The sequence below is a fragment of the Sapajus apella genome, unplaced genomic scaffold (assembly GCF_009761245.1).
Source record: "Sapajus apella isolate SASKATOON/1434 unplaced genomic scaffold, GSC_monkey_1.0 scaffold4, whole genome shotgun sequence".
Taxonomy (NCBI): Eukaryota; Metazoa; Chordata; class Mammalia; order Primates; family Cebidae; genus Sapajus; species Sapajus apella.
The window spans coordinates 17,789,522-17,861,610 of NW_022436944.1; the positions used below are offsets into that span (position 1 = coordinate 17,789,522).

A 72,089-nucleotide genomic window follows, 5' to 3' on the forward strand; every position below is an offset into this window, starting at 1 on the left:
TGCGCCTAATTTATCAATTAAACTTTATAATAGGTATTAATGCATTGAAAAACATGGTATATATAGCATTGAGTACTATTAATATCTGCAGTTTCAGGTATCCACTGGGGGTCTTGGAACCTATTCCCCACAGATAACAGGGGATTACTGTATATTGGTTGATTTAAATGGATTGCCTTCATTCACTCTGCCACCTGATTCCACCACAGCCTTTCTGACTAGACCCCATGATTCAGACATGATGATGTCATGGTCTCTAACATGACAGTATTTAAAGACTTCTAAATGAGTCTATATGTTGGCAACTGCAATTTCATGTGCATTTTTTCTTGATAAAGTTTGATTAGTTAATGAAGTATAGCAATATCTAATAGCTGTACAATATTTATAATACCTCCTAATTCATCCTTATATAAAAATTAAATTAAATCTTTAACATAGCATGTTGTGGTTACTTTGAAATATTATGTGCTGAGGTAGGGCGCTGATTTGTTTACTAAGCACTGACAAATATATTACGTTTGTTTACTCTCAATATCACTTTATTGCTGCCTCACTTCCTTCTATTTCAGTTATGTTTTAAAATAACTGTTCTGTACTTGAGAAATAACACATGCTGCTGAAAACTTGGAAAACAAAGAAAATCTCAAAAGAAACAGGAAAATAAGTTACCCCAAATCCTGTCGCACGTGGGTGGCTTCTATTATGTTTGGCAAAGCCTTATAATGTTTTTTTCATGTATCTTACGTTGCTTGACAGAAATCGTATCACATTATATTTACAGCTTTGTGCCTGTTTTTCTCTTAACAACATACTGGGGACTGATTTCCCATGTCAGCAAAGATTCTGTTAAATGGCTGAATAGCATCAAAGAGTATTATTCTTAAACTGCTGCATGCTGCCTTGCCATGGGTCAGCAGAAATACAGCCCCAGAAGCACTGGTTTTATCCAGACCAAGAAGCCATTCTTTGCATTCTCGGTGGAGCATCCTCCCCTTAGGAATGTGGAGCTGATGATGCCAAGTGTGTCCTTGACCTTCTGGGCAGGATGGAGAGCTCTTCTATTTTCTCAGGCTTCTTCCTGATAAGGGTGATCACACAGCAAAATTCAAGATTTATTACTCGGGAATCTAATTTATTTGCAGTTGTTTAGAGCTTTCATTGGTGTCCTGATCCTTTTATTCATTTGCTGCCTTATTTTAGAAACTCACCAACTGAAACCAATATCAATCAATAAAACCCCAATTTGCACCCTATTTACAATTCTGAATCAGTTTCTTTTCTGTTTACTGTTTTTCTTCTTATATGATTGTTCCTATAGTGGTCAATATCAATATTTCATATTTGGCTACCACTTTATTTCGGCAAAATGCACCTAAAACATGTTTGTTAGTTGTTTAAAAATGTAAATCCAATGGAAAATTTACCTCACAATTTGACTGTGATGTGTACATGAATGGATGTATTTACCTATATTTATATTGTTATATGTGTAATTTTTTATAACGCAAGCTTCAATTTTTAAAAACATTTTTCTCTTGAGTGTATCAGTTATATAATTCATGAAGTTATTAAATCTTGTGACTTGGCATCTTAATGCATTTTTTTTTCTTTTTGCCCAGGCTGGAGTACAGTAGCATGATTTTGGGCTCACTGTAACCTCTGCCTCCTGGGTTCAAGCAGTTCTCCTGCCTCAGCCTCCCGAGTAGCTGGGATTACAGGTGCCCACTACCATGTCTGGCTAATTTTTGTATTTTTAGTAGAGATGGGGGTTTCACCATGTTGCCCAGGCTGGTCTTGAACTCCTGACCTCAGGTGATCCACCCACCTTGGCCTCTCAAAGTGCTGGGATTACAGGTGTGAGCCACCATGCCCATCAATGCATTTTAGAGACAAGGTTTTGGAAGTCCTAGAAAAGCTTATGATAATCAAAACAATAAATTATTTCTAAACCATGACATAAAATAATAGTAATAATGAACAGTTATTACATTCATGCCAGGTGTGCTCTACTTAAGCACTTTTCACATTTTTTTCAATAAACTTCCTAAAACAACTCAAAAACAGTTCCTATTATGAGCTCCATTACTGTAGATGAGGGAAACACAAGTGAGAATTTCTTAAAAGCCAAATTTTTCCCTACCTTTTTCCTCTAAGAAGGTCAATATGAATCTCGGTGCTAATTGCTTCCTCCTTAAAGTTAATAATGACACTATTAATAGCAATATGAGTCATCATTCATTGGGTGCATATCAAGAGAAGCAGGTACTTTATAAATATTATTCCTAATCCTCATGTGGTAGATTGTATTTGTAACTACAATAATCTCTCCTTTCCATGTGCTCCTCTGCAATGTGACCTAGCCATTCTCACATCAAGAAGAGATTTTCTTCAACCCCTCCAATCTCTACTTCCTCAATTTCTCCACCCCTCCAATATAGGTGGGCCCTATGGCTGCTTTGACCAAGAAAATACAGCAGAAGTGACATTATGCCAGTTTCAGGACCCAAGTCTTAAGATTTTACCTGCTTCCACTTCCCGTCTCACAGAATATTTGCTATGGGGACCTAGCTACTGTATAAGAAATGTGACTACTCTGGGACCACCATGCTGTGAGAAACCCAAGCTGCATGGAAAGGCCCAAGAGTCAGGGTCAGCAAACTATACCCTGTGGGCCAAATCTGACTCATCAGCCTGTTTTGCATGATTTGCTAGCTAAGAATGGCAGGGCAGGGCAGCCAAAAGAATAACAACAGTCTTGATATTTAACGAGTATATATGAAACTTAAATAAAATTTTATTGAAATTGTCACACATTTGTTTACTTACTGTCTGTGGCTGCTTTCATGCTACAGTGGCAGAGTTGAATAGCTGTGACAGACATCATATGACCCTTGAAGCCTAAAATATTCACTATCTGGACCTTTACAGGAAAAGTCTGCCAACTCCCACCCCTAGAGGATAAGAGGGAGAGGCCAGGAAGCAGCAAGGAGCTAATACATATAAGTATATAATATACCATACATCTCACACCCTCCACTTTCAACCAACTCAACTATGCCAAGTGGAACAGATACAAAATATCCAACTGAGCCTTTCCCAAATTCATTATCAACAATAGCAAAAGCAAAATAAATGGCTGTTTTAAAGCATTAAGTTTTGAGTAGCTTGTTACGTAGTAAGAGATAACCGAAACACCTTACAACCACCCTACAAAGGAAGATATTGTCATCCAAATATTTAGATGAGGAAATAGAAGCTCAGAAAGATTAAATAACTCACTTAAGTTCACACAGCTGACAAATAAGGAGCTCAGATTTCAACCCAGGTTTTTTCAGTTCCTAAGCTTTACTTGTAATACGGTAGCCTCATAATATTCAGGCTTTTCTCTACTGCAATACATTTTACGCCCATGTCAGTCTTCATTAACTCAATAAATGTGTACTGACAATTGTCATCACAGGTAACACTGCACTAAGCTTTGTGGGGAAATAAGAGATGTAATTCAGATGAAATTTGAAAATTTTACTTAATTTTCAGCTTAGCTAAGAAGACCAACAGTTATTATAATGTGATGGTGGATGAAATATTATAAATTCAACTTTGACACATTTACTCTGAAGGTGGTGGCCTACAGAATTCCATTGTAGGTAATAAAAATTTCAGAAAAGCTATTCATTTGATCTTTATGTCACAGTTCTAGGACTTTTTTTTTAAGGAGCAAGTCAGCAGTAGGTGACGAGATGACTTGAAAGCTCATTCTACCTACTCACAAAGTTAGTTACATGTCAGTGTTTTACTTTGTTTTTTTTTTTTTTTTTTCTTTTCAGATTAACTGTCCTCTTCCATGTTCAAACCATATGTAACTGTAACTGAATGGAAGTTAAACATCTGGAAACCATTAGGATTGAATAGCAATGAAAGGCAGGAAGCACAAGACTATGGAAAATGATTTCGAGCGACCAGGGTAAGGAATGTAAAGAAAACTGTTGAAGGATATTCTAGGTTGCCTGCTAGTCTTTTTCTGAGGTCATTACTGGAGATGGGTCACTCTGAAGTCTGTCAACTATGAACACAGCTAGATGAAATACACTATGGCGAAAAATGGAGGCAACTATGGGTTTAAAAGACATTTCCTTGTTTATCAAGGGCCCTACTTAAGTGTTGGCTGCTTGCGAGCCGGAATATGTCATCTTTATAATATTTGATAGTCAGTGGTTTGTTGGGACTAGCATATACCAGCTTATAATAATTGATTAAATTTTTAGGATTTTTTTGCGAGCTAATTGTTGAAATCTGCCATGGTAGGAGCATTTACACCATGGAAACTGGCAAATACAGTAAGTCAGGGCTCTTTTTTAAGAGAGCCAGTTTACCAAAACACCACTGAGACAGAGTCAATTAAAAATGATTAGCCAGTAGTCCAAAATTCTTTAGAGTATATGATAAAGGACAAGGCATTCATTATATTTATGCTCTTCAATAAATTTTAGTGACATGAGAAACAAATCTGGAAGCAAAATTATAGCTCCAGTTTAGTCCCCCAAAATGCTAAAACATGTAGCTATATGTATATAGAAACATTATAAGAAAGAAAACACGTCAATGTCTTCACAGTGGTTATTCTTTGGGGTGTGGATTTACAGGTAACTATTGTTTCATGCACTGTATCTTTCAAGTATTCTATAAGTATTGCTTTTTTAATTAAAAGACACATTAAAAATAATGTGCCTAAGTATTAACCTGTTTCAATTTTGTGTACAAGAATGACAGCGGGAGGAGTAAGGAAGAAAGGTGGGAAGAGGAGGGCTTCCTCTTCCTCACTCATTCAGTTCTGTGAGAAAGGGATTGAAGAGAAACTATGATGATTTAATTGGAGCTAGGAGTTCTGCTAGGGTCACAGAGGGAATGAGTAGAGAGAAGCAAAAGACAAATGAGTAGGGAGAGGCAGGAAAAGTAGCAGAGGGAATGCTAAAATAGGGATCAGAAATTGTATCCCTAGCAGCTTTAAGAAGCCATGTCAGAGTCATTTCACTTTTTGGGCATCAATTTTTTCCTCCCCAAACTATGCAGACCACACTAGAAAAAAAAAAACACACACACATTTCATTTTAATCAAGATGTTCTAAGTGAACTTCCTCTTGAGGGCAGCCAGCTCTCAGGGTGGGTGTATGGCAGCATGCGACTCACCTGGCAAAGGGAAGTGGTGCCGGTAGACTTGCATAGAGGAATGTTTGCTGGAGAGGAAGGAAGGGAATTGTGCAAGACGGGGGTAGAGGGGTGTCGTTTAGTGAGGGCGCTGGAAGAAAACTGTCCTAATTATAAAAACTCAATGGTAAAATCAAAGGGATGTTTGGGGACAAAAACAGGATTCCAGTTTTGTTTTATATGTAGATAAAGAATTGCTTCACACAGTCACATTTCTAACTTCTACCAAGGAATTTCTGAATATGATCTGTATGACAAGTATGACAAGATCCCTGACTGTGTGTTATAATGAGAAAATCACGAATCTTCATTAGATTACTCTGAAACTAAATAAATTTTGTTTAGTAATGTTTTAGACACATTGCTTAAGGTCCAGATTATTTTCTAGGATCACATTCTAAAATAGATCTTAAAAATATAGTAGAATTTTTTTTTGAGACAGGGTTTCATTTTGTCACCCAGGCTGGAGTGCAGTGGTGCAATCCCTGCTCACTGCAGCCTCAACCTCCTGCCTCAAGTGATCTTCCTGCCTCAGCACTCCAAGTAGCTGGGACTACAGGCATGCATCACCAAGGCCAGCTCATTTTTGTATTTTTCACAGAGGCGTGGTCTCACCATTTTACTCAGGCTGGTCTCAAACTCCTGAGATGAAGTTGTCCACCTGCCTTGGCTTTCCAAGGTGCTTAGAATTACAGGTGTGAGCCACAGCACCCAGCCTAGTAGAATTTTTATTAAATGTTAACTCTGACACTAATGTAGTTAGAAAGAGGTGGAAACTAATGGCTCAGTATGTTACTTTATCTGTGGATTCCAATTATCTATACAAAATTGTTGCTTATTTCTACAATGGTTTCATGTCTATTATAGTTACTCTCACTCATCTTGAAGAAAAAAAATCCCCTGATGTGATAAAGTACAATGGTTCCAACTCACATACTTAAAATGTAATTAAAATTAAACTTAAATCTTTTTATAAAACTTTATTTAACACATGCCATGTATGCCTTTTTTCAAGGAGAGCTGTATTTTTTAAACTACTTTGTAAGTCAGTCTCATATACACATGATGTGGAAGCTAATTGGTTATCTCCATTTTAATTGCATTTTTGAGATAGTATAAGAAAAATTTCAGTATTGCACTCCACTGGATCCCTCTTCCCAAACAGACCTGGATGAGTCTAGCTTTGCCCAAGATCGTGGACTTCCTTGCTATGTGGGGCTGGGTGCTGAGGACATTGACACATCTGTAACCAAACCAGTGAACCTCAGTGGGAGCTGAGAGCCATGTCTATGGAATGAGGGCCTCTCATTCCTTTGTTCTCGATATTTCCTGGCAACGTGTACACAAGCACATGCTATTAACAGATGGTGGAAGGCATAATTGGGATTTTTATCATAACATATCCCTCATGCTTCCACCATGTGCCAAAGAAGCAGAGATGCATGGGCTAGCTAGCTTCATCACAGCAGGACTAAAACCCCCTACTGCACTTCAAACCTCCCAAGACCCGAGTCCCTCCACGACAGACTCAACCACTCAGTTAGATGTGGTTTTCAGTCAGAAGTACAGAGCCAACTTTGGCAGACACGTTCATGTCAGATTGCTTTTAAGATCAATTGTTAACAGGAGAAAGACTAGAGCCTAGTTTATCTGGTAAGTTGAGGCATACATCTGTGCTGCAGAGCTAAGGTCTATGGGATTGGCAGAGAGCCCTAAACTTTGTACAGACAACTGTGCCTCAAAACCCGCACAGATGAAAAGGTCTCCTTTGCTTAACCCCATAGCTATGTGCTGAGCAAGTCAAAAAGAAAGCAGGATAAGTATGGCAAAGAACTTAGCCAAAGAAGCTTAAGAGGATTAATTTTGATTTTTTGCTGTTGATGTTCAAATCTAGTGTGTGCCTTCTTAGTTCAAAATTGATTACCTAGGTCTGCTTTATAAAAGCGTATGTACATGGTGCATATTTTTAATTCTTCATAATTTGTAAGTATCTAAAGAAGTACTGTTCATAACGTTCATATGACTCTAGAGCATTTATGCAGCTTGCATCATCCAAAGAATTTGAGGGGTTTTGTAAAAAGCTGGCTGGGAATATTTCACATTTCACCCAGGATGATTAAAATCGCAGGACTGTCCTTTTGGCACATGCTTGAGCATTGTAATCAGTGACGTTTATATTTGATGGTCAGTAGCATAGTTAAAGAAGTACCTCAGAGAGCTTGAACTCTAACATGGTGGTGGTTATTGCTGGTGGTCAGGAGCTGGGAATCAGATGGTTGGGTTCAAATCTGATGATTTCTTCTACCAGCTAAGTAACTTCGATTAACACACTCACTTCTCTAAACCTTGATTTTTTTTTATTTGTAAATAGGCATGAAAATATTATCATGAGATTAGTTATATCATTATAAAATATTTAAAAATATGTAAAAGAGATCATTATAAAATATATAAAGTATCACAGGATTGTGAATTTTAAATGAATTAATATGTGAAAGTACTTAGCATAATACCCGCTGCATAATATGTGCTAAATAAACATTAGCTATTATTTATAAAAAGTGATAAACCGAGCTATATAATTTTCTGGTCCCACAGCAAAGTGAAAATATGGGACCCTTTGTTCAGAAAGCAAAGCAGGAAAAATAAAGTGCTGTTAAAGGTACTTTAAAAAAGCTTTTTAATTCTCTTTTGTGCTCTCTATTGGCTTGTAATGGTGGTGTTGTATTTAATTACTAGACTTTATTTTTTAGAGCAATTTCAGATTTACAAAAAAAAAAAAAAAAAGAAACAAGAAGAAAGTGGAGTTCTCATATTACCCTCTCCAGGTCTCCACTGTTATTAACATCTTGCATTAGTGTGGCACATTTGTTATACTTTACAAACCAGTATTGACACGTAATTACTAACTAAAGTCCATAGTTTATATTAGAGTTCACTCTTAATGTGTATAGTTCTATATGTTTTGAAAAATGCATAATGTCATGTATCTCCATTACAGTATCATACAGAATAGCTTTGCTGATCCAAAATATCCTTTGATAGCTGGCTAGTCATTTGCAGAAAACTGAAACTGGATCCCTACCTTTCACCACATACAAAAATTAACTCAAGGTGAATTAAAGATTTAATTGTAAGATCTTAAACCATAAAAATCCTAGAATAAAACCTTGGAAACAACATTCTGGACATAGCTTTGGGAAAGAATTTATGACTACATCCTTGAAAGTAATTGCAAGAAAAACAAAAATTGACAAGTGGGGCCTGGTTAAACTAAAGAGCTTCTGCATAGCCAAAGAAACTATCAGCAGAGTAAACAGACAGCCTGCAGAATGAGAAAAAATATTCACAAACTATGCATTCAACAAAGATCTAATGTCTGGAGTCTATAAGGAACTTAAAGAGTTGAACAAGAAAAAAGCAAACTACTTCATTAAAAAATGGGCAAAACACATTAACAAACACTTGTCAAAAGCTGACATACAAGTCACCAACAAACATGAAAAAATGGTTATCATCGCTAATCATCAGAGAAATGCAAATCAAAATCACAATGAGTTACCATCTCACAGCAGTCAGGATAACTATCATTAAAATGTCAAAAAACAACAGATGTTGGTGAGATTGTGGAGAAAGTAAAAGCTTATACACTGTTAATAGGGATGTAATTTAGTTCAGACACTGTGGAAAGCAGTTTGGAGATTTCTCAAAGAACTTAAAATAGAACTATCATTGATCCAGTAATCCCATTACTGAGTATATATACAAAATAACACAAATTATTCTACCAAGGGACACTTGTACTTGCATGTTCATTGCAACACTATTCACAATAGCAAATACGTAGAACCAATTTAGGTGCCCATCAATGAAGGGTTGGATAAAGGAAATGTGGTATGTATACACCATGGAATACTATGCAGTCATAAAATAGAACAAAATCACCTGGCCAACACGGTGAAACCCGTCTCTACTAAAAAATTTAAAAAGGCCGGGCATGGTTGCTCACGCCTATAATCCCAGCACTTTGGGAGGCCGAGGCGGGCGGATCACGAGGTCAAGAGATCGAGACCATCCTGGCCATGGTGTAACCCCGTCTCTACTAAAAACACAAAAAAATTAGCCGGATGTGGTGGCACAGGCCTGTGGTCCCAGCTACTTAGGAGGTTGAGGCGGAAGAATCACTTGAACCCAGGAGGTGGAGGTTGCAGTGAGCTGAGATTGCACCACTGCACTCTAGCCTGGCAACAGAGCAAGACTCCATCTCAAAAAAAAAAAAAAAGGAATAAAATAATGTTCTTTGCAGCAACATGGATGAAGTGGAGGCCATTATCCTAAGCAAATTAATGCAGGAACAGAAAACCAGATACCACATGTTCTCACTTATAAGTGAGAACTAAACATTGAGAATTCCTGGACATAAAGGTGACAACAATAGACACTGGGGACTATTACAGGGGTGAGGAATGGTTTAAAAACTAATAGGTACTATTCTGTATTTGGGTGACAGGATCATTTGTACTCCAAACTTCAGTATCATGCAATAGAACCAGGTAACAAACTTGCACATGCACTTCCTGAGTCTAAAATAAAATTTGGAGCTGGGCGTGGTGGATCACACCTATAATCCTGGCATTTTGGAAGGGTGAAAGGGTGGATTACTTGAGTCCAGGAGTTTGAGACCAGCCTGGGTAACACTAGTGAAACCCCATCTCTACAAAAAATACAAAATACTTAGCTGGGCATGATGGGTGTACCTGTAGTGCCAGCTACTACAGAGGCTAAGTTGGGGAAATCACTTGAGCCCACGAGGTGGAGGTTGCAGTAAGTCAAGATTGCACCACTGCACTGCAGCCTGGGTGACAGAGTGAGACCAAAAAAAAAAAAAAATTTTTTTTGAAAAATAAAAAATAGATACCCTGTGCTTCGCCTATGCATTCTTTCCCCACTAACCCCTGGAAGCCACTGATTTTTTTCATTTTCTCTATAGTTTTGCCTTTTCAGATGTCATATAGTTGGAATTATATAATATGTAGCTTTTTCAGACTAGCTTTTTTAAATTAGCAACATGCATTTCAGCTTTCTCTTCCATGATTTTTTTATGGCTTGATAGCTTATTTTTATTGCTGAATTTCATTGTATGGATATGCCACAGTTTATTCATTCATCTACCAAAACACATCTTGGTTACTTCCAGTTTTTGACAACTGTGAATAAATTTACTGTAAACATTTATGTGCAGTTTTTTTGTGTGTGGGCATGTTTTTAAGTCATTTTGATCTTAGCCACTCTAATAGGTATGTAGTGGTATCTCATTTTTGTTTTAATCTGCAAATTTTTAATGGCACATGATGGGGAACATTTTTTCATATGCTATTTGCCCTCTATATGTCTTCTTTGCAGAGATGTCTGTTTAGATACTTTTCTCTCTTTCTAATTGAATTGTTTGGCTTTTTTATTTTGTTGATATTTTTTGTTTGTTTGAGATGGAGTCTCATTCCGTTGCCAGGTTGGAGTGCAGTGGCGTGATCTCAGCTCACTGCAAACTTTGCCTCCCGGGTTCAAGTAATTCTTCTGGGTCAGCCTCCCAAGTAGCTGGACTACAGGTGCACGCCACCATGCCAAGCTAATTTTTGTATTTTTAGTAGAGGTGGGGTTTCACCATGTTGGTCAGGATGGTCTTGATCCCTTGACCTCATGATCTGCCCGCCTCAGCCTCCCAAAGTGTTGGGATTATAGGCATGAGCCACTGTACCCAGTCTATTGTTAAGTTTTAAGAGTTCATTGTATATCCTTTCTCAGATATATCTTTTATAAATATTTTTATAAAAGATATATAAAAGCATATATATATATAAATAAAAGATATATAAAGGTCCTTTCTCAGGTATATATTTTATGTTTTTTTTTCTCAGTCTGTGCCTTGTCTTTTCATTGTCTTAACGAGTTTTTCACAGAGCAGAAATTTTTTATTGTAATGAAATCTAATATCAATGTTGTCTTCTAGAAGTTTTATAGTTTTACATTTAGGTTTGTGATCTATTCAAAATTAATTTTTGTATAGTATAAGGTTAGATTCTATATTCATTCTTTGCATGTGGATGTCCAATTGTTCCAGTATCATTTATTGAAAATGCTGTCCTTTCCTCAGTAACTTTCCTTTGTCAAAGATCAGTTGACATTACTGTGTGGGTCTTTTTCCATATTCTCTATTCCATTCCTGTGCTCCATTTGTCTGTTCTTTCACCAATAACACATTATCTTGATCACTGTAGTTTTGCAGTAACTCTTGAGGATGTATTTTGTCAGTCCTTTGACTTTGTTCTTCTTCAATATTTTGTTGGTTATTCTGGGTCTTTTGCTTCCCCATGTAAACTTCAGAATCAGTTTGCTGGTCACCACAAAGGAACTTTCTGGGCTATTTTATTGAGATTGCTTGAATCTGCAGATCAAATTGGGAAAAACTGATATTTTAACATTAAGTCTTCTTATCCATGAACATGGAATATCTCTTCATTTATTTATGATCTACTTTGATTTCTTTCATTAGAGTTTTGTAGTTTTCTTCAGGTACATGTGATATCTTATACATATTTTGCTAAATTTATATGTAAATATTTTATGTCTTTTATTTGCTATTTAATGTTGTTCTGAGTTTAAAAATTAAAATGTAACTTTTACCATTCATCTCATATCATGCAATTCCAGTTTTACATGCAAACATAAAACATTTAAGTCATATGTAGAATCACCAGAATTACACAGTGGAAAATCTGTACAGAATGCATGTTCATGAAAACAGTCCAGCTGATAAATGAGAAGTGGTGGAGATACAGGCAGTATAATTGATCAAAGAAGGATGTTAACTAACTAGAGAATAAAGAATACTTCAGTTGGAAAGGAAATAATGTTGAACTCTGGTTCAAGAAACTAGGTCCCAAAATGAAAAGTGGCCAGGGTCACATAGGTAAAAAGTAATGAGAACCCTTCTTACCACCCAAGCAGCATTGCTGAAATTCACTATGTGATATTAGTTCAGGTTTCTTATTTACTGGATTTCAGGTCTGCTGACATTCAAAATTTTATTGAACTTGACTAGATACTTCTGGGAATATTCAGATGTACACACTGTGAGTCTATGTGGAATCCCATAGCAGTTACGACTGTCACAGATGTAGCAATTCCTTTAGCTCCAAAACTTGTTGAAGGAGAGACTAAATTAAAACTAGTCACACTGACAGATTTTTCATATTATGCATTGAATCTGCTGGGAAATAAAAGAGGCGCTTTCCTTCACAGGGGAGAAAAGTGACTGGTGTGTTTGTGTTCTTGGCAGTAGTTTTTGCCATCTGAGCCAGGCTTAGACAGGGAGAACATCAGATTCAGAAGATACCTCAGAGATAAACTCATTCAGTGGCTTTTAAACTGTGTTCTAGGCATCCACACACATTTCATTACATTTATTATTTTAAATACTAAGTTAGAAAATGCTTACTACTCAAATGTGTTATAGATCAAAGCTTGATGTGGTAGAAATCACAGATCATGATAATCTTCAAGTGTATCATGAGGAAATGCTATATATGGTAACTTATAAAATAGGTATACTACTTTTATCTGTGCTATGTATTGGGGAGCCATACAAGACTTCATTGTATGAAAGGATTCCTTTTCACAGAAGTTAAGTTTGAAAACCATTGATCTATTCATCCCCATCCAAATAAGCCTCTAAGAACTGTTGATAGATTTATAATACATGTTCAACAAATTTCAGCCATCATTATTTCCTACAGAGAAATTGAAGCCTAGGTTGACTAAATAACTTGCCTAAACCATCAAAATACTTAGCAGCAAAGCCAGAATTTTACCTGTGTCTTGACTCCTATATTATTTTTCTATTCACTCTATTGCAATTGCCTCCAGATTCCATCCCCAACAAAGCAGCTAAAATGTTAAGTCTTCCAGGCATAGGCTGTATTTACTGTTCCTTTGATCTATGCCTTTTCTTAGTCCTGGACCATTCTTGGTGAGCCAGGAGGGTAAAAGGGGAGAGAGAGAGAGAGAGAGAGAGAGAGAGAGAGAAATATCACCAGCGGACTCACCAAGATGTTCTTATTTTGACATCTTTAACACTGAAAAGGGACAAAAAAGTGTCAGTCCTGCTTTTAAATGTTTATCCCATTTGCCTTATAAAAACATTTACATGTGGAGAACATGGATCTAAGTTTTGATCAAAAATGTCATCTTTCAGAGGTCCCAAAGATAGATAATTTTTTAGATCCTAGAGGACAGGTAAGAACCCATAGCTACCATGAATGAATAATGGTGAGTTCTGACCACCATCCTCCAACTCTACAAGCTGTGGCACTACAAGCATATTTAAGATATCCAGAAACCCCACTTTTGAAAACATTGCAGCCACTCATGCAGCCTGTTCTGAAGATATTTTCAAATCACTCCTTCTCTCTCCTTCTCCCATCCTCTATACATTAATAGATTCTTGTATCTATGACTGTCTTTCTAGTCTCTGAACACCTCCAAGTTCAGGCTTAAGTCAACAAATGAGTAACTGAGGAAAAAACTAAAGCCCCAAATCTCTTTACAAAGGATTAAGTGTATGATTAGAATATTACTGAAGTATCTCCATGTCACATAATAGAACTCAAAAATACTTGAATTAATAAATTTGTGTTTTGCATATTTTTACTGAATATTTTTTATTTTCTACCTACATATTAAAGTGATAGTTGAAAAGCACACAGATTGATACAATGAATAACTCTGTAAGCAAAGCTGCCTTTATATGGAGGTTTGGCCCATGCCCCATAACACTACCTACTTGCTGGTGAGTTTTAGTGGTGGTGATGAGTGGCTTACCTGAATTCAGCTATTTTTAATCTACTCCCCCTTGTGGTTAGTGTGAGACATTTTTAAGGTGGCTGTTATGGCTTTCACTCCTTTGGTACCATGTTCTGACCTAGAGATAAAATAATTCATGAACAAAACCAAACTCAAAGCCAAAACATTTTAAAAGTAGACTAGGTTAATGTGAATGCAGGAAGACCTAGACAGCCAGGCCCTTTTCTCTTGATCGCTTCCATTCCTAAGCAGCTCCTTCACCTTCTTCAAGACTCAGGTCAGAACCAACCCCCTCCAAAAATTTGTTCTGGTTTCTTGCTCTGTGAGTTTTGGGCCTCATCTTGTGACTGCCTCTATCAAAGAACCTATCACTCTGTGTCTCTGCTCACTAGGCAGCTATGCCTAATGGACTGTGAACAACAGGGGGTAGGGGGTAGGAACTGTGTCTTGCATTTTTTTATTCCAAAATGTCTTCTTTTGCCAGCTATAGAGTAGATGTTCAATAAATGTTTGTTGAAATAAAAAACTGGTTCTTGCCACTAAAAATTTTAGACAATTGGCATAATATCTCAGGTTGCAATTTTCTCACGTATAATTTTAGGGGTTTAGGACTTTAAGTCCCTAAAGAGTCTGTGTGTCTGGAATTATATTATTATCAAAATATTCTGTAAGAATTGCTCCCCTTTTGACCTTCAAGTTCTTTTGTTTAGGAGCTCTTGAATATCTTTTGGTTCTATAGCACTGTATGTCATGCATGGTATGTTAATATTGGAGGTGGGAATGGAAAATAGCCTAGTAGTTACTAGCAAAGATGGCATTGAAGAGATTTCTTCAAAAGTAATTGTCTGAATGATTATTTTCAAAAGAAAATGATCAATTCCATATAGACCTCAAATAAGTTTTTATTTACCTTTTTAAATTCCATTTGAAGACATATCCGTTTATGGAAAGGTCTAGAAGTATTTCCTCCTCTTGGCTTGGAGTTCCCAACATATCAAGTTTTAATAAGATTTGACTCAGGACCACAAAACATTATTTAGCAAATATACAGTTTGTGTTCAAGACATTTGAGGAAAATAAAAATGTGAAGAAATAATTACTAAACTTCCCATTTAAATTTCTATGTTGATTCAGTGAGTGAACATTGAAAAATGCGTATGACTGTGAACCTAAGGATAGTAATACTTAATACAGACTCTGCCATAAAACAAAACTTTGTCCAGGCTTTTATCAAAAAGATAAAGAATAACAAGTGTTTGTAAGGGTGTGAAGAAAGGGAAACATTTGTACACTGTTGGTGGGAATGTAGATTGATGCAGCAAGTATGGAGGTTTCTAAAGAAACCAAAAGTAAAACTGCCCTATGACCTGACAATCTCTCTTCTGGGCATATACCCAAAGGAAGTGAAATCACTGCCTCATAAAGATATCTGCACTTTCATGTTGATTGCAAAATTACTCACAATAGCCAAGATAAGGAAACAACCAAAGCATCTGTCAATAGATGAATGGATAAACTGTGGTATATATAGTATGATGGAATATTATTCAGCTTTAAAAAGAAGATTCTGTTGTTTGAGACAACATGGATGAATGGAAAGGACACTATTCTAAGTGAAGTAAACCAGACCATAGAAAGAAAAATACTGCATGACCTCACTTATATATGAAATCTTTTAAAACATTGAATAAATAGAAAAGGAGAGGATAATGGTGATTGGGGTGAGAGGACAGGGGAAATGGGCAGATGTAGGTCAAAGGGGACAAAGTTGCAGTTACATAGGATGAATTAGTGTAGAGATCTAATGAACAACATGAGGATGACAGTTAAGAATATTGTATACTGGAAATTTGCTAAGAGAGATTTTAGGTACTTTTACCACACACACAAAAGTAAGTATGTGAGAGGATGGATATGTTAGTTTACCTGACTGTAGTCATCACTTCATTGTATATCAAAACATTGTGCTATACATCTTAAATATATAAATAAAGAAAGTGTTCAAACTGCCCAAGATCTAGAAGCCATCAGAGACGACTGTATATCTCACTTGCAATGAGGCCAAGTGAGAATTCATTGTCCCATCCCATGTCTCTGTTTTGTTTGTCTGAGAATTTGGGTCTATCTGAGGCAGAGAGAAAGTGTGTGCTCTAAGGATACTAAAAGCTGGAACTTTTGTTCTCCTAAAGTAGGAAACACTCAGAAGTGGGAATGTTTGCAGGAGACAGTCCTTTCAGAACTGAGGTAAAACATTTTTCAAATTAAAACAATAATTTGGAGGCCCATGGAAAGAAATTGATATTTTTAATGAAATAAGTTAGAACAGGACTCTTCAACTGGTCAGAAAATAGAATTTTAAGAAAAGGGAAGAAAAATAAATGTTGTATATACAAGGATCTTTGTTGTTAAGCAGTCGTGTGTGTGTGTGTGTTTGTGTGTGTGTGTGTGTGTGTGTATTTTTTGAGACTTACTGCTAGTTTGTAAAGATGAACTGTTCGATTATAAAGTAAACTGCAGTTTGAAATGTAAAATGACCCCATAATAAGGCCTGTATTTGCATTTACTGCAGTCTCTCCAGGAATGGAGGCACAGGCTAATCTGTATGTACAGGATTATGTTAGCTTCTGAGAGATTCTGGGAAAGCATTGTCCTGTTAAAGTCATAAAGGCTCTTCTTTTTCTTCAAAGGGTATTTTTTTTTTTCTATGTAGAAAATCTACCAGAAAACCTTACCAAATATCGAAGGGTGGCAAAAAGTGTTATCACAGATCTTCTATTCATGTTTGGGAATTCTAATAAGCTGAATTTATGTTTTTGTTTATTTGTTTTGTTTTAAATTTTTGTGAGTACATAGTACACGTATACATTTATAGGGTTCATGAAATATTTTGATACAGGCATACAATGCATAATAATCACATCAGGGTAAATAGGATATCCTTTGTCTTAAGCATTTATCCTTCTTTGTGTTTCAAACAATCCAATTATAGTCTTTTAGTTATTTTTAAGTGTGTAATAATTTATTGCTGATTGTAGTCACTCTGTCATGCTATCAAATACTAAATCTTAGTCATTCTATCTAATTATATTTTTGGACCCATTAACCATCCCCATTTACCCCTCAGCCTCACTTACGCCTCATCCCCACTTACCCTCATCCCCACTCACCCCTCATCCCCACTGCCAAACTATCCCTTCCAGCCTCTGGTAACCATCATTTTACTATCTACATTAGTTCAATTGTTTTTATTTTTAAATCCCACAGATAAGTGAGAACATACAGAAGTTTGTCTTTCTGTGCCTGGCTTATTTCACTTAGCATAATGACCTCCATTTCCATCCATGTTGTTGCAAATGACAGGATATTATTGTTTTTTATGGTGGAATTGTACTCCATTGTGTATATGTACATTTTCTTTATTCATTCATCTGTTGAGGGATGCTTAAGCGGTCTTCAAATTTTAGCTATTGTAAACAGTGCTGCAACAAACACAGGAGTGCAGACATCTCTTCAATATACTGACTACCTTTCTTTTAGGTATATATCTAACAGTGCGATTGCTGGATTATATGGTAGGAAACTGTTCTCCATAGTGGTTGTACTAATTTACATTTCCACCAACTGTGTACAAGGGTTCCCTTTTCTCTACATCCTTGCCAACCTTTGTTATTGCCTGTCTTTGAATATAAGCCATTTTAACTGAGGTAAGATGATATCTTACTGTAGTTTCAATTTGCATTTCTCTGTTGATCAGTGATGTTGAACACTTTTTCATATATCTGTTTGCCGTTTGTATGTCTTCTTTCGAGAAATGTCAGTTTAGATATGTTGCCTACTTTAGAAATAGATTTATTAGTTTTATTTCCCCTGTAGAGTTGTTTGAGCTCCCTATATATTCTGGGTATTAATCCTTTGTCAGGGTAGCTTGCAAATATTTTCTCACATGTTGTCTTTTCACTTTGTTGATTGTTTCCTTTGCTGTGCAGAAGCTTTTTAGCTTGATGGGATTCCATTTGCCATTTTTGCTTTGGTTGCCTGTGCTCATGGGGCATTACTCAAGAAATCTTTGTCCAGTTCAATGTCCAGGAGAGTTTCTCTAATTTTTTTTTTAGTAGTTTCATAGTTTTAGGTCTTAGATGTAAGTCTGTAATTCATTTTGATTTGATTTATGTATAATGTAAGAGATAGGGGTCTAGTTTCATTCTTCTGCATCTGGATGTTCGCTTTCCCTGCACGTTTTTGGAGAGACAGACCTTTCCCCAGTGTGTGTTCTTGGCACCTCTGTCAAAAATGAGTTGATTCTAGGTGTATAGATTTGTTTCTGGATTCTCTAGTCTGATCTATTGGCCTATGTGTCTGTTTTATGCCAGTCAGTACCATGCTGTTTTGGTTACCACAGCTCTGTAGTATTATTTGAATTCAGGTACTGTGATTGCTCCAGTTTTATTTCTTTTGCTTAGGATGGCTTGGCTATTCTGGGTCTTTTGTGGTTCCATATAAATTGTAGGATTATTTTTTCTATTTCTGTGAAGAATGTCATTGGTATTTTGATAGGAGTTGCACTGAATCTGAAGAATGCTTTGGATGTATGGACATTTTAATAATATTGATTCTTCTAATCTATGAACATGAAATATCTTTTCATTTTTTGTGTATTCTCTTCAACTTCTTTTATCAGTGTTTTATAGTTTTCACTGTAGAGGTCTTTCACTTCTTTAGTGAAGCTAATTCTTAGGTTATCATGTTGTTTCTGAGCTCTAACAAATAATATAAGCTTGTTTACTTTGTGGCAACAAAAATTTGTTTCGCTAGCTGTGTATTCATACATCAGGGCCATTGGACTTTTTTTTTTTTAAATAGATAAAACAGGCACAACATTTATTTTTAATTTGTGAGGCACTATTAATAAAACTAGTACATTTGTAGCACTACAATGATGTTGAAGCAGGAAATTTCCCTGACTCTTTTGTGGGCAGGAACTGGAGTGCAGGGACTGGAACTAGCCAGCTGCTTCAGCACCAGCAGAGGCAAGCTCCACTCACTCAAACCCATTGTGCTTAACCTCTTGTTGGAGGGAGCACACAGGTGAGGAGGTGTAGGAACTGGGGTGAGCATTTTGGGGTGCCAGCAGGAACGAAATTTGTACTGGTCCCATGGCAGCATCTTGGGGGTGCCCATGACCCCTGAGGCCCCAGAAGGAGTCTTACAGTCAGTGCTCTTTTAGCTTTGCCATCCATGGACAGCTTAAGTGTTAACAGCTCAGTAGAAGGTCAGTGTGACAGGCTTTTGCACCCACACTTGAGTTCTTACCTGGTGTCCAGGAGGAATGTTGCATGAATGAATTTGAAGGATGGTCAATGTGGGGGATTTTATTGCCAATGAAGGTGGCTTTCAGCAGGAAGGGAAGCTGAAGAGGGGATGGATTGGGGGAAGATAGTCTTCCTCTGGAGTCTGGCTGGAGATGGCCCAACTCCTCTCCAAAGCTGTGCCTTCAAGCTGTCCCTCTGAAGTCAAGTTGCTTCTCTCCAACTGTGGTCTCTGACACCTAGCTGCATCTCTTCTTCTCTCTCTGCTGGCTGAGCCTGGGGTTTTTATGGGCACAGGATGGGGGGTGGGGTGGGCCATGGGTAGTTTTAGAAAAGGCAACATTTGGGTGGGAAAACAGGGATATATGTTCTCACTTTGGGCCATGGTTCCAGGCTTGAAGGTTAGGCCCTTGCCGGGGACACACCTTCTTCTGCCCAGAGTGTCCTTGTTTCTTATCCCTATCAACGTGAAAATTGGTTTTGATTTAAAATAATTAAATATTAGTTAACAGAATCAAAAGTTTTTTATTGCTAGAAAGACTTAAAAAATAGATCTCACATTGATCTATTTTTAGGCTTTGTGGTGACAGAGCCTGGCACTTAAGGGACACTCAATCAATATTTGTTGACTCATGATTGACAAGTATCAATTTTGAGGCTAAAATGAAAACTCTATTTAGAGTATAAGAAGTTTATATAACTTAACCACTATAATGATTTTAGCTGAAATTTCCATTTTTCTTCCTTCATTTAGATTTCCTGACCTCTGAAAAGTGGAAGATAATTTTATGTTAAAAAAATTATCTCTAGGCCAGGTGTGATGATTCATGCCTGTAATCCCAGCACTTTTAGAGGCCAAGACAGGAGGATCACTAGAGACAAGGAGTTTGAGTCCAGCCTGGGCAATATAGCAAGACCCTGTCTCTACAAAATAAATAAATAAATAAATAAATAGCTGAGTATGGTGGCACATGCTTATAGTCCCAATTATGCAGGAGGCTGAAGTAGGAGGATCACTTGAGCTTGGAGGTCAAGGCTGCAGTGAACTGTAATCTCTCAACTGCACTGCAGCCTGAGTGTCAGAGCAAGACCCTGTCTCACACACACACACACACACAATCTCTAAAACCTCTAAAATGATGTGATGTCTGGGATTAGCTTCAAAACAATGAACAAGATGAGCTACAAGTTCATCACTGTTGAAGCTGAATGATTCATACATGGGGGTGCATTATATTACCCTCTATACTTTTATATATATCTAAAACTTCTCAATACATAAGGTTAAAAAAAGGATTTGTAAGATTGAAATGTAGTTCCTGTGTCTTTCCCAAATATTTATTTCTTATTCTGGGTCCCTTACTTAAAAGAGAAATGGGGTTGGGGAGAGCATTTCCAGACTCGAAAAATTTAATAGTATTGCTTATCTCCCTAACCCTAGGCCTCCTCTTTCGGAGCTTCTGGGCAGGAATGAAGGCTTTTGGAAGCTTCCCAAGACTTATGGTTGAACTACTTATTTTAGTTTCCATTACCTTCTTTTCTGGATGGAGGAAAAGCCCTTTAGGTTCAGCAATTTACAGGGGTGTGACAGGGGAGGTGGTTTTTCATTGAGAACGAGATAATGGCAGCGTTCCTTGCTGGAGAAAGGAGGCGCAAGGATCTGCGTGCTGTTGCCTCAGGGCACACTCAGACGACTGAAACCAGCTGTTGCTGACTGAGCTGGCTTTTAATTAATTATTTTGGTAATTGTGTTGGCAATTTTCCCTCTTCCTTAGTCTTTTAAAAAAAGCAAACACATCTAACTGTTTATGTAACTACTAGAAAAAACACAAGGCTCTTAGCAACTGACCTAGTGTACCTTAACCGAATTGTATTATAGTTTGTGGGCATGGACTGTCATCTAATTTGTGAGTCTTTTTTGATCACTGATGTTTGGCTGGTAATATTTCAACAAAGGGGAGGAGATACTCGGGGGCTATCTTTGCTCTTGCCTTGTCAGATGTTCTCACCCTGCTCCAGTATAATTGAGCCAATGTGAGTTTTAATCTTTTTTTATTAATTAAGATATGCTCAAATTTATATATAGAACACTGACATCCAATATATATTTAAGAAGTTCTCTCTAGGCAGCATAAAAGAAACCTAATACCTTTGCAACACTACAATGATGTAAAAATTGGTTTTGTTTGACTTAAAATCATTAAATATTTGTTAACAGAGTCAATACATTTTTATTGCTAGAAAGACTTAAAAAAACAAACTCTGGAGATTATTCTATCTGAAAGTTCTTACTTTATGCAGTAGAAGTTACTGATGCCTAGAAAAGCCATGTGACTTGTCCACTAACATGGTCCCTTTGAAAAAACTCAAGTTGCTTTTGCTCTCTCTGAAATGCAGTTTTACAGGGCCTGACAAGAAAATTCACTCAGCACAGCCATAGTTCAAAAGTTAGTGAGCCATAGGAGCTACGGCAGAGTAGAAAAATGAATTTGCTATCGTCTGCAGTTTTATTTTATGCAAGACACATACCATGGAGCCTCCAGCTTTAGAGTTCTCAGTTAGACAATGTAATGTAATGTTTCTATTACAGAAAAAAATAGAGAAAACTTAACCATAAAAGATCCAGTTCAAAAATTCAGTTAACGTGCATTTGGGAAATCAAAATATCCTTCTCATATTCAAAGAAAATAATTGCTGTTAAAGTCAATTTTGGGAAAGTCTGCTTTTAATAATACTTTCTTTAGAGAATAGTCACTCAAAAAAATTGAGAAAATAGATTCAGCTTCAAGTGAAATATTCTCTATCTACTATTCTGATAATACAGAAATTGGGGGCAGTGGGAGTCTTTTAGAAAATAATCAATAAATGGAGAATATATTACCAAGCGAAATGCACCTAACATTTTATTTCCCCTGAAAGAATATTTATAAGAATTAACTTTCCTCTGTGTATGAAGTATATATTATTTATAGCTATTTAAAGCTACTAAAAGAAAATTGAAAAAGGCAATTTAAAAGTGTTTACATTCTCTTAACCTTTTGCATTTTGACTTATTCCAACTACTGCCACCATACATAGAACCTTTCTCATTCTGAAGGAGACACAGACCACTTTGTAGAACAAAAGTGGCTTCAAACACTTGTGATCTTAGGAGAGTGGAGAAAAGAGGGAGGAGGGAAGTGAGGAGGGTAGAAGAAAGGACTCTTTTCTAACAACCTTTTAAGAGCAATATTCTTAGAAATATTTAACTCCTGTGAACTTTGCCTCACATATTTGCCAAGTGCTAAAATAAAAGAGTAAAGGAGACAGTAATAATAGTGGGCTATAAAGGTGGTTGGAAGACAACAAAGATAACCCCAGGAAAGGAACAATGCCTGTGCGCTGACCCTGGGGAAGGAAGCAGGGGCATCTACGTCTGGACCGTGAGTTGCAAAGCACTTGACCTTCAGTTTCTCTGTGGATGATGTAAAATAAATAGCATCCCCTTCTTCTTATTTGAATTCCAATTAACCTAAGTGCATGAATCTTGGGAACTGGGTCATCTGTTCCCATTACTGCTAATGTGAAATTTTGAACCCGGTTATTTCACATGTATGGGCCTGATTATCTATCAAAATGATCTCCTGAAAAAATTGGATAATGACATGCTGTGGATATTATTAATACATTATACTATTGACATACTGTAGTATTTTAAAGGGCCTCAGAACTTTTTTTTTGGCACATGATCCACTGTAAGAAATACATTTTATATCACAACACACATATGCATATATGTAAATGTAAATTACAGAAATGGAAGTTTCATTTAAAAAATACTTTTCCTTACTAGGTATGATGCATTCTGATATTTTTCAATTTCACTGTATCATTTTAAAAAAATTCTGCGTTTAATCCATTAAATTGATTTTACCACCCACCAAAGACTTGAGACTCAGAGTACGAGTCTGAATCACAAACATAAACAAAGCAGGGTGCTGGTTGTATTCGAGAATGATATGAAATTCAAGTATATTTTATTTGAAACAAACAAGTCTGGTAGAATCCAGAAGTTATCAAATTTGGGTTTTATTTGTCATAATATAAAACTTAAATTTTTCAGAATCAGGTATTTTTCCAAGTAGTATGTGGCTTATGCTGTTAAAAGACGATTTGGCAGCATAGCTCTTACATTTTAGACATTTTGCAATTAGAAGAGTAGTAATTTCTCAGTGCTGGGGGGTCTTAGTATAACATTGGGGCCTCAGATAAGAAAGAAAATCTTCTAAATAAAGAATTGCAAAGAGGAACTGACAATAATCTGGAGATAGAAAAGTTTCTTAAAAATCACAAAATACTTACTAACACATCACACCCTTACCATTGAATTTAGTTTTCCACAGGATGATGAACGCTTCCAAGAATCTCACAGTTAAAGCATCTTAAAGTTTTGCTTTCCAATGCCCTGCTCCATAAATGCAGGATTCCCCTCTGTGTTATTCTTTCAATAATTAAAAATATATTTATTAAACATCTACAATATGTTCAGAGATCCAGAAAGCAACAAAATTTAAAAAGCTGTCCCCAGGATGCCTACAAGTAGTTAGAGCGATAAAAGATAAGCAGTAATATCCTAAAATGGATACTCATCCCCAATAAGCGGTGCGCTCCCTCTGTTTATTTTCTCCTGCCATAGTAACTCAGTTTCTTCTATTACTGGCTACTTCTTTATTGGACAGCTCTGGTTGTTAGAAAGTTTTTTACATTGAATTGTTTCTTCAGTGACATCAGTCCAAATTCTATTTCTGTCCTTGGTGGCCACACAGTTAAAAAAGAAACAAATTTGGAGTAAACTCTGCTTTACCAGATTGACATCAAGAGGGGAGACAAGTTCCTAAGATCCCTGAAAATTGGACTGGGATACACCCACTGGCATCTCAGCTTGAGAAAGGGTAACTGCTGGACTGAATCCTAAAATAGAATCAGAACCATAGACTATTTTAGTTGACAGAGACCCTTCAAAGGTATTTAGTCAACTTCTATAATTCTTTAAATAGGAAAATGAGTTTGCAACCTAATCCACTGAAATATTTTCTAGGAGATGTGATTCTGATGTCAATAAGGACATCAGTGGGAAAATAGGATTCACTTTTCAGAAGTTTAATTAAGTCAACTTTGCTGCAACAGATTTTTTTTACCCCTGAGGCTGATATTTGATACGGTTTAGCCCCTAAAGTAACCTTAAACATAAGACTCTGGGCTTTATGATGAAGAATTTGTGTACGTAATATCCCCAAGTGAGCTGAAGTTAAGAAGAACTAGAATGAATAATAAATTGTAGTACAGGCTATGATTTATGTAGTACATAGCTTTTCAAGCTATGGATTATTATTGTTATTATACTATATTCACAGTTCACAATGTGTGTTCACAAACCTGCTCTTTTAAAGACTCACAATAATCTTTGAAGTAGGTTTTTTAAAACATTTATTTCACAAAAGGGAACTAAGAAACAATTGCTCTTATACTCATGGCAAATGAGAACTGGAAAAGTGTAATGATTTTCTAGTTTAACTCCTTGATTTCGTAGAACCCAAGGTATGTAAGAGTTAAGCAACCTAGTAGATTTAGGACTAGAATTCAGGAATAAGACTCTCAGGAGATCTTTTTGCCGAGCTTCTGCACATGTTTGCCAGAATCCTGTGTGGGTAATCTGTAAGTCTCATCAGATTCCTCTAAGATTCCTTTATAAATTGGACCATGTTATACCTCTTGTTATGAAAATTTGTTTTCTCACTTGACTATAACTTGGACATCTTTCTATGTTGATACCTATGTTGCAATCTCATTGTTATTTTTGAAGGATAAAATAATTGGTACTTTTAATTCAATGCATTGATACCAATTATTTGTGGCCAGTGTCAGTCTTGACTTGTCTGTGCCTATGCCATATTGGTTATGAAAGATTTTGCAAACTGATTACTAGTGCTTTCTCTGTATTCCAAAAATAAAGCAGCTGTCTCTCTCAATTCTTGAATGTAACCATATTTCTCAACAAACCTAGAGCTCAACAAAGACTAGAACTATGTGATAAGCATGCAGATCTTCATAAGGCAAGGCAGACATTCGTTGTTTTTAGAGAGCAAGACTGAGGTCTTTCTGTAGATGTCTAGGCCAAATGTGGAAGTTGACACTTGGCAACAACAGGTAACTTTTGTTATTTTATTTTCCACAAGAATTCTGACAGAGAACCTTCCATGGGTATTTTAATCGTTTCTGCTCTTTTGACCAAATTTAAAGACATTGTAATCCTTAGTGATAGTCTCTGAGAGTTAAGAGAGCAGGATTTCTCCCTCTGTACCGTCTTGAGTCACAATTGCACATGTGCAAACAGTTGAGCAGAATATCCTTTGATGGAGTCACCAAAATGGCAGAAAAGGACAATGATTTGATTGATGACAAAATAAGATGTTTGTCATTTGATAGTAGAATTGGATAAGGAAATATTTTGGAATTTCCCCTCAATTTTCTCATCAAATATAGTTTTGACAGAATGAAGAATGTAAGTGGTTTTTTCTTTTAACTCCTATCTTCAAGATAGAAAACTGTCACCACTCTTGTGAATTCCTAATGAATTCAGTATTACTTAGTTTCATGTGTTGCCAACATTTATGCCTTGCAGAAAAATAAGCAACTCCATAACGTTTTAAATTAGATATTTTTGATTTTGATTCATGTCTATCAAAATGACAGTCACAGTGCGACTTTGGACGGTTGGGATTTGTAGCACATTGGAAAATCGAACCTCTTCCTTTGCAGTAAATGTGAAACCATAATTGATGTGAGTTCCTTTTTTTTCCTGTCATCATCAACTAACCCCCTAAGTAATAATAATAATGTAATCATGAGTACTGAGGAACAGAGTCTGGTCAGGCTGGCTGAGCAGTGAATGAAGCTGATAATGTTGGGTGGTGCAGTTGTTTTTTCCAGGGAGTCTATCGTTTTAGATCTCTGACAAATGGAATTACTCTTTATTTTTTATTTATACATTGGCTCACAGCATAATACCTGCTGCCATTTGGTGGAAACGATTACACAATTTAAACAAATTTACTTTAATAATCCACTTATTTCTGTAGTTATGATGTATTCAACTTATGGGCTAGAAGAAATAGAAGAAGAAACACATATATTTTTAAGGCCTAAAAGCTCCTATTATCATGCTATTAAGGCATAACTTGATAGGGCCTAAAAGCCCTGTTTTTGTTTTATCGAGGCAAACTTTAAATTAAAGGAACACTTATACTCATCTTAAAACAGAAAACATTCTGCTCATGGTAAGACACAGAGCAGTGTAAATTACACACATGCATGATGACATCAGAAGTAGCTAACAACATGTCCTGACTTGAATTAATGTAGGACCAACTCTGAATGTGGTCTCATTCAAACTTCAGCATTCTGCACCAGTCTATATGATTTGGTTTGAGTTTTCTTATTTTAGGTACTTTTATGAAAATAACAGATATTTTTATCCCCTTCCCCTCCTGCCTTTCATTCAACATGCACACAATTAAATTATAAAATTATGTATGATTGTCAAATGACAGAGAGCCTGTCTCTGGAGGTTCTGTTATATTACCCTCAATTTTCTCCTGTACCAACAAGCCTATTGACAACATCTACATATGTGCTTTTAGATACTCCTTGTTTGATCTAAGGAACTGAATCCTGTTTAAATGAAAGCAAACACCCCTACAAGGGGTAATGTTTAAAGATTGTATCAGTCATTAACACCATAGCATAAATTGTTGAATTCAGGTAATTAGCATTTATTACAGGGCTTTTGAGGGCCTAAGTCAGGCCTAGTGACCCTAAAGACATGCCCTTGAGGAGTTTTTGATTTCTGTGATTGTTTCACTTGGTAATGTTGGACAAGTTGATTCACTTTGGGGCTCAAATTTGTCATCTGTGAATTGAAGGGACTGGATTAGAGTAATAGCTTTTAAAATCTTTAGAGATTCCCAGGCTCTTCCTCTGGAAAGAAAAGGGGCTCTAACCAGTTGTAGCTCTTGGTTCACTTAATTATACCTTAGTCTTTTTGAAACTTTTCTTTTGAAGATGGAGATTTTCAGCTAAAATATTAAAAATTAACAGTTCTGAAAATAACCCTTCTGGGTGATTTTCAAGATTTCTTTAAAAATTGTTGCCTCCAATGACATTCCAAATTACAAAATATTTTCTGTATTAGTCCAGTAGGACACTCTCAGGGTGTTTCTTGGCATTGGTCAGACAAAGACGTAAAGTGTTTAGTCCTTTGTGTGCCAGTGTGGATGTGCAGGAGGTTGCACCCAAGCTCAACTTGACAGTTTCTCAAATTTGCCGAAGGCTAGACCTGGGGCTCACCAGAGCCTGGGCCACCAACTTTGTGAGGAAAAATTTCTCTTTGAGAAACTGAACAATTTCGACCAATTCTCCACTTCAGAAATGTCATTTCTCTCTAAGAAGTGCATTTCCTGCAACTTTTCAGAAAGAAGCTTGGGGCTTCAATAATTCCACTGGCTACATTTCAGCAGGCAAAATGTAGCTTAAAATATGCATAGGAAAAAGGAACTTTCTACAAAATAATCTCATCTGATTTGGAGAAGCTTTAAATACAAACCATATTATGCCTTTGGCTCTTTTCCTCCAGCCCCAACTTGGAATCTTTTCTGGAGTTGTTCCAAAAAATCTCTCTTAACAATGTCAAAAGAAATGTTAGGACAGTCTTTCAACAGTCCTTTAAAATATTAGGAAGTGCAAAAATCACTAACTGATTTGAACTGACCAAAACAGAGAAGGGCTTGTTGTTTGGCATTTTTTTTATGGTGCTCAGATAAAATCTCTTCTTGGATTGAGAGTACAAATGGAAAAGATTGACAGCTATCTGGAAGCTTTCAACCTTCCATTTGTACTCTCAAGGCACCTTTTCTCAAGCCTCAAACCCTATGGCCTTCTTTTTATTGGGGGCCATAGTGTTTGAGGCTTGAGAAAATGTGCCTTAACTTCCCCCCATTAAACTCTGGACTTTAGGAGGGAAATAAAATCCAATGGGCAAATTTACAAGGCCGTCAGAGCAGCTATCCTAGTTGGGGAAAACGCATGTTGGTAGGGAGTTGGACCTGGGAATCTTAACCTTTTCACGTCAGTCCGACTGCGACAGCATGTATGGTTGGGGGTCTGAGACACAACCTTTACATTACAGAGAAAAGATAAATATCAGTACAGTAGGAAGAGCGTCCCAGAGACTGGAGAGATGTAGGTAAGTAAAGGTAAGTAAACAGGGATGGTTAGCTTGAGGACTCAGGTAGAGATAAAATGGAATTGTTCATGCCCAGCCCTCACTGATTTTTGAAACTGCTCAGCCTTGTGAGTGACTTCTGGTCAAGAAAAAGCCTAGATTTTAGGAATGTGGTGGGTGTAGATTTTGTTATGTGCCATTGTCCCAAGACAGTTTTTTATTGAAGGAGGAGGAATTTTAAATATATCAAGTGTATTAGTACATTTTCACGTTGATGATAAAGACATACCTAAGACTGGGTAATTAATATAGGAAAAAGGGATTAATCAACTTACAGTTCCACATGACTGCTGAGGCCTCACAATCATGTCAGGAGTCCAGGAGAAGTAAGCCACATCTTACGTGGGTGGAGGCAGACAAGAGAAGAGAGAGCTTGTACAGGGGAACTTCTCTTTTTGAAATCATCAGATCTCATGAGACTTACTCACTATCAAGAGAACAGCATGGGAAAGACCTGCTCCCATGATTCAGTTACCTCTCACCGGGTCCCTCCCACAGCATGTGGGAATTCAACATGAGATTTGAGTGGGGACACAGCCAAACCATATCAACAAAAGAATACAGATGCCCAGTGAGTTCCAATGATAAATATTTTCCTCCAACTAGGAGGATCAGAACAAGTGTGAGGTACTTGACTAGAGTCGTGGGTTGGGCACTAAGAAAAAGTCTGGCTTCAGACACCAGGCTACCCAGACAAGGACTGGCTTTTCTCTGATCTTTGTAGTCCTTCTTGGAAAGGCATCATTCATAGTGAAGGGATCAAACTTGGCTCAGACTTGGTCCTCAGTGAGGCAGTATTTATAAAACGGGTTTATTGCTAGTTAGTAAAGATGTTCAGAGGATGTGATGTACTTTGTGTCAGATGTTGTCGTTTTTTCCAGTAAGTCCAAGGTAGGCATTTGAGTACCAGTTCTATCTATCAGTTCTCTTTCTTTATGGCTTTTCTGCATATGAAGGCATAAAGTGTGATGTTTTCTATTTACTTAGAATTTCTAAGAAAATAGGCTATTTTATTACAGAAAAAAGTGAAAACTACAGTGTATTTGTGTTTTTAAACTAATACGATGTTTTGTGTTAAATTGATTATACTGTGTATTGCACAATACTATTTTATAATTCTGCTAATGCCTAGTAATAAATCTACGACCCTGTATTGAGAGAAGACTGTTCTTGTGAAAAACTAGAAAGATAGAATCTCATAAAATGGGCCTGTGCTTCCAAGTACATTATCAGTTACTTCTGGTTTTTGTAGTATCTCTAGTCAATGAAGCTGCAAAGTGAGATCATCTGGAACTTAGGGGAGGCTAGATAAGAGAGAAAGCACAACTTCAAAATACAAGACTGGTTTAATCAAGACCAAGGGACCATGAACTGTTTGGGACTCAGAAGAAAAAAAGGAGAACTTGAAAGTGACTATGATAAATAGGCCCCAATCTGTTGTTCCATGACTGGTTTCTGCTTGATGGGAAAACTGTAGTTCCCCAAAGTAAAGACAATAAATTTGATTAAGAGATCTGCCTGGAAAAGGGAGTGTACTCTGACCTCTGGGAGAGGGTTTTGCCTCACCACATCCTATGTGTACACTGGATGAGTAATATTTATTATTGAGCCATGTGATGGAGCGACGAACAAAGGTTGTTCCTGGTCGTCCTGTGTCCATCACCACAATTGCTTCTCTTGTGGAATGTGATATATTGCTGGCCACCCTCAGCTGTTTTTGAAGCAGCAACAAATGCTATTTTGTAAATACAACTTAGAACCCCTGGGCATGTACTAAAACAGGCTTATCAAACATATTCCATGCTCGCTCTCATGCTCAGTTGCAGAAGGATCTCTCAGCGCTTCCCTTGCCATGGAGGCTGTGTTTTGATTGGCTGTGAATGATGTCATCACGCCATTTACTTTTTTTAGTGAAGGCAAAGATCTGAGTGTGATGTGCATGTGCACATTGAATTAGGTAATGGGAGAAACTACCCATATTTCAAGCCATGTTGTACTCATTTACTATGAGCCTATGATATGGCAACTCGGTAACATCAGTTGTGTGTCCTTTGGTTATTTACAACTTTTGAAAGTTTCTGTTTGTCTTGGGTGCTTCTCTTGGACTATATTTGTAAGTTTAGTATTTGAGTTCTACTGTTAACAAGCTGGGTTTTTCTGCAAACATAGGGCAATCTGCTAGGCACAATTTGAAATGAAATTTATAGATAAAATTCTACCTTGAGAAAATTTTAAGACAAGTAGGCTTTGTTTATCATTGAGAGTTGAATTGGCAGGTCTTTGCAGCTCACTTCCACAAAGAACGTGTCTGAGAAAAAAAGATATTTGACTAGGTGGTATATATATAAAAAAAATAGCGTGTTTCTTCAGCTTAGAGAAGATTGGATTCCTCTCTGGCATTTCTAGAGAGGTAGGAAAATGCTTGCTGTTAAGTTCAAAAATAACTGATTAAACCGTAGAATTGAACGTATGCAATACTGGTCCGTGGATGTCACTGAATAGACCAACAAATTTTCAGGAGAGATGAATTCTACCAAAATGTCTTGAATGTTTTGGTTGTTTTTTTTCTAAGTATGATTTCACCCTGCTCTACGCCAGGTATATTCCAGAAATTTGAGCTGCACAGTCAAAATAAGAATGATAATATTTTTACAATTACTTTTATTATAATTTGAAGGTAGAATGTCCAATAAAAAGCTAAGGACTCTAATTAAATAAAAACTAGGCTTAAGAACCCAAGGGGGCATCCTGAGGCAAGGTCAGTTTTGGACATTTAAGGGTTTCTATCCTCAATAATCCATCCACAAGATAAGCCTAACAAATATTTGTTGATGCTGATGAGGGCTGTTTCACATGATTTCAGCATATTCATTAGAAGCATCTCTATACCAAAACATTCCTCAAAGTTAATTCGTGGTTCATTGACAACTTTAGCTGGCACCATGGGATTTCCGGAAGTTGCATTATTGCTTCAGGCATTCAACGTAACTCACTCACTTGCAACTGATTTCCTGGACAGAATTCAAAATGTGTGTCTAGGTCTAAGGTGAGAGAAAAATAAATAAATAAATAAATAAACAAAATGTGTTATGCTTTTATTATAGCGCACTGATTTTCTAAAAGGCTAAATAACATTATATAGATAAATATAATTTTGAGTTCTCATTAGAATGTATATTTGACTAGAACCTATTAAACTTCTTTAGAAAAATATCTGTAGGCATTATCCAAAAATTCTCTAAAATATTTAAAATCTTGAACTTAAGAGATAAAATTGCTGTAAAATTTATTTCAATTTAGGAAGTTCTGTAAGGGGTTGTAAATCACCACCCTGCCTTTGGCTTTGTAGAATCACAGCTTGAAAAAGGCCACAGGGACCTCAGGATGATCTGTGATCCATAGCATCCACGCTGTCCTCAGACACTGCCTATGGCGGAGAACTTACCTTTCATGATAACCCTTCCAACTTTCTGTGGCTTTCAGAGGAAATTTAGTTGGTTGGCCTTGGGTAACAGATTTAACTTTTCTGAGTCTCAGTTTTTTCACTTGTCAAGGTGTTCAGCCATTTTTGAGTTCCTACTATGGGTCAAGCAATCCCAAATCCCAGATATTTTCTTTGGGGGGCTGAAGGAGGATCAAAGCAGGGTATAAATAAGCAGATAAATGAAATGAAATAATGTGCACAAAAGTTTTAGACATTAGAAAAAAAAAAGTTAGCTTTCCAAGGGGAAGGGCTGGAACATAACAGTTATGAAGACACTATGGTGAGCAATATAATAAGGTTCAAGGAATTCTGAGAACACTGAAGAGCACTGGGAATATTAGTATTTGGTTCTTTAGCAGCTCTTTCCCCTCCAAGCTCATGAAGCTGATTTTCCTTAAAAACAGGTTAGTGGCTCTGTTCTCTGGATCTAGGTCCTTCCATCCACTCCCTCCAGAGTCTCCTAAACTGTACATGCCCATGAAGGCAGGGACTCCACCTATTTTGTTCATCTTTCATCCATACCACCAAACCCAAACCTGACATGGAGCTCCCAATAAGTATTTGCTGAATAAAAAAATACATGGACCATATCCAGGAGCTAAAGAGGAGTTACTACAGGAAGTTACATAAAACATTGACATGCTTTTCTCTTCCCTTATTAGGCCATCTGGAAACATAATTCTGGTAGCAGTGGGGACATGGGTCAAAGGGACTTGAGGTAAAAGGCCTTGTAGGATGATATTGTAATGATTCAAGTAAGGAGTGATGAGCAGATTAAATAGAGTGATTCCAAGGATACCAGGGGGTAACCTTGATAGCTTACTGGCCATCTGTATCCTTTATCATCATTTGGATAAGGGTCTTGTTATTGACCATTGAAAACATCCTAACAAAAACAGCTGGAGCTATACATTTGGTAGTCACCAGGCAATGGGTGACTGCTAAAGCCAGGGATGTTAAACAGGATGCAGGGGAAAAGTAGGTTGAGAATGGAGTTCTGTGTACCTCACCTTACATTTTTGATTGCATTCAATTCCTTATTCTAGCCTATGACACAAGAGGCTCTAAAGCATCAAGATACATCTTCTGCTTAACTTCAAGGTTATTATGTGGATGAGGGAGATAATGTGCTTAGCACATAGTGTTAAATAAAGGCTACCTGGCATGATTATGAATAATTTAATATATAATTTATATCTAATGATGAAAATTCACCAACATATATGCTTATTTAAGTTTTCTTTTTCTAGCTTTGACCCGCCCCTCACTTCTAAGCAGAATGTTCATCCTCCCTCCCTCTCTCTCTATCTGCCAGGGACAACTTAATCATTAGCCACAGTGTGCCCAGTGCTTAGGCCCACAGCACTTTTAGGAGCACACAAAAATGTTTTTATTTCTTTCAAAATCAGAAGAAAAAGGTGAACTTTCAGGTTGAAGAAAATATTTTCATACATAATATAAGTATATTCATCTTCATTCCAGTGTAGTAGTAAAATCTAAATTTTATTTTTTTTTATGGAGGAAGAAGCCCGCAAAAGTCAGGATGCAGCCCTGCTGCCTTTCCCCTTTGAGCTGCTTTTTTCTCTTTTTGTTATTCTCTTCGTCTTCATCTCCTCCTTGCCTTCACCCCCCTCTTTACTATTGTAATTCCTAGTATTCCTCTACCTCTTGCATTAGTTGGCCTATATCCATATGACTCCTTCATATTAAATAAAAGAATAAAATAACATAAAAACTAGCATTTTCCTTGCGTTAGTTTTCCTTTCCTGTCTCAACTCTTTAATTCCTCAGGTTATCAGCTTTCAGAGGGAAGACACATAATCCCTATTAGAGTGGAAGACTTAGAATCAAGTTTGAGACACATCTTCTGAAACTGCAGCCTCTTGGGAGCCTGATTCCCTGTGAAGAGCATTGCTGCATTGCATTTTTCACACTTGAACACAGTGAGGAAGATGAACATTAATTAGGATTATAGTGCCATGGAGGCTTACTGTGCTGTGAGAACTCACAAGAAAGAGAATGCCATTTCTTTTTTTGGATGCAATTCTGAGTGTCATGTATGTATTAGCTCTTGGGCCCAAGCCAAGATACTTTAAGGGTGATATACAATCTGTTATTTTTAGATCATATTGGATAAGGGTGTAGGCTGTTATTTTAGGTTTGTAAGAGAAGGTAGGTTTGTCTAATTTTAGATGATCAAGTTTCCTAATATGAATCTTCCTTTAAAAAGTATTTTTGAAATGTTATCATTTATAGTTCAAGCTTATGGAGGACTTAATTTTGGAAGCATTCCTTGGTTCAAGGGGATTTCATGCCTGGGTAATTTTCAAGTTTGATTGTTTTCTAGCTTACTTGGCTGACTTAGGATCTGTACTGCTTCTTAAGTTTCACAAATAATGAGTTAAAGAAAAAAAGTATACACACCAAAAACAAACCAATACTAAACTCCCTTCTCCAACAACCAGACTGTCTCAGGGAGATGTATGTAAAGTAAGAAATAAAGTGGCAGGATTCCTGTTTCACAAATCACTTGAATTCTAATTATTTTTTAAATACAGATTTAAAACAAAACATTTTATGAATAACATACAGATCATTAAGACTGTAATCGTTAAACTCTAGCATATAGTATAAGCCTCTAATTCACCACAAAAATTCACACTGATTACCCAGGATGATTTCCAGATGTTTACTCTCTACATGTAATAAAATGTTGGTAAAAATTGTAACTTAGTTGCTATTAAAAACAACAACAACAACAACAACAGCTCCACTCTGAACAGACACATGAAATGTTCACCAACACTTTCCCCACATAGAGTCACTCCTTCTCATGACAGAAATCTTTAAAAATCTCTGGCTTACTCAAACCCACTTTGAAGTAAGTAGGTTTGAGTAAGCCAGAGATTTTTAAAGATTTCTAAGATCACTTCATATATATCAACTGGGTGAAAATTTCCACAGAATTTGCATAACTAGAAAATTGGTACAAGTAAATTATTGGGTTTGTATTCACAGATGTGAAGGGAATAGGAAAAAGATTAAAATGGCAATAAAATTAAATCTTTAGGGAGAATCAAAATATCATGGTAAAACAGGGTATGAATATTGTCTTTTTTTGTGTCAGGAATTTGAAATACACGTTTGTGAAAATATGCGATGGATCAACTTGAAGTATGACAGTATTATGTACAGCAGCTGAAGAAGAGACACTAGGAGCAGAGAGTCAGGTAGGTAGGTACACAGGAGAGTAGTTCAAAGACATATATTATTAGAAGTCATTAAAACATATTAAAGGAGATGGTAAAATAATCAAATAAGAATAATAAAGTGGAAGGGTGAGGGAAGGGGAAGAAGGTGAGATAATTTGAAAAGAGAAGAGATGAAGAGATAGAATGAGTGCACGCATGGGTGCAATGGTTCTGTAATGACCTGTTTCTCATGAAAAATGCATTATCCTAGAAAGGAATGATTTTTCTCCTCCCCCTCACTACTTTGATTTGTGTGTTTACAACATGATAAGCCCACTGGGATGCAGCTGAGGATTCAGAGCCTTTAGAATGATAAACCAGATACTGCCATTCCAAAAGTCATCAAATGAAGCGTAATTGAATATCAATACAAGTAACATTTTTTGAGCATGCACTCTCAGAATGATGCAAGCATTGGCCTTCTGATATACCTTAGGGTCTTGACAGAAAGCAAAAACCCAAATGAATAAAATGGTGATTTAGGGGAGAGGGACTCGAAAAAGACAAATATAACGTAGCCCAGTAGGTCATAACTTTTTTGGGATAATAGACTTCTTTGTGAATCTAATGAAAGCCTCAGAGCTTCACCTAGGAAAATGCGCATTTGCGTGTAAAATCAGAATTTTGCTTATGTCATGGAGTTCATAGATTTCCTCAAGTTCAGTTGTGGGCCCCTAGTTTAAGATCTTATAGTAAGTGTTGAATTAAATAGATGCATAATTTTTAACAGGCTACGGTTTAAACTACATACAAATTCACTTCAGTTACAACCTTAGGAATGATTGGAATTCATGAATTGAGCTAAAGAGTGGGGCCCAGAGGTCATCCCTCTGTGAAACCTTTAATGAAGCAACTACTTTCTCAATCCTTCAGTGGAGTTACATTTTTGGGGGTTTGTTTATAGGTTTATTTACACCTTGCCATGCTCTAGAAAAATTTTGACTTGTAAAAGTACATATAATACAAAAAACAAAGTAAATATTTTGGAAAATAAACATCAACCTATGTTTAGGATTGAGGAAGATGAACTAGCAGAACTTACAGTGTCATGGTAGACATAAGTTAAAATTTTGTAACTTCCTGGTGGCTAAAGGTAAGAAGAAGTAGGCTTAATTGCCAGACTAATAACAATCCATAAAATAAAAAAACTAATCTGGTTGTTAGGTTATTGGCTAGGACACATCAGTGTGCAAGTAGCAGAATACCTAACTAGGAGTGGCTTACAGGCATTGTTAGGATTTTTTTCTAACACAGCAAGAAGCCCAGAGATAGGCACTTGTTCAGTCACATTATCAATGATGCAGGCTTTTTCTATCTGTTATCTCTGCTATCCTTAGGGTGTTGGTTTCCGTCATACCTGTATCTTCATTGTTTCAAGTGAACTGCTAACTTATGGCATCATATTCATGACCAAGGCAGGGAGAAGACCAGAGAGCTCTTCTTTATCTATAGCTTTCATCAGGAAGCAATTGCCATCCTAAAAGCCCCCTGGTAGACTTCCTTCTATGTTTCATGGCCAGAACTGGATTATGTGAATACCCCTGGCTACAAGAGATATTACAAAATGACTATCTGCCATTTTGATCTTTCTAGAGAAAGGAGGGCAAAGAAAGGCCTTGGGAATGGCATTGGGTTAGTATCTTTTACAAAGGACATGAACATTTTTTTCTAATATTGAGCAACCTTATTCCTGGGTGCCATCAAATGAAGATACTGTGTGATACATCAGACCATGGCGTAACATCAACCTATAGAGTAAACACAGCAGTAAGTTCATCATGTGCCGTGGAGTTTCATGGTTCTCTCTGTAGGCTGATGGCTTAGACCAAGGCACAAATTGGGAGAAGGCCGGTCTACAGGAAATCAGAACAATGTATTCAAGTACACAGCCTTGTTGTGATCTAGTTTAATCCAAGGGTAACATTTAGCTTATCTAGAGTCATGTATGAACAGCAATGCCCTTGAACCGCCTTTCCGTAAATATCGTTTCTCACAGCTTGACTTTGAATATGAATGGGACCACAGGGAGTTAAGGGCTGTAATCTCTAACACAAACCTACCTGGAGCACAAAAGCCTGCATTGCTGATAAGGCCAGATACATAAGCTTTGACAACCAACCAGGGAGAGAGTAGGGTTAAGTGCTTCTTATAAAAATTCAGAAGCATAACCAAGACATATACCTGTTAGACAAATGATCACTGGTGGTTTAGACTGGTGGAGGTGAGCCCCAAGAGGAGATAATTATTCTTTCCACTGTATTTCCTTAGTGTTTGTCTCTGTCTCCATAATAGTATGTACAGCCCGTATTTATGTAGTTTGCTGGTTATCCACCTACTCATTTTATAGCCCCTGATCATGTAATCTTTCATATAACAGACTTGGGTCTGATTTTAGAAATATTTAGAAAAAAAAATCCTTCTATTGAACAGTGAACAGTAGTTGCTTAGGTAATATTTGGAGGGACAACTTTGAAGAAAGAAATCAATGACAATTTATTTCATTCTATTTTCAGTACTAATTATTTGACATCAAAATATTGGCAAACAAACTGCAATTACTTTTGTACCAATCTAATATCAAGCAGTATTTGAACTCTCACTGCTTGAAGAACAGATTACTGGGTGTAATAGACTAGAGGTTAAAAGCTCAAGGGAAGAAACCTATGTGCCTTCCCTTGAAGAACCTATGAACTAGTTGAACTAGAGGAGCGTAGAAAACTTATCTGAGAAAGAAAACAAGAACATTTGTAAACACTGTTGTTTTAATAAAAAGTAATTCTATGTTTGGAAGAAAAAGGTACAATTGAATTATAATGCTTTTGTGTCCAATTCTATGTTTAGGGCATTTGCTTGATTAAAAAGGATTAAGGTTTATGGCTTGCTTTATAGTTGGAGGTGTTAATAAATGAAGAGAGTTGGTGAATGGAGTTTCCCTATGTGAAATTTTTAAATTCACCTGTGAATATGTTCCTCATCATTTATACTCAAGCTACAACTTTTGCACTAATTGTTGGTTTACATTAGAAACAGAAACACGATTTGCTAATTGTTTTTATTGCTATAGACGTAAGGAGACGTTTTCATCTTATTGGTGGTTTAGTAACAAATGGAAAATAACATGACACAAATTACACACTTAATTGCAGGAATAAAAGGAAATGAAAGATGAATGACATGTGGCAATAACTAAAAAGCTTATTTATTCTCACAAAAAATTAAAGAATTAAGAACTGGGATGTCAGTTACCTGGGAAGTATGAAATTCTGAACCAAGAATTTTAGATATTATTCAGAGAGTGATTTGTGCTTTTTATATTCTTACTATTAGATTATAAATTCTTTGAGAGCAAAGCCTGTCCTCTGGTTTTATGTTTATTCATTCAATAAACACTATGAAACTATGTGGGGGATCAAAAATAAGTAAGAAATAATTTCTTTTCCTCTGTGGGCCATGGTCTACCTTGGAAGAAATAATGTTTATAACAACAACAACAAAACTGTAATAGGGAATACACTGTTCTAAATCTCACATGGGAGAATAAAACAAGTTCCCAAGATTCAGAGAAGAAAAGAGTATCTCCAGCTGTCCCGCATCAGGAAAGACTTCACAGCAGAGGTGACATCTGAGCTGGACACTAAGGGATCAGCAGTATTTTGCCATAGGGAGATGGAAAGAAGGACGTTCTAGGGAGGAAAAATATAAAGTGCTGATGGCAGAAAAGAGAAGCTCATATATAAAGAATAGAAAATCATCCAGTTTTCCTGGTCCACAAGAGCTCAGTGAGCAGAGAAATGAGAGATAAGGTTTAAAACATGAGTTGAGGTCATAAAAACATGGAGAGTCTGTTAGGTTTAAATTAAGGCCCTTGGACTTTGTTTGATAGATAATAAGGAGCTATTGATGGCTTTTTGAGTACCTGATAGACACTAACCATAAGTTTTTAGAGTGGATGAGGTGTCAGATGATCCAAACCATACTATCATTCTGTACACTCTGAAGTGCCTAACATAGTGTTAGCACATAATAACTGTACAACAATAGTTTTTAATTGGCTATAGAAAAATACATAAGCCGGGGAGCCATCAAAAAAGGCATTGAGAATGTCTGACAGCTTAGAGATAAGCCAGACATGCTCTTTTGGCACTCACTGTTCATCTACCGCCTTCTGCACACTCTCGTGTCATAGGGGCTGGAAGGCTAACAACTACATTTCTCAGGCTCCCTTGCTGCCAACGTTTGCGGTGAAATCCAGGAAATAAGATCCCCCCATGAGATCTGGAAAGTGAAATGCTGGTGGAGACCATTTTTATTTCTACGCCAGTGGTAAGCCCTGGCAGAAATGCATTTTGTAGTGGACAGACTTCACAATCACTCTCCAGTGACCAGCTTCATGAATGTGAAGCAACTGTGAAATTGGCAGCATTTCTTGACCTCTGCATGTTGACAATGATTTCCTGACCTCTGGTTCATAGCTTCAGGGTTATAACCTTATAACCTAACATCGGCATGATCTGTAAGTCTAACAGGACCTCTTCACGTGCATTTCTACAGCTCTTCCAATGATTTTGTAGCACCCCATTCCCTGCATTAAATTCCTTTCTACTTGAAATACCTAAACCCTTTTCTATTTCCTGCACCAAATCTTTACTGAAATAAAAGATGAGGAAACTTGCATGGCAGAGGGTGAAAGTTCTTCAGTCCCACATTGACTTGTCTTTGAATGAAAGTAATTCGACTCCAAGGCTCTTTTATACTACAAAGGGCATCGAAGTGCCTTTCAGTCAATGTCAGTGCAGGCCTTTGTCCTCCACCCTCTCCCTTACTTATCTGAAAAAAAAAAAAAAGAAAAAGAAAAAACACATTTTTTTGGCCAATTTACAAAAATATATATATTCATTGTAGAAAACTTGGGAAATGCGGAAAATTATAAAGAAGAAAATAAAAAGCATTTGTAATTCTACTAGTGGGGAATAACTTTTTGAATCAGTAAAGATGAGGTTAAGCTGTAAGAGACCGAAAACTCAACATACAAGCAACTTACATTAAATAGACATTTCCCAGAAAATGCAACATTGCAAAACCCTATCTCTACAACAAACAAACAAACAAAATCCACAAAAATTAGCCAGATGTGGTGGCGTGTGCCTGTAGTCCCAACTACTAGGAAGGCTGACGTGTGAGGATCATCTGAGCCTGGGAGATCAAGGCTGCAGTGAGCTGTGATCATGCCATTGTGCTTCAGCCTGGGCAACAAAGCAAGATCCTGCCTCAAAAAAAAAAAAAAAAAAAAAAAAAAAAAATTAGAGTAGACATTTCATTCTTTGTTTCTCACATAAAAACGTTCAGGAGTAAGTAGTCCAGGGATAGTGGCTTTAAGACCATCAGGAATCCAGGCTCCTTCTCTGTTACAGTTCTGCTATTCTTGACACATATTTACACTTCATTGTCCAAGATGACTGCTTTAGCTCACTTTCTCATACTACATTCCAGCCAGGAGAAAGGGAGAAAGAAAAGTAAGAACACATCCCTTCTCTTTAAGGAAATCACATGTGACGTTTTGCTGTTTCTTTGTTCCCTGTGGACATACCTATTTGAAGAGAAAACTGAGAAATTCAATCTTTATTCTGAGCAGCTGTGTACTTAGGGAGAAATTGAGGTTCCCTCCTGAAGAAGAAGATGTGAATGAACATTGGAAGATAGTTAACACTCTCAGTCACATAACTATAATTAGCCAGTCCTTCATACAGAAGTGTGCATTTTTCTCTTTCTTGGCAGCTCAGGTCCCAAAGCTACCCTCATTCCAAGTGTTAATCTTAATGTTTCTGCTGATACCATTTTTTGTCACTTTGGCCTGTTGCCCTTTCCTGAAGCATTTTGCCTGGGCTACTTCTATTCACATTAGTTACTTTTATTTTTTATTTATTTATTTTAGAGGTGGAGTCTTGCTCTGTTGTCTAGGCTGGAGTGCAGTGGTGTGATCATGGTTCACTACAGCCTTAAAATCCTGGGCTCAAGCAATTATCTTGCCTCAGCCTCCCAAGTAGCTAGGACTACAGATGTGCTCCACCACACCTGGCTTATTGATGATTATTACTTTTCTAGAGATGGAGTCTCACTATGTTGCACAGGCTGATTTACAACTGGTCTCAAATGATCCTCCTGCTTCAGCCTCTCAAAGTGCTGGGATTACAGGTGTGAGCCACTATACCTGGCTAGCATTAATTATTTAAAAAATTCTCTATCAGTCCACCTGACTTTTCTCTTCTCAACTTACCTGAAAATGTAACACCCCACTGAGTCCCTCAGATTAAACTTCTTTCTTTTTTTTTGGAGACAGTTTCGCTCCTGTTGCCCAGGCTGGAGCACAATGATGCAATCTCGGCTCACTGCAACCCCTGCCTCCTGAATTCAAGCGATCATTCTACCTCAGCCTCCCAAGTAACTGGGATTACAGGTGCCTGCCTACAAATGGTCATTACAGAAGTTTGATCTGGCCAGGCATGGTGACTCATGCCTGTAATCCCAGCACTTTGGGAAGCTAAGGCGGGCAGATAATTTAAGGCCAGGAGTTAGACACCAGCCTGGCCAACATGGTGAAACCCCATGTCTTCTAAAAATACAAAAATCTGCCAGATGTAGTGGCGCCCACCTGTAATCCCAGCTACTGGGGAGGCTGAGGCATGAGAATTGCTTGAACCCGGGAGGCGGAGGCTGCAGTGAGCCAAGATCACGCCACTGCATTCCAGTCTGGGTGACAGAGTGAGACTGTGTCTCAAAAAAAAAAAAAAAAAAAAAAAAAAAAAAGACCATTTGTAAAGCCACCTTGACCTGTATCTGAGTACTTTTCCAAGAATAGCTGCAGGCTGTATTGTCTCTCCTTCTCCTGACCCACCATTCTATCTTTCCTTGTAAATGTCAAGTCGTTCTTTAAACTAACACCTCCCTGAAGCATTTCCGGATTAATTGCAGCTCTCATGCACTTCACAGGAAGTGCCAATCAATGTTCCTTCTTCTACGCCTTACCAGGGCTGCACATTACTTTCTATTCAGTGCAAACTGTGTTTCTTCTGATTTTTAGCCAGTATTCTTTCTAGGTCCTTTAGAGTCTGAGTTTTCTCTAACCATATTCTTCTTTTATCACTTTTTTCACTCTTACATTAAAAGCTGCTTAGGGACTACAACCTCTGACCACAGAAATATATGCAAATAGACACTTAATGCAGTCTGTTGATGAATTTCTCTCATGGCTCCTTTTAGGCTAAGCAAGATTCAATGAGCATCTTCTTGCTTCTTTCTTGGAATCTATTATGGCTCTACAACATCATGGGCTTCCCAAAGCTTGAGGATTTGAGATGCAACCATAGACAGTCGACTTCCAATGCTACTCCCTTGGAGAGATTCCCTGGCTATAAGAGTTCCTTGCTTAAATAAGGCAGGGGTGCTTTCTCAAGGAAATCAAAGATCGTTTCGATATCTAATCTCTGTGAGTGCAATTGGACAAGGAAAGGTGTCTTTGGGGCCTGTAGCAGTTAACAACAAGCTAGGTTATGCTTCTATATTGAAAATCAGTAAAATATTAGTGGCTTTAAATAAAAAATGTTGATATCTTGCTTATGTTACTTGGCCCTTGTGGGTTGGCGGGAGGACTTTGACATAATAGAGTCCCCATATCAGTGACCCTCATCGTAGAGAGAAAGAGTTCTGGGGTGCCTTGCATCAATAATTCAATATTCCAGCCAGGAAGAGACCCACATCACTTCTGCTCATTGGCTAGAACTAGTCACATGGTTCTGTCCAAACAAAGAGATCAGGAATTACAATCTCCCTTGTGTTTGAAAAGAAGGGGAACTGGAAATATTTAGAGAACAGCACTAATGATGTCCACAGACCCAATTGTAATGATTAACATTCATAGGCTAGTATTTGACCCAGACTAACTTGAGGCAATTGCAGTCAGCATTTCTAAACCTCTTTGTATTTCAATCAAAATAAATCACTTTCAACATTTTGCTCCTAATTACTCTGTATCCCTCTCAAATTGTTCCTACTTCAAGGTGCAATCAGTGAAATGTTTTGAGAGCCCTGGTTCAGTTTCAGGCCTGTCACAGATTCTTTGCTAACATCTTCACCTTGGCACTTGGGTTCTCCTTGAGAGTCCTCCCCACCCCCTTCACCAGCCTCAACCTCACTCTGCCTACCTCATCACCCTGGGCGCTGCTTGCATGCATCACTGTTTTGGTGGATGGCAGCAATACACAAGGGCACATCATTGTTGGAAAGGAACTGCCTTCCGCCTGCCAAGGACAAATGCAGACACACAAAGCAATATCAAGCAAGACTTCACATCAAAGGGAACCCTGCCTGGGCTCGCCAAGAGCAGGCTGCCTCTGTCTTTCTCTTCAGCATTGTCAGTATTCTTAGGGCTCAAGGGGCCTACGGTGTCCCTGCCAGGCTGTCTCATTCACCCAGCACTCCTGTTCACTCTGACACCAAAAGCTCAGGGCTCTTCCTGAATCTGGGCTCAACCACTTGAACAGAGCACAATGCCAAGTGTTTAAAAATGTTAGGTTATAAAGAAGGAAAAGCTCTCAGAACTATTTACTCTGTAAACTCTACATGAGTAGGAGAACAGAATGCTTTACATTGTTCAGCGAAGCAACACATAGAAAGTTAAGAAATCCCTGCCTAAGACCTAGAAAAGTTACCTAATGAGGAAGGAAGAATGCTCCATGAGTGGAGATTTGGGAATGTTGGAGCCAATGCTGACATTGATACTGGCTAGCCTGGGCATTCAGACTTGACTGGAGAAGTCATATGACAAACAGAAGATCCAGAGAAACTTCAAGTTCTACTTTAGCATCAACAGAAGAATTCAGACTCTGTTGCTTTCAGGAAAAGAAGACGCTTGTTTTACAAAGAGGATGAAGGAAAAATGGAAAAGAGGGACACGCAGGGACAAAGAAGCGGATTGAAACTTTATTTTAGAAAACAAGTAATCCTACCTGTTCTGGATGCTAAAGAACTCTTCTGGAAGGATACACTCATCATCAAAATACAATGGAAGTTAAAAGTTTTAAAAGTCAAATATTGTGAGAGCTTGAAACGGGAGATGGTCTTTTCCAATTTTTTTTTTTTTTTTTTTGAGTTATAAAAATCTAAGGCTCAGGAATGTCAAGGGGCTTTTTCACAGTCACACAGCTGCTTAGTGACAAAGCTGTAGCTAGAACCATGACTTTTAGGCATGGGTTGTTAAATCACAGTGTGGTGTAATGGTACTATGTGTGGCATGCGATCCGGGAGCACAGGTCTGCAACTTCATCAAGCACAGCATTTTTAACATGGTGACTTCAACCCTTTGCCTACGATCTTCCACTGCAGCCAGCCCTACTGTACTGTTCCAACAGCTTCCCAGAATGGTAGTAATTAGAGCAAAGAAAAAAAAGAGGACCCAGAGAAAATGTAACATTTCTAGTAATGGGAGGAGGTGGAGATAGTGCATTTACATAACTTTCTACTTTCAGAACACTTCATGTGACCACGGGTTATTAACCTAGGGCCCATGGAGAGAACTCAGGCGTTCCAAGACAGGAAAAAAAAATTACATCCTTTACTAAACTCTCACTGAAATGCGTCATTACCTTCATTATGAATGTAGGCAATAAACCACAACAGTATTTGCAGTACTTGGACTTTGTCACTAATAGAAATAAATGTTTTCATATTATGTTAGCTGTTACGATATCTTGAAATATCTTTACCTTTTCTTTACCACTTTGCTATGATGGTAGTTTTTAGATCTGCTGCTAGATTTTCTTAAATAGTGCTTAATCAGCACCGACATTGCTATACGACAGATTTTTATAAATGTCTTGATAACAATATTTCAATATAATTGGATTATTTTATAATTCTATGTATGTATTTATTTTAAGCTGTTAAAGGCATTATTCTGAGAAGGAATATGTATATTTCACCTGCCGGAGGGGTCCTTGGCATGAAAGTTAGGAACTCTAACATGTGAGGGATGAACATGTATCAAGTCGCCAATGGCTACCCGTGTCACCAGGTCCCCTGTCCCTGTACCATCATCCTGTGGGCTCAGAATGACAGGGATGCTTGCTTGTCATTCTGGGTTGGAGAGCTGCCAATATCTCTTGCCACAGACTGTGTTTGTAATTCCAGGGTGTGCCAACCTTTGAAAGCTAACATGAGTATATTGCAAAATGTGACAGAAAAGAATCCATTGTTTGGCATTATTATTAAAATTAAGGCTGATATGGAGTTTGTAATATTTTTATGTTCACACATCCACGGAAGTTGACTTTTCTACAGAAACTGGCACTTTGAAGTCCAGTCAAAAGGAAGTCAATGTTTTCAAAGATGACAAAAACTGATTTGTCATGGTCAATACATGTTCAGACTACTATTAAGTAAGAAAAATAAAAATTTTAAATATTAAGGCACCATTTTTACCTCTCAAATAGGCCAAGAGTTTTAAAGATGATAATTCTCCAGATTGATAGGGTATAGTAACACAGGCATTTTACTAAACTACTCACAAGCCAAGGCTTGACATAACTTTTCTAGATGGCAAATTTGACTCTGTTTTAAGTGCTTGCTCTTCATCCAGTAATTTCACTTCTAGGAATTTATTCTACAGGTAGAATTACAAAGATATTCTTTCAAGGATATTCTTCAAAATATTATTCATAACGGTAAAAAAAAATCGGAGAAACAGCATGAATGTCAACAACAAGAGCTTGGTTAAATTACACTACATCTGTAGGATGAACTATTACATAGCTAACTGAAAAAATAGCCATTCTGACAATATGTAATGATATGAGGAAATGTACAAAGATAATGTAGATTTAAAATATGACACATAAAACTGCAAGAGTAAAATAATTCTGTGTTTTAGTTGTAAAATATACTTTGTATTTCTTTGCAATCTTATGTATATATACCTATAGAATATGTATGTGTAAAAAAATAGAAGGAAATATATTAAAGTCTTAGGGTAGTGGCATTTTAATGATTGGGTAGAGGCATTTTAATTATTTGTATTTACTTCTTTATGTTTTTGTATCTCCTGACGTTAGAAAAAGCAGTGGGACACTGTTTTGAAAAAGATGAGCTGGTGCCACATGGGCTGATGTGTTTGCTGTGCCTTCTTGTTGCTCCAGACAAAAGTTTGTTTTGCTGGTTGCTACTGAGTGTTATTTTTCTTGTAACCTTTGCTCTCTTTCCCCACCATTGGCTTCCAGATGTCTGATTTAACCAAGTTCAGGACACTTTACACATGAGCATTTTCCCCTTTAGCTTGAACAGAAAATTCAGAAACTGCCTTAAGCCTGCCAGCCTGAGAGAGTCAGCACCAACATGAATGTCAACCCAAAACCTCTTGGCCTAATAAAAAATAGCTCAATGGGGGAATCTGCAGCTTTTGTAAAAACTGGGAACTGAGTTTGAGATAGGGTAATATTTGAGGAGGCATCTGCCCCTTTTTCCTCTTCATCAATCATAGCTTCTGCCTAGTTGTGCTTTCTGTATGTGTGGGCCAAGAATGGAGATAAAAAATAATTCTTATACAGCAACTTAACCTTTTGCTGATATTTGGTAGCAAGTGATAATTTTTTTTTTTTTTTTTTTGAGACAGAGTTTCTCTCTTGTTACCCAGGCTGGAGTGCAATGGCGCGATCTCGGCTCACCGCAACCTCCGCCTCCTGGGTTCAGGCAATTCTCCTGCCTCAGCCTCCTGAGTAGCTGGGACTACAGGCACGCGCCACCATGCCCAGCTAATTTTTTGTAGTTTCAGTAGAGACGGGGTTTCACCTTGTTGACCAGGATGGTCTCGATCTCTTGACCTCGTCATCCACCCACCTCGGCCTCCCAAAGTGCTGGGATTACAGGCATGAGCCACTGCGCCCGGCCCGCAAGTGATAAATTTTTAACGTTCAGTAATTATTTAGCATATAGTGTATGAATTGGCTGGAAAAAGTCTGTTTGAATAGATAAAGACGTATTTTCTATGGATTTTACCTTGAAAGTAAGAAATACAAAGGTAATTTTCTGTTTATGAGTGTTTGTTTTAGGGTTCTACTATTTGCAATGCCATTTAGAATTTTGGAAACATTAAAGTCTATATTTCATTCCTCCTCTCTTTCTTAAACTTGGATCAATTTTCTCCTGGGTGAAGTTTAAAATAATAAAAACTGGGAAACCATTTACTCAATGCCTCCTGTTGCATAGCAATCTAAACAAACAGGCCCCTTTCCTCTGTTAAGAACTTCCAACAAGCTTTGTGACAAATTACAAAGCTTGTGTTTAAAAAAATGATTTCCAAGCTCTCCACCCCCAACCCCATTTTAAAGCTTCCTTTAAAAAAAATAGAGGCAAAAGATTGTACACAAGAAACTTAATTGGCTTTTTAGTGAGTCACTTCTCATGCTACTACAGGGATTAGAAAACTCTTTTGTTTGTGGTGAAGGCAGAGAGTCTGAGCTGGACACATAAATACCAAGCCAACCAAAGCCAGACAAATAATAAGAAATAATAGCAACCATCAGGGGGTCGGTATCTTCTGTGTAGCTGATACAGTGCCATGTAAGTTATCTAATCTTATAACAAACTTCCTGTGTTGGATATCTTAAATTTGCACCCCCAGGTCCTCTCTCTACTCTTCTCCACTTCTCCATCCTGTTCTCTGCCCAGGGAGGATGACTTATTTAGACAGCAGCAAAGGGCTTGCTTACCCAAGGGCACTGGCAGGAGAGGAAGTAGGAGGTAACATCAGAGTATTTTCCTGGCCCCCTCTCTGCTGGTTCCAGCAGGCTGGCCGTGTCCCTCCACCCGGAGATACAGCTTCTGCCAGGCAGCCCTTTCCATTCGACTGCCCTCCCTGGCTTCCGAGAATGGCTCCTAGATGCCTCATTCAGGTCTATGGTGGGAAGAGCTCCCTGCTGTTGCCAGCTCCATATCAAAGTGAACTCTTAGGCAATGTCTTCTCATGCAATTTATTGGGAAATCAATCAGAGACTGACCTTGCTAGACTACCTCTAGTGTCCTGTGAACATTATTTAAATTTTAAATTATTTGTCTTTTCAAATCATGGGCTTTGGCACCAAGTAGTTTTGGCCTTGAATGTAAGCTTTGTCAACACTGAACACTTGAACAAAGTATTAACCTAGTAGAGCCTCAATTTACTAAAAATTAAAGAGTAACAGTAACATCTACCCTACATAATATTGTAAGGAGAATTCAGTGAACATACATAAAATTTTATTACAAGGTACAGCACATAAATATAATTTTATTCATTTTTTCCCCTCTTTCCTCCAAGTAGAGGTCAAATTTAGCTAACATTTATTGAGTGCTTATTATGTGTCATGTACTAGTTTAAGCATTTTATACATATTAATTTATTTACATCAATCCTATATACTACTATTCCATCTTTTACAGATGGAGTAACCAAGGTGCAAAGAGGTTAAGAAACTTGCCCAGTGTTTACTAGGACGTAAGATGGGGGTACTAATTTACAACTAGATGGTAAACTTTTCAAGGCAAAACCAACTGTATACCGAATTTCTTTCTTTTTTCACAAGGCCTAGGAAGATGTCTTTCATACAGTATGTGTTCAATAAGTGCTGATTGTATTCCGGGAGCAGAGGCAATTAAGCTAGGGTTGTAATAGTTAGGGAGTCAGGAGATCCGCAGGTCAGAGTAGCAGCCGCTTTCACGAAGCAGCAGTAATGCATGCCGCTCAGAATTGAATGTAAGGCCCCGGTAACTGAGGAACGGGCTCCTGCTGGAAGGTAGAGCAGAGAGCAGCCAGCTCTCTTGGGGAGGGGTGAGGCAGGAAAGAGAACTTGAGCTGGGAGGCCAGCAACGGTGGAAAGCTCCCCAAGCGAAGCTTGAGCTCCTCTCTCAGCCATCCTCCTGGCCCTGAGGATACAGTAAATCTCACTCCATCCTGTGGTTACACCACTGAAGCATCTTTAAAAACACTTAGTCCCAAACGATGGGCCCTTTCCTGCTGCTTTTCTTTCCTGAGCCAGCAACTTCAGAGCTTTCTGGGATTTCTGTTAAAAACACCGAGATCCCAGGACTCCTTCTCTACCAACACAACTGTCTCTCACGCCAAGCATGGGACATATGGCTGAGCATCTGGGAGGGAGAAGATGGGCCAGGAGTGCTGGCAAGCGGCACATGCTTTCTTTATAATGGATGTGTCACAGTAAATCATTTTGTAAATTCCCCTCCCCTCTGTGCTGCATAGCAAAACATAAAGGAAGATGAATTACCCACAGCACCACAATGCTGGTTGAATATGCCAAAGCTAGTGCCTGAGACACTTACTGACATTTCCTTAAATATCTTTTTAATATCTTGGCCAGGTCGGGCATACCAATGGCATTACAGAGCTTGCAAATCAATACCCCAGCTGTTTTGGTTTTTTAATAAAACTGAATGTGATCTATTTTAAATGATTGCCTTCCGCCCCTCTAATTTTCTACAGGGCTTTCAGAGAGCAAGACTGTGGGCAGCCCTGGAGTCAGGACGTGGCTCTGAAAGAGTAGTTGTTCCTTTTGGGGTTGGGGGTAGAAATTCAACATTTGCTGGATTACTGTCGTCATCTTTTCCTAGTCCTCTAGTCTCCCAGATTGGGTGATCTTCATGATTTACAGGACCAATTTGTGGTTTGCTGCTGTTTTTTAAAAATGAATTTACTGAAATGTTGCAGAAGAATCTAAAGGGCTTAGCTTCTACAAATCAAATTGATTTCTTCATTTGGGATCAGTCCAAGTGATTTATTCATAATTTTATTAGAGACCTTTTCCTAAGGAAATTCTTTGTCTCTGATTATCGTCATGAAGAAAATGAAAAGAGCTTCTACCAAGAATTTGGTCATATGCATGTGACTTTTGCCCCTCGGAAAAGTGGAATATGTAAAACTGTCATCAACAGTAACCATCTTGGTTACTGGACACCCACAGTACTCAATAACTACAAGAATTCCTCATGCAAATAGGGAGATGGCCCTGTCACATTTGGGGTCCCAATAGGCAGAAAAGCCCAATCAAAGTACCTATAAATCAGAGTTTTATAAAGATATTAGTTGACTGCTACTTATGTGGGTCATAAATGTGACACCACAATAAACAATCAAGTCTCTTTGAGGATGTGTTTGAGGACTCTTTTATTGGCTTTGAGAAATCACAGTACTTCCATGAGGAAAGTCTCATCTGCTTGTGCAGTTTATTGCTTTTATTTTCTGTAGTTTATACAAAGTATCTAAGCTTTTTCTCTTCCAATATTTTTCCTGGGCTACATTAGTGCAAGTTCATGTTTTCCCTGGGCCAGCGGGACCACAAACCAGATTAAAACAAAAAGGGAGCTGGAGCCTTGGCGAGGCCCCTGGAGAGACCGCCTCCCTCTGCCTTCCCCACTGCTGACCTCTCACAAACCAGCTTCGAAGCAACTGAAATTTCTCTCTCTCTTTTCTTTCTTTTTTTTTTTTCCTGACCACAGGCAAAATCCTGTCTCCTTGGTTCTCTGAAAGTTATCCATTCCTGAATTTTACCCTTAACCACAGCGGAGGAAAGGGAATAGCTGAGGTCAGGAAATATGGAAAGAATGTTAACAATTTACCACTAAAATATACATTAAGATTATTTTCAGCAAGTGTAATCTCCACGTTGAACTTCTAAATCTAGAATTCTCCTGTCATGTGACTATATTCGCATTTATGTGTACCCCTTTGAGCCTCAATTCATCCCTTCCTGAATGAGTTCTCTGTGAAAGGTAGGACTGAGTAAAAATACACAAGTTAAATCTCCAAGTTTCCCTCCCTAGTCAACATTTGGTTGAACTGATTACAAATGTTGAAGTGGTTAGGTGAAAGTAGTTGTCTTTTACGTGAGCTAGTACACGAATATCATCAGAGATTTTAATAGGCATAAAAACAGAAGTGAAAATAGACACACAGGTAATACTTTCAATCAAACAGCTAATTCTGTTATAGAAGTCCAATAATAGATGCTGTTAAGAAGAAAAGGAATGAGCCAGGGATATCTTATATCAAGTATCATCACAGAATGTTAGCATTAGAAAGCAAGAGATTCTTTCATTTAACGTCCTCATTTTACATAGGACACAATTAACAATAATTACTGTTGCCAGTATATATGTATTTTTTCATTTAATTATTACAAAACCCTAGAATGTGTGACTTTCATTTTACAGATAAGAAAAAGCAAGGTGAAGTAATCTGCCCAAGGTGGAGTGGTAAGGGTAGGATTCAAAGTCACACACTTTGGTTCCCATTCAAACATTAACAAATTAGAGGCCCTTGAAGGACTTGAACTTGTTCTCTCAGAAACCAAGGAGTCTTTGCCCTACTTTGGGGCAAGTAGATGGCTGCTAACTGCCTGGCTTTATCCACCCCTTCTTTGTGCCACGTCTCACCCTCACGCTGGCTTCAGATTGGTTTGGAGAGGCTGTCATGATCCAAGATGGATCTGCCTTTCCCCAAGGGCTCGGGCCAGTGCCCCCCCCCAGACACGCATGCTGCACTGCATCTGTCGCTAATGGGATTTCCAGATTTCTGCCTCTTCATGAGTCCCCATTTGGCAGGCTTGCATATCTGTGAATCTAATGTCTGCGTGTAGTCGTGCTCCTCAGCTGTTCTAGTTTGGCAAATAAGTGATGATGGCTGTGGCCAGGTTAAATCTGAGGGCACACTTACTGTGAGCTTAGTTTTCTGAGTTCAACTTTGCAGGGAATGAAGCTACCTTGAGAATGTGATGTGTGATGTGATAATGATGACCCTGGACATGTCCTAGACTCACCTTCAGTTACTAGGCACTTCATATATTGTTTCTTTGTAGGTAAACTTTCCTTAGGGGGTGGAGTCCCTCTTTTTCCCTTTTTCTCTTAAGTGACATAGTATCTGGGAGGTCACTGTCTTAATTTTGTCTCTCCTATGTATTACTTAGCTTAGGACATTAAGCTTTGAAAACCAAAAAATGATTATTATATATAAGAAGAATAGGCTGGGCATGGTGACTCACACCTATAATCCCAGTACTGTGGGAGGCTGAGGCAGGTGGATCACTTGAGGTCAGGAGTTCAAGACCAGCCTGCCCAACATGGCAAAACCCCATCTCTATTTAAAAATACAGAAATTAGGTGGGTGTGGTGGTGCATGCCTGTAGTTCCAGCTACTCAGGAGGTTGAGGCAGGAGAATCACTTGAATCCAGGAGGCAGAGGTTGCAGTGAGTTGAGATTACATCACTGCACTCCAGCGGGGGCAACAAAGCAAGACTGTCTCAAAAAAAAAAAAAAAAAAAGAAAGAAAGAAAGAAAGAAAAGTAAAAAGAGAAGGACTAGATTGTAGTAAAGCCCTCTTTTTAAGAAATTTGACCTGTGTAGTAGACATGTGTTATTTCATGGCTATTCACAATCTATTCTATATCCGAGTAAACCCTGCTTCTTGTTAGAGTATTATGTCCTCTCATGGCATGAGCTCTTAGAACTCAGAAAGTCCAAGCACACTACCCATTTCCCACTTCGAAAGCTGAAGGGAAAAGTTTCTGTTTCATAGGGTTGTTATGAGTGTATTTGATAAGTTAATTTAGAAATAACACCTAAAATATGTGGCAACTACTAGTATTAGCTCTTTTTCTTCCTTTCCTCCTCCTTCTTCCTTTCTTCTTCTTCTTCCTCTTATTCTTCATCCTGTTCTTGTTGCCCTCTCATTTTTGCCGTTATTAATAGTAGTATTATCCTCTGTACGGCCAGGACAAGGGTGCTTGACCTATACTTGCCACTCAGATTCCTTGGAATATTGAATGTTGTATGGTTGACACGAGGACAGAAGATATAGTTAGGTATTTTTTTTAATTGTGAAGTATAACATGACACAATTAAAGAAACATGCCAAAGCCACACGAAAGATTTGCAAAGAACTGAAAGCAAATGGCCATGTAGCACGATTGTCCAGTTTATTAACCAACCAAAGCCTTCTGCATGCTCTTCACCAGTAAAAACCCTCTTCTTCCTTAAGGGACAGCTTCATGGGTTTGGGACCTGTGCAGTCATACAAGGCTCCATGCTCAGAAGGATCTCATGCTTGGTTTAATGTCTGCAGTTGCCTTCTTGAAATTTTTTATAATTTTTGAGCAAGTTGCCCTGCATTTTAATTTTGCTTTGAGGCCCACAAATTACATAGCTAGTTCTGCCTTCACTCTTAAGGGGACCATTGTCATGAGTGTTATGAGGATAATTTTCTTGCTTTTCTTTATTATTTGACCACCTGTATGCACCTGGAGCTGTTTCCTCCTAAAGGTATGCTTTGACATACTATTCCTGCTATAAAGTCAGTCAGTCCTGTGATTCCTGCTTCATAGACCCCAGATGTTCCAGTGACTGGCTCTTTCAATATTCTCCCAATACATTCTACTTTGCTTAGGTTTGCCAGTGTTGATTTCTGTTGCTTGCAACCAAAGGAACATAACTGGTATCGTTTTGTTTGTTTGTTTGTTTGTTTGTTTGTTTTTCTAAAAGACTCTTGATAGAGAAAAAGACAGCGTATAATAATTTGTCTTTGTTTTATTCCTTTCTGCACAAAGTCTTATGAATGTTCCATAGATGTAAGATTTATTTTAAAACTAACATCCTGACAAACTTATTTTCCAGCAGAGAAGGTTGAAACTTGAAGTCATTAATGTAGTTACTTACATTTAGAAAAACATTATCTTTGGGACAAGCTGTGAAGCCCAAAGTGCCTGCCAATGACATTTTTTTTTCTTCTCATAAAAGTTGCCAGAAGTTGCTAGTAGATTACCACTTTCTTGGAGAACTCTTCCCCATGACATGTGGTTGAATTGGAATCCCCAAATCGCTGGCTACACATGTATCCTCTACCTCCTGGCCTGAGGATACATTTGTAGCCAGCGATTAGTGCAGGGATTGGTGAATAACCCAAACAAAACCAATAACGATCCTCCCAAGGGGTTTTCTACCTTGAGCTATCCAAGAAGATAATTTCAGGTCTTTGGGTTGGGGCTCAGGGTGTCAAGGTATGGGGAAACCCTCCTACAGCAAACTGAACAGCACACACACACGGTGGTGACAGAAGCCATGAGGCAGTAGAAACTCTGAGGTGTCCAGGGAGTTGGTGGTTGAGACAGTGGCACAACAGCAGAGGCAGAGAAATGCTGGCTGCCAGACTTCTCTAGAGTCTCTGGAGTTACTGTGATGTCTTAAGGGACATTTTAGTGCTCTATGAACGTTGGCCTGACCACTGTTAAGATGTCTTCCTCTGCTTCCTTACTTCCCTGTGCATCCTAAAATAAACTCTGATGTCTGTCTCAGACTTGATCATCAGAATTGGTGTCTATAACGAAACATATGTACAAACCTAGGAACTTATTAACTGGACATGAGACCTAAAATGAACCCTTCTCCGTGCTTAATTAACCATTGTCCTTTCTAACAGTGGAGCTTGTTTATGCTCAGTCCCTGCAACTCAGGGGTAAGTGAAACAGCTCAAAGCCAGAAACATCAAGTGGTAACCCGATGAAGAGGACCTAGCAAGAACCACCTGTCGCACTGGAGTGCTGACCTAGTGATTCTGAAATTATTTTTCTTTTCCATCTCTACTCTCTCCATTATATTTCAGGCTTCCAGAAAGCTTCCTCTGGATTGAAGTGGGCCTCCCTGCTTGCAATATTGCTCCTCTAAAGTCCATTCTCCATGGAGCAGTCAATGAAATTTTGATCAAATAAATAATAAAGTGACTGCCTATTGCTGTCAGGATGTGGTCTCAAATTCTTAGTTCACATGTGAGGTTGTTTATGATTTGGATCTTGTTTATCTTACCAGCCATATTCTTCCCACTTCTCCCCACCTCTATACCATCCCTTACATTCTCTGCTCTAGACTTGAACTCACTCTTTTGCCTACTTGCTTTTTGCACAAGTCTTCTTCTACCTTGACTGCCTTCTTTCACTCCTGCCCCTTGCTTTCTCCTACTCTTCTTTAAGGCGTTAGTTTACATGTCCCTTCCTCCAGAAAATTTTCCCTGAATCCCAAAGACCAGGGTTCACAAACATATACTTTGTAGAGTTCTCTTTTTAAAAATAAAAAATTGCCCTTTAGCTTGTCTGTCTTTAACTTGGCTGTAAGTTTCTTTAGGATGACTGGCACATAGTTGATGCACAAATGAAGGTACAAAATTAGATGAAACAATAGAATGTTTCTACTCTTGTGGCCAGAGTCCAGGGCTGTGGTGTGGATGAACAGAGATCAGGGAATTGGACTAGCAGCTGTGGCAAAATCTGAGGCCAGGAATCCCACCCACTGATTTAACAAGACCGCTAGGAAACATGAACTACTTAGGAATTACCATCCTGATTAGTTTAGTTTAAGGCAAGCCTCCAAACCCATCCCTCTCCTTTTCTTGCATATTTTAACTGGAGGCAAATAGCAGCTTTTCTCAAATGGTCAATACTTATATGTAAGACAACTTGCCTATTTCATAATTTCTCAAAACAAAAACAAAATCAGTCCAACTAGGATGCCTGGTGAGCTGTAGTTAGAAGCTTGGCTTGGGAATCCATTGATTAAAATTGTTTGGACTGGCAGTAGAACAAAGTAAAAATGGTTAAGCAGATTCCTTAAATTCTGCTAGAACAAGAGGAAAGATAAGAAAACCAGAAATGTCACCTCCATCTGGGCCAACATAGAAGAGCTAATAGGTGAATGACAGTATATTTTTAATCCATTATGGAATGTTGGTTTGTTTTCTTGTTTAATGAATTCCTTTCTTTAGGAGAACCTGATACAAACAAGCAGAACTCTGGAAGGCAACATCTTGAGAGCCCTGAAGTGACAATGGGATTCTGGGAAAGTCAATTCCTGGAGCCCCATTCTCTTCATCTGCAAAATAGAAATAATGATTACAACAGAGCCTCTCCTGTCTGCGGGGAGGCATCACAGGAGACAGTGTTTTAGAAAGTCCTCTGTATATTCGAGGTAGCATAACACCCCCTCTCCCTGCTCCCCACCAATAAGGGCCTACAAAAGAAACAAAGCCAGGGAAGATGAGTCAGTAAGCACTGGATTTGGGAGTTTGAGTGTTTCCAGGCAGAAGTCATGAGGTCAAACTTTGTAATACTAATAAATAGGAAGAAGCACAGGAATCCCATTTCTTTGATCAATTTGTTAATTAATTTTTAAGTAAATTCTCTCTTCTCAATTGTGCTACAATATTTTTGCATCCCAGACAGTTTTATACAATGTCATGTTGTGTTTCATCTTCCTTGTTCATCAGTATAAAGCAGTAAGTTGGCAAAATAGTTACAGGAACTGAGGTTCCCTTTTCTATTCAGCACAGATTGGAGATATGGAAGGAACGTTCAGGAATATATTTCTCTCTGGGTCTCAAGTAAAGGTGGCCACTGGCACCAGTTAGGGCTGGACTCAGGGTAATTATGGGGCATGCACACAGCTCCATCCCTTTACCATAGCAGACATGAGTGATCTACCACAGCACCTTTCCCCTCCTTAGACCTGGAGATGGTCTCAGAGTCCTTCCCAACACAGTGGTAACTGGATCAGATCATGGTGAAATACATTCGTCACGCCATGTCTAGGCACTGATCATAAGCCATGACTCTTCATTATCAAGCTGTTAAGCAGCTATTAGGTGATGCCCTAATGCCCTACTGAGAAAATTAAACCAGTAACTTACAGGTTTATGTCTTCTTCTTTCGTTTTTTGAGCACTTATTGGTTGCACTTAATTCAAACAAAGAAAACAGGGTAGCAGAGTTAAACCAAAATGCTTGGTTTGTAATTCCAAAGTTCTTTTCTCTTCTTCCAGCCACACAGGATATTTGATCCTTTTAATGTCTTTAACTGTTGGCTTCAAACAACTGTGAAGAAGAGCAGGAAACCTGACACTTTAGCTGGATGATGTTTATACAGATGCAGCTTCTTCCTTCACATATTTGGTTAGGAGGAGCTCAATGAGCTGGAGGCTGAATCTCAGGAATGTTTAAATAAAGTGACATTGACACAGACCCTGAGCAACATTTGCAAACCCCATTCTAACGTCACTTAGAGCTGAGGTTCTTAATCTTTATCGGACATGGATTCCCTTGGTGGACTAGTGAGGTTTATGCATCTTGCTCAGAATACTGCCTTTAGATAAAACAGTAAAAGAAAATGAATTGGGTTATGAAAAGAAAATACATTGGGCTAAAAATGCATCTGGGTATACTTTCTCCATGCTTAGTCAACCATTGTCCTTTCTAACAGTGGAGCTTGTTTATGCTCAGTCCCTGCAACTCAGGGGTGAGTGAAACAGCTCAAAGCCAGAAACATCAAATGGTAACCCAATGAAGAGGCTCCAGCAAGAACTACCTGTCGCACTGGTAGTTCTTAATACAGTTATTAAGCTATTTTTTTAAATCTATGATAGATTTTCATATGTTCTTATTATTAAACACTATACAAAAAGATCTAATGGCAAGTTAAGTAACTTCCATAATTTTTCAATAGTGATCAGGGCAAATATTTTGAGATATCTGGGGTAACTATAAGGTTATATGAAATTATCTTGATTTCTATTGGAGACTAAGCCACAGGTACCAATAATCCTACTGTAGTTTGTTACTATATTTAAACTGATAAGAACTGATGCTACACTTGATCTTAGCCAAAAGGCTGAGAAGTGATGTTATTATATTTAAAATATAAAACTGCTAAATTTCAGGGAGGGGTTACTCAAAATAGTGATTCCTCCCCCATCCAACTAGGCTGTAAACCCTTTGGATTATGTCCAGGGACCCCAGCAATAAACCTTGGACAAATTTGGATGTGGAGACCTCTGTGCTATCAGGGGTAACATTCCCACCATTAATTCTCCATTTAGAGAATTTCTGAGGTGGCTGGTCACAGTGTAATTCCAAAACTTTGGGATGTGAGTGGATTGCTTGAGCTCACGAGTTTGAGACTGGCCTGGGCAACATGGCGAAACCTTGTTTCTACAAAAAGAAAAAAAAATACAAAAATTAGCTGGGCATGGTAGTGCCTGTAATCCCAGCTATTTGGGAGGCTGAGGCAGGAGAATCGCTTGAACCCAGGTGGTGGAGGTTGCAGTGAGCCAAGGTCGCTCCATTGCACTCTAGCCTGGGAGACAGAGCAAGACTCCATCTCAAAAGAGAGAGAGAGACAGAGAGAGAGGAAATTCCTGAGGCAAAAGTAAAGGGTCTTATATGGATTGCTTTGTTTTGGTGTGAGACTGCCTCTTCAAAAAGAGGATCTTCTTTACTTTCAGAGCATTTTTTTCAAGGGTGACATGCAGTTTAAACACGTTCTCTGGTCTAGAAACTGCACACCCCTGTGGATGTGAGGAAATGGGAGGCTACCCAGGTTAAGTGACCTGACCCACATAAATAAACAGTGGGAAAGGCCATCAAAGTTTCTATTCCTGGCAAGTTGAAAAGTTAAGGTGGTCCCAAACTCTTGCTACGTCTGACATGAACCAGAGGTTGAACCTGGGACTACAGTCTGGGACTCTGTGGTCTAGTGGGGTTGAACTCAGCTCCCACCATCACCAGATAAACTTAGAAATTTTTTGCAGGCTTCGGTAGGGGTGATCCTAAAGAGTGAAATGATCCCCTAAGCCTATCTGGTGTTGGTGGGAGCTTCTCTAACAGTGTATCATCCAAACATTTGTTAGTGCTAGATGTTCTGCTTTTTGGTTTGCTTTGTACTAGATAACAAAATCACGGATGTGTGAGAGGTGTGTGTGCTTAGAGGTGGAGCTGGGTAAGAAGAGACATTTGAGGTGGGGTGCGGTGGCTCACGCCTGAATCCCAGCACTTTGGGATGCCGAGGCAGGCGGATCACCTGTGTTTAGTATACAAAATGGCGTTTTAGTTTAGTAGGAGGGATTTAAGGTTTTTGGAAAATAACATCAATTGAGGGGTAGCTGTTGGGATACTCATGATTAAAATATGATCTCTGTGCTCTGACAAGGTTGCATTTAGTCTCTTGTTTTTGGGATTTGGCGAGAGTATGATTATTATACAAAAGTATACTAAAGTTCAAGACCAGCCTGGCCAACATGGTGAAACACAATCTCAACTAAAAGTACAAAAGTTAGCCAGGCATGGTGGTGGGTGCTTGTAATCCCAGCTACTTGGGAGGCTGAGGCAGAAGAATCACTTGAACCTGGGAGGTGGAAGTTGCAGTGTGCCGAGATCTCGTCATTGCACTCCAGCCTGGCAACAAAAGTGAAACACCGTCTAAAAAAAAAAAAAAAAAAATGAAAAGACATTTTAGAAAATATTGCCACTGGGGTAATGTGCCTCTGACACAATTTAAATTCACATGGTAATTTAGCTTATATTCTCTATAAGAGCATTAAAGTTGAGTCATTATTTATTTCAATTGCAATTTCACTTCTTTATTTACTCAGAGATGATCACATATGGGCTCCCTAGCATTACTTAGCGCTAGAAAAAGAGCTCCCGAGAGTCAATCAAATTAACCACCCCTTCTGAACCATATAGAATCCAGCACACTTTGCTTCCCTCATTTGGCATTTTGGATGATGACAGTTGCAGAATTGAACTTCTGGGCATTTTGGTTTCTCCCCAGTTTAGGAGAATGCCCAGAATGCAGAAACATGAGAAGAAAGAACAAAACAAAGATGACTTTATAGGTCTCCTTTGAAGAGCTTCACATCCATCCAATTGCTTTCTCCCCTACTAAAAAAAATTACCTCAGTAATATATGCTCAGGTAAAAATATAAACAATATAGAAGTGAATTGAGCAGAAAGTGAAAGTCCTTTGCCATCCTCCAATCCCACTTCCCTCCCCAGAAGAATCTTTCCAGACCTTTTTCCTATGTGTTTATATATGTGTATGTATATAAATACACAAAAATGCACGAATGCAAGTAAGATGCACATATTTCTTTACATAAATGGGAACAGATACACTATATATGTTTTCCTATTAGTTGCTTTTTATTTGCTAATATTTCTTGGGGATCTGTCTGTACATATAGAGCTACCTTTTTTTTAATTACTACATATTATTCCATAATATATATGAATGTACATTTGTTTAAGCATTTTCCTATGAATATTCAGGTTGTGTGCACGTTGGGTTTTCTGATGTGTTTGTTTTGTTGCTATTAGAAACAGAACTCCAAATTTATTCCACCTCCTTTGAGCTGATAAAAACCAACCCTAGATATGTTTCTTCTCTCTCTATTTCTGCAGGAAAAAGAGTGCAGATGGGAATAGGAAAGGGAGAGAATGCAATCCCTTTTCTTCCTTCTGACCACCTTCTTCCCACCTCCCATCTCCCACTTCCTTCCTGTCCACAATATACAAAAAGAGAGCTCCCTCTGCTGGGAATGCCATTCTCTTCCTCCCACTCACCTGGGTAACTCCTTTCATCCTGCAAATTGCATCTCACTCTATCTCCCTGAGGTCCCCAGCTCACCACCTGGAAGTTCAAGAGCCTTCCTTCATGCTGCTTTGGCCCTCTCAGTATCCGACATCATATTAAATTACCCATCCATACACCTGCCCCTGAGCAGAGGGAAGGAACTCACTGCATATCCTTAGCACCTAGCACCTGATCAGCTGCGGCAGGAGCCCAGGGGCAAACCTGGTGGCCTGCACTGAAGGACCTCCAAGTGAATAAATCTTCACATAGCATGCACTTGGTTTAATTACCATTAAATCCATGTTGAAGCCAACAGCATTAGATGATGAATCATCTGGATAACATCGGAGCCTCAGACAAGGTGTGCAAACTAAGAACAGGATTTCAGAAACATTAAAATAACACACATCACACCAGCATGGTTTCTTCTGTGGCCTTCCCCACACTCATCAGATTGGTAGGGATCACTCTGATATTGGCACCAGGCTTCCGCTGACTGAAAAAGAGCAATACCTGTTCTGCAGGTTCTATTTTTAATTTTTATTAACATTTTTACCTGTGCCCTGCTTGATCTCTCTCAGGCAGGCTGCTCTGATAAAACCGGTTTAGTTATGTCCTTTCCCAGGTGTATTTCTGCCCAGAGAGAAGGCCCAATGCACAGAAGGGGTTGGAGAGAGATCCATCTGGAGTAGCCAGTGGGTCAGACCACAGGGCTAATCCTGAAACTAGACCAGCAGGTATGTTGGAGATCAGCTCGTCAGTACTGGAGAAAAGAGTGGCTTGGAAGAGGTGGAGCTCATGTTATGGAAAGCACAACACACAATGGTTCCCTGCTGCCACCAGCTTGCTGCTCCCTAACTCAACCTGTAGAGAAATTCTGAAGAAAACTGGCAATCAGGCAAAACTTCCCACTCTGGCTTGTACAGCTGAACTCTGATATCCACACAGCCGCCCCAACAGTGAGAGAAAAGGAAGAGAGATGAGGAGAGGAGGTGGTGGAAGGAGTGGTGGGGACTGGTTCTTCTTCCCACCCTTCATTCTACAGAGAAGCACATGGACACCCAGAGAGGTGAAGGGTCTGAGCCCCTCACTGCTGAGTTGGTGGCAGCCCTCTGAGAATTCAGTTCTCCTCCGTGCCAGTCTCCATGCTGTTCCTCTGCTCTGCATGTTGAATAGGTATAGTAGTTATCCATACACTCTGGTGTAATCTATGTCTAGATGAGGGATCTACTATGGCTTAAATGCCTGCTCCACCTGGCTTGCCGATTTCTTAGATAAAATAATGGTATTATTTATTGGTTCTTTTATAAATGCAAATGCCCCTGGGAGAGGCGACATAGCCTTAAAGGATTTATTAAATCTTTTCTGCAAAGTAGGTGAGCAAAGTGAATTGGGGGCTAATAAGAGCTTGGCAATAGGGGTGTGTGTGTGCGTGTGTGTGTGTGTGTGTGTGTATGTGTGTGTGTGTGCATGCACACATGAGCATGGTGACCAATTTTCCAGAGGGACTACAGATGTCAAAGGGGCTGGGTTTACATTTTGCTTAGTAACAAGTTTGGTATGACAGCCTTTTCTCGTAAGGGTGCTCATGGTCATTCTGACCACCAGGTGAGATGTGTACTCACCATAGTTTGTGACCTGGTCTGGCTGCTTCTACAGCTAAAAACTCCCACTGACCCAGATTCTTCCTGGCAGCCTACAGGAAGATGCGTGAGCGACAACCAGCAGATTAGCTCTTTAAAGTGGACGACTGCCAGAGAGATGTGCCAGCACTCTCCTTGGCGGCAGAGGGTGGGAGAGCTTGCCTCAGGGCGAAGTGCATCCCCAGGCTCCTAAATCACCTGCATGTGTCCCTGCCCCCTCCTTCTCTCCTCACAGTGGATTCCTTAGGTCTTTGCCAGCTCCAAAAGCAGGGATGCCTTCAAACTCTGACAGCTGCGCTCATCTGGTGGCTCTACCTTTAATAGCTATTTCAGGTTTTTTCTAAACCTTGTCGAGTCTCCACATTTCTACTTAGTTGGAGGAACCTAGAGTGAAAAACAATCTGTAAACAGTAGCCCCGTTATCTGCAGAGGTATGTTCTAAGACCCCCAGTGGGTGCCTGAAACTGCAGATAGTACAGAACTTTATACAGACTATAGATTTTTTTCTACACATACCTATGATAAAGTTTAATTCACACATTAGGCAAAGAAAGAGATTGGCAGCAATAACTAAAAATAAAATAGAACCATCATAACAATACACTCTAATAAAATGTATGTGTATGTGGTCTTTCTCTCTCAAAATACTGTATAATGCTGTCTGCAGGTAACTGAAATCACAGAAAGCAAAACTGTGGATTACGGGGGTCGGGGAGGAACTACTGTCCTACACACACTATAGCAGCTACAGATGCTAGGAAGATTGTTTAAAGAAGCCTGACCCCCCCCCACTTCCTTTTTGAGTTCCCTTGTGAGGATGAATAAAGGAAAGTAATGCATCCAAAGCCCACTGAGCTCCTTGGGGAGAGGAGCTATGAATGCCCAGATTCTGTGGTTTTACACCGGGCATTTAATAATACCACTGACAGCTAGACTTTCTCCTCCCTAACAGAATTTGATTGCATGAATCACCCAAAGGTCTTTTCTGTAATATAATTTTTAAAAAGTCAGTGAAAGTGGAAAACATTATAGTCTTCCAGTAATGACTGACAACAGGCAAGGTTCTGCTGAAACTGGGGGAGGGTACATTTCCTATGGGACATGGAGAATTCTTCCTTTCTCTCTGGAAAGTTGCAAAGACTGGAGAGGTAATGGGAAACACAACGGCAAGTTTGACTACTGAAATTTAATAAGGCCTGACATTTCTATGCCTAATCCTCATATATATTCCATTACGGTGATTTTTAAGACAGGCACAAAAATGAGGCTGTCTTATGCATACAAAAGGGAGGCAGAAGGCAAGGAGAAGGGGGAGCTGAACTCACTATAAAAATAAGCCATCACAAATAATCCCAACGAAACTTTTGGAAAAACCAGTCCTGATTTCGATTTCTCAAGGAATTCTCCCTTGAAATCATCCTGCCAGGCTCCAGTGAAATCTTAATTCCAGTTCTTTATAGGCTCAAAACACAAAAATCCAATGTAAAACTAAACATTTTAAAACTAGGAACACAAAATGACATTGTGGAAAACCAGAAGAAAGTTTGGTAAGTCAACTCTTTCTAAAATATTTCAGCCTGCCTGGATCTCTAGACAAGGAAGGAATTCAGAACCCAGCTGCACAGCTTCTCTCTGTGGCTGGTCAGACATTCTTCAGTGGCTCTGGTGGCAAAAAGCTAAAAGTTGCTTCAAAAAACAAGCAGCTTCCATCCGTGACTGTTAGAACTCAGAAAACCAGGCCTGTATTCACACTGGCCCAATCAGTGAAAGATTACATGTCTCATATAAGGCTGCAGTACCATCTACCCTTGAATAGAGTGAGTAATTTTGTGCTATTTTTGGATGGTGCAGTGCTTTAAAACAAAGTGATAAATTAAAATGGCCTCAGTAATGCAGCAAAAATGTTAAACTGTTTGAAGGCAAATGGAAAATGTGGCCTTAGTGTACAAAGAAGGAGCCAGCAGATGGAAAGGTTTGGAGTCTCTCAACTGAGTTAAAAACAATGGCAGCCAGTCAGTCTGGTGAATTTGGAAACTATGCTGTGCCCGGTATCTTGCCTGGGCATGAGGAATTATTAAAGAGAAATTATTAATTTTTTTTGGTTTCTAAGTCCCCCGTTAGATAATTCCTTGAGGGCAGGCACATCATTTGTTTTTCCATAATAAGACCTGGGCTTCTGTAGCCAAGTTAACATCCCACCTTCTACAGATCAATGGCCTATTTTTGGTCACTGCTGGCATCCATCAACTCTTCCCATCCCTCTTCAAGTCCAGGCCCAATTTCTCCACTTAGCGTTTAGCTAAATCCTACATCCCACACATCCTCCAAGGTCCAGCATACACCTCCTTTTGTTTCTTCATGATTTCAGCCTGTGCTGGTTGCTCCTCTCTCTCCTTTCCTATTGCACTTGGAGTCAGGTCACATTTGGGTTTAGATGAGCATCGGGGAGCAGGGGACACCCCAGGAACAGCAGGGGCAAAGGCAAATTGCGTGCACCTCGGTGACGCTGAGAAAGGAGAAGAAAGGGAGAAAACGGAGGGAGCAAGGAGGAAGATGATAGAGTCAGATCTCCCCAGTCGTGAGCTCTGCAATATTGGGCAAACAATTTTCAAGTCCCGGAGCCTCAGGTTTCTCCACTCTCAAAGACCTCCCACAAAGGGTTTTCATGAGCAATCGCCTGTAGTATCTGAACAATAAATAAAATGAATTTGTGTTAAACTCATCTAACCTAAGACAAAATGGCTCACTGGGATGAAGAGGGTAAGACCATGTGGCAGTAATGATCTTCATCATATTTGGCTCAACAGGATGCATCTTAATAGCAAGATTTAGACCACCTTGGCCAACATGGTGAAGCCCTGTCTCTACTAAAAATACAAAAAAATTAGCTGGGCATGGTGGCGAGCACCTGTAGTCCCAGCTACTTGGGAGGCTGAGGCAGGAGAATTGCTTGAACCTGGGAGACGGAGGCTGCAGTGAGCCGAGGTCGCGTCACTGCACTCCAGCCTAGTGCCTGCTGACAGAGTAAGACTCTGTCTCAAAAAAAAAAAAAAAATTGCAAGACCTATTGAGTGCTTACTATGTGCTAGGCACAGTCAAAAGAACTTCACACCTACTAATCCAATTACTCCTCACAACCATTCTATGAGGTCTGTAGCTTATTATCCTCATTAGTTGGGGAAGCCAAGATACCAGCCAGTCTGACTTCAGAGCCACTACTCTCTTTCTTGGGACAGAGTCTTGCTCTGTCACCCAGGCTGGAGTGCAGTGGTGTGTTCTCGGCTCACTGCAACCCTCTGCCTCCTAGGTTTGAGCGATTTTCCTGCCTCAGCCTTCCAAGTAGTGGGATTACAGGTGTCCACAACCACGCCTGACTAATTTTTGTATTTTTAGTAGAGATGGGGTTTCACCATCTTGGCCAGGCTGGTCTTGAACTCCTGACCTCGTGATCCACCTGCCTTGGCCTCCCAAAGTGCTGGGATTACAGGCATAAGCCACCGTGCCTGGCCCAGAGCCACTACTCTTAACCAGTACAGTATACAACACTGCTCCATCCTCTGACCTTTGAAAGGAATCCTATGGCTTGCCTTTGCATTTGCAAGTGATTTTTATTTTATTTTACTGAATAGAGGATGTAGCAATGTTAAACGCAATTAAAAAATAGTTTATGTATTTTTACTGTGACTTTCTGGTCCTTACTCATTTTTGCATGTCATTTCATAGAAGACCCTGGTTTCCCTCAATTGTATATGCAAACTTAGAAGTGACAATAGCAAAAGGAGCATTACCTTAACCTGGCCCTGGCTCACCACTCAGAAAGAATGACAAGCAGTTATTACCAATTAATTTCATTAAATAATAATTATTTTTGTGAATTTTTTGCATATCCCAGTTCTCCTGGTTTGTGCTTTACTTTTCCAACATGAGATTTAAAAAAGTACATTTACTACTTATTAAGGAAAATATTGACATCAAATTCTCTTTGTGTCCAGGAAATACAAGGTGTCCCATGTTGGATCTGAATGATAAGAATACAGGTAATTTTCTTTTGATTACTTTTTGCTGCCCTTTTTAATATGTCATAGTGGAAAATACATAATTTACTATATGTTAAAATTACAGCATTAATTAAAATAAGACCAAACCATACCAAACTGCCCATGAGAAGCACTTTCTGTGGCTGCAGGATTACCAGGGCTTGTCCATAAACCACCTCCACTTGTAAAGACCCTTCAGTACCTTCCTTACCATGCCTCAGGCCACAGGAGCCAGAATGTAGGGATTCCGACATGTTGTTGGTTTGTCCAAGATTATTATCTAGTGATGGTCCAAAGAACAGAATTCAGGCATCCTGATTTGCTGCTCTCTCATTTGCTAATTATATCCGAAATGAGCCTGCTTCCTGAAATTTTCTTTCTAAAGAGATTTCATCCTACTTTGCATTAGGTTCATGGGTTCATGGCTATAGAAACCTAAATGTGCTAATTGGGTGCAGGAGTAGCAAAAATCTGGTGTACTCTTACCTTGTTCTATCTCCCTCACCTGTAGCAGACATTATTAATGGATCACAGAATTCCTCTGAGCTTAAGTTTAGCTCAAATCCTTTTCAATACAGTACTCCAGGCAGCCCCACAATAATTGGTTCCAAGGATGAATTTACTTGTTCTCCCTGGAGATGGCATATCAGTGTTGACCTTTTTCTTTGTTAGTATCTGGCCTCAGTTCTATGCCAATCACAGCTATGACCTTTCACTTCTTTCTCACTCTGCTTGAGAGAATATATTCTGAGAATGGGTACTCAGGCCAAAAACTACTTTCATTCCAAAACAACTTCCCCAGACACAAGGGTTGAGGGAATCACTGCTAACCGATTTACTTTGCATGTTCAGAAAACCTCAAATGACTGGCTCAAGCTCACACAGCTAGGTTCGTGATGGAACCAAGACCAGATCCTAGGCTGGCTGACTGCTTGCCCAGAGCTCTTGTCACCACTCTGCCTATCTGTCTCTGGGCTTTATCGGACAGAACAAAGAAAATGTTCCTGGGATCTGACACTTGTAAATACTTCTCCATCACCCTGGTCATGGCAGCCTGCCAAGACAGGAATCAGGCCAAATTTAGTGGGTCCTTCAGCCCAGCGACTGCAGTTGAAACAATCCCCTGATATAGAAGAGGGGAGGCCAGAGGAAAATGCGCTGTTCTACAAAGAACAAAGCCTGGGATGATTCATTTCCCTGATTCTGGTGGTGAATGATTGGTGATGCCTGTCACTTATACATGGCTGTCAGTAACTTTGCAGGAATTCTCATGTAGATGCTTGTCTTGAACACATAAATCCCATAAAAAATTATGCATATATGTAAACATTTACAAATATCTCATTTTTTGAGGGGTTTATTCTACATGTTTTAGTTTAGTTTAGTTTTTACAGAAATAGGATAAAACGGAATACATTATTCTGCAACATGCTTTTTCCACTGAACAGTATCTTGGATTTCTTTACCACATTGGCCCACATAGTTTCTTTTGAACTGCTGCAAAGGATCCATTGTGTGAATACACCATGTTTTGTTTACTTCTTTTTGTGAAGCACTCCTCCATTGATGGATATTTAGTTTGCCTCTCTAGGGTTTCACTATTCTAAAAATAGCTGCAATAAACTCATATTTTTGTCTACATATTTGACAGTTTATCTAATATAGCTATCTAGAAGCTAAACTGGTGGGTTTAGGAAAATGCAAATTGTACGTTTTGAAAAATTTTTGTCAAATTGTCCATCAGTGTAGTAGTACCAGAGGGAATGCTTGTTTCCCCACATTCTTAGTGATCTTTCATTGCTTTTTCCTTGCTAGCTAGGTTGAGCACTTTTACACGTGTTTTTTGATCATGCATTTTATTTCATGAATTGCCTATTTATACCCTTTGCTCATTTTTCAGTTAGGTTGATTTTTAAAAAATCAATTTGTAAGAGCATCAAAATTAAAAAAAAAAATAAATCCATGTACTCATTACCTGGCTTCAACATATCTACTCATGGCCAATATATTCTACCACCTACTTCTACCCCAGGCAAGGATTATTTTGAAGCAAATCCCCATTACATTGTTTAATTTGTTAATATTTTAATAAGTAAATGTAAAAGACTAAAACTCTTAAAAATATCTACAATTTTATCATCACTTAGATAATTCTCTTAATATCAATATTCAGTACTTATATTTTCTCCATTAGCTCTTACATTTTAAAAAATAATTGCCTTGATAGCATCAAATATTCAGCCAGTGTTTACATTTTTTTCCATTGCCTCATAAATCTTTTTTAAAAATTTATTTGAATCAAGATTTAAATAAGGATCAAAAATTTTATTTATTTTTTATTGTTATGTAACAATTGTACATATTCATAGGCTACATGTGACATTTTGATACATGCATACAATGTGTAATTATCAAATCAGGTTATTTAGAATATCCATGACCTCAAATATTTATCATTTCTTTGTGTTGGGAACATTGCAAATCTTCTCTTCTAGTTATTCTGAAATATACAATAAATTATTAACTACAGTCACCTTGCTGTGATATCAAAAATAGTACTTATTCCTTCTTTCTAACTGTATTTTTTTCACCCATTAGCCAACCTCTCTTCATCCCCTGCACCCTAGTCTTTCAAGCCTCTGATAATCTTTCTACCCTCTACCTCCATAAGAACCATCTGTTTAGCTCCTTGACTGGATTATTTCAATTAACATAATGACTTTCAGCTCCTTCTCTGTTGTTTCAAGTGACAGGATTTTATTCTTGTATTTTTTGTTTTGTTTTGTTTTTGAGACAGAGTCTCACTCTGTCTTTCAGGCTGGAGGACAATAGCACAATCTTGGCTCACTGCAACTTCTGCCTCCCAGGGTCAAGCAATTCTCCTGCCTTGGCCTCCCAGGTAGTTGGGATTACAGGCATGAGCCACTGTGCCTGGCCAGGATCTTACTCTTTTTATGGCTGAATAGTATTCCATTTTATATACATGCCACATTAAAAAAAATCCATCCACTGATGGACACTTAGGTTGATTCCATACTTTGTCTATTGTGAATAGTTCTGCAATAAACATGGGCACGCAAGTATCTCTCTCTTTTTTTTTTTTTTTGAGACGGAGCTTTGCTCTTGTTACCCAGGCTGGAGTGCAGTGGCGCGATCTCGGCTCACTGCAACCTCCGCCTCCTGGGTTCAGACAATTCTCCTGCCTCGGCCTCCTGAGTAGCTGGGGTTACAGGCATGTGCCACCATGCCCAGCTAATTTTTTGTAGTTTTAGTAGAGATGGGGTTTCACCATGTTGACCAGGATGGTCTCGATCTCTTGACCTCGTGATCCGCCTGCCTCGGCCTCCCAAAGTGCTGGGATTACAGGCGTGAGCCACCAGGCCCTGCCAAGTATCTCTTTAATATATTGACTTCCTTTCTTTTGGATATATACTCAGCAGTGGGATTGCTAAATCATATGTTAGATCTATTTTTAGTTCTTTGAGGAAACTTTATGCTGTCTTCCAGAGTGGCTGTACTAATTTACATTCCCACCAACAGCATTGAAGAGTTCCCTTTTCTCCCCATTCTCACCAGCATATGTGTTTTTTTCTTTTTGATAACAGCTATTTTAACTGAAGTGAAATGATATCTCATTGTGGTTTTGATTTGCATTTCCTGATAATTAGTGATGTTGAGCATTTTTCATATAGCTGTTTGCCATTTGTATGTTTTTTTGAGAAGTATCTATTCAGATCATTCACCCATTTAAAAAAAGTATATATATATATTTGCTATTAAAAGTATATATTTGCTATTTTATATATATTTGCTATTTTATATATATATATATATATTTGCTATTAAGTTGTTTGAGCTACTTATATATTCTGGTTATTAATCCCTTGTCAAATGAATAGTTTGCAAATATTTTCTCTCATTCTATAGGTTGTATCTTCATTCCATAGGTTGTATCTTTATTCCATTGATGGTTTCCTTGCTCTGCAAAAACTTTTTAGCTTGATGTAATCCCATTTGTCTATTTTTGCTTTGGTTGCTTCTGCTTTTGAGATCTTACCCAAGAAAATCTTTTGCCAGAACAATGTCTTATAGAGTTTCCTCAATGTTTTCTTCTAGCAGTTTCATAGTTTCAAGTCTTACAGCTAAATCTTTAATCCATTTTGATTTGAATTTTGTATGGTGAGGGATTGAGGTCTAGGTTCATGTTTTCGCTTATGGATAACCAGTTTTCCCAGTACCATTCATTGAAGTGGTTGTTCATTCCCCAGTGAATGTTTGGTGCCTTGTTGAAAGTCAGTTGGCAGTAAATATGTGAATTTATTCCTGGGTTCTCTATTCTGTTCCAGTGGTCCATGTGTCTGTCTTCATGCCAGTACTATGCTGTTTTGGTTCTGTAGTATGTTTTAAATTCAGGTAGTGTGATGTCTTTAGCAAGGTCCATAGACGATTTTAATTGGTGCCTTTTAAGTCTCTGATTTTATAGATTCTTTCCCTCATTTGTTGAAGAATTCTGGTTATTTTCCCTATGGAGTTTCCTACAGGCTGGACTTTGCTGATTATACTCATGGTGTCATTCAACATGTTTCCATGCCCTGTGTATTTCTTGCATACTTTTAGTTAGATCTAAGACTTGATCAGACTCAGGGCTGATGTCTTGACAAGAATACTTGAAAGATTGTGTTGTATATTTCCAAGAAGTCCACATAGCTCTGGCTGTCTCCTTGTGAAGTTAGCAGCCATTTGTGGTTGTGTTGTTGAGTTCTGTTCTCCTCCAAAACAAAAGCCATTCATTAATTCAAATACTGGAAATTTTAAAAAAAGAACAATTAAAATAAGTGATATGATTTAGCTGTGTCTCCACCCAAAATCTCATCACGAGTTGTAATCCCCATCATCCCCACATGTCAAGGAATGACGTGGAGGTAACTGGATCATGGGGGTGGTTTCCCCCATGCTGTTCTTGTGATAGTGAGTACGTTCTCTTGAGATCTGATGGTTTTATAAGCATCTGGCATTTCCCTGCTTGCACTTACTCTGTCCTGCCACCCTGTGAAGAAGGTGGCTGCTTCTTTTGCCTTCCACTGTGATTGTAAGCATCCTGAGGCCTCCCCAGCAATGCAGAACTGTGAGTCAGTTGAACCTTGTGCCTTTATAAATGACCCAGTCTCATGTATGTCTTTATTAGCAGTGTGAGAACGGACTAATACAGTAAGATGAGAGAGTACCTATGAAGACCATAAAGAGACTTCTAAAGAGTACCCTATATCTGAGGGAGAGTACTCAAGGAAAAACAAACCTGGAAGGGGTGGGCTCTTCCCCAATACTGTGGTTCCAACATTGTTGGAGAAGACGAGCTTGTGGCCCACTAGATAGCAGTTAAGTTCACTGGGCTGTCCAGCCAGAGCCAGTCCACAGCTGCCAGGCCAGCAGGAAAGAACCCAGTGGGTGCAGTTGTGCCGAGTCTGGTAGGTGAGGCCTCATGTGTGCAATGGGTGGAGGGTC

At 38.5% G+C, this 72,089-nt stretch overlaps 2 long non-coding RNA genes and 1 pseudogene across 2 annotated transcripts; 1 reads left to right on the top strand and 2 right to left on the bottom strand.

The window, feature by feature from the left end:
- The first annotated feature begins 3,827 nt into the window (after positions 1 to 3,827).
- Positions 3,828 to 34,220, top strand: LOC116540081. The gene is made up of 3 exons (XR_004264298.1): positions 3,828 to 3,967; positions 32,839 to 32,894; positions 33,968 to 34,220. It is a non-coding gene; the product is annotated as an uncharacterized LOC116540081 (long non-coding RNA).
- A 23,816-nt stretch (positions 34,221 to 58,036) lies between these two features.
- LOC116545061 lies at positions 58,037 to 58,176 on the bottom strand (annotated as a pseudogene).
- Positions 58,177 to 59,889: 1,713 nt separating this feature from the next.
- Positions 59,890 to 61,547, bottom strand: LOC116537955. The gene is made up of 3 exons (XR_004263433.1): positions 61,464 to 61,547; positions 61,074 to 61,137; positions 59,890 to 60,215 (listed from the first exon to the last, which is right to left on the bottom strand). It is a non-coding gene; the product is annotated as an uncharacterized LOC116537955 (long non-coding RNA).
- Positions 61,548 to 72,089: the final 10,542 nt, after the last annotated feature.